Source organism: Nicotiana sylvestris, chromosome 10, assembly GCF_000393655.2.
Source record: "Nicotiana sylvestris chromosome 10, ASM39365v2, whole genome shotgun sequence".
Lineage (NCBI taxonomy): Eukaryota > Viridiplantae > Streptophyta > Magnoliopsida > Solanales > Solanaceae > Nicotiana > Nicotiana sylvestris.
The window spans coordinates 166,840,935-166,913,023 of NC_091066.1; the positions used below are offsets into that span (position 1 = coordinate 166,840,935).

Consider the following 72,089-nt stretch of genomic DNA (forward strand, 5'->3'; position numbering starts at 1 on the left):
TATTATGAAATCAAGATAGTTCATCTTGATGATGTTGGTTTATATCCAACCTAGTTTAGCATTGAATACCTCCTATTAATGGCTAAACTATTGCTTATGAGAATAAAGTTTCATGTATTGATTTAATATTTTCTAAATTGCATGCATCAACACTTGTATGAATTGACCAACAATATATGATAAGTCCTCTTCTCACAATTAGTTTACGATCAGAAATTAAATATTTTTACTATCTAATAACTTTTAATGTGCGGTTTATGATTAATTTCTCTACCACAATGCAGAAAGATATATTTCCCAAAGAAGATTAGGGATATATGTTAGTTTTTCTAACATTTGAGGATGGAATAAACAACTGAAAAATATACTACATGAATCGAATTATCATTAGTATGATTCTCACTTAGAAGATAATTGAAGTTAAATGCCAGAAGCATTTGTTGATCCAAAATTAAATATCATGTTTCACCTGCAAATGCTCCTATTAAAATTAAAGTCCGTGAAAGATAAAGTTTTGCACGCATGAAGCGTAATAAACCGATCAGTTCCAAAGGTAACAATCCTTAAAAAATGATAGGAGCAAATGATCAAAATGACCATAATGAGGAGGAAATGAGCTCTAGAAGAGCCCACGATATAACATTTCATAAAACTCCAAAAGAAGTTCAGGTACCTGAAAATAAAAAGTGATGAGATCTCAACAAGATATGTCGCTTAGAAATCGATATAAAATAATTATCGACAATATATGACTTATTTGAAGATGTTATGCAATTTAAATGCATGACATAACTTATATGACTCATTTGATCAAATTTATATGAATATCCCTGAAGGATTTAAAATGGTTGAAGCATATAATGCAAAGTATCGAGAAATGTACTCGATTAAATTACAAAATTCTTTGAACAATTTAAAGCAATCTGAGCGCATGTGGTATAATCGCCTTAGTGAATATTTGCTGAAAAAAGGTTACATAAGTGATGTTATTTGTCCATGTATTTTTATAATGAAAATATCATAAGAATTTGTTATACTTGGTATTTATGTTGATGACATAAATCTTGTTGGAACTCTAGAAGAGATCCAAAAAGTAATTGAATATCTTAAGAAAGAATTTGAGATAAAAGATCTTGGAAAAATAAAACTTTGCCTTGGTCTGCAAATTAAATATTAAGCAAGCGGGTCTTTATTTATTAATCTGCTATCACGACCCAAACCCCGACCCAGTCGTAATGGCGCCTCTCGTGAAGACAAGGCCAACCAACTAACCCAATTCACCTTTTTAAAATAGTTAAACAATATAAAAGCAGTCTAAACATGATTTAATGATAATAAGTAGCGGAAATACAACCCGACACAGCCCAAACCGGGGTGTCACAAGTCACGAGCATCTACTAAGGTCTAAATACAACTGAAGGTATGGAGTTTACAAAAGACATACTAATGAAGTAAAAAGGGAGAAAAGCAGTGCCGTAAATGCCGGCGGCTACATTGCTAAGCTCCAATGACTCTGCCTCCGATCAGCCAAAACCCGCTACTAGGTGTAGAAATACCTGAATCTGCACACAAGGTGCAGGGAGTAAAGTGAGTACTCCAACTCAGTGAGTAATAATCATAACTAAAGTCTGAATGATAAGAAATCACGTAAAGTATATCAAGATGCTGTATAGAAGCAGTTCAAAAATCAATGAGAAAGCAGTGAAAATGTACAAATCTCTTAAAATATCTTAGCTCAGTTTAAATTTCTTTGAAAATGACTTTTTCAACAGTTACGCAAATGAATGCAAAATAGTTAGTGCAGATAAGCACAGAAATCCGCCCTTCGGGCAAAAATACCATAGTTTAACAGGTAAATGACAAGTAAATATGAAAGATAAACACATAAAGGTTCGCCCCTCGGGCACAATGTCAACAACTCCGCCGCTCGGGCAATATCTTAGAACAATACCAGCCCCTCGGGCAATCACATAGAACAATATCAGCCCCCCGGGCTATCACATAGAACAATATCAGCCCCTCGGGTTATATCTCACATCACAATAGGTACCCGCGCTCACTAGGGGTGTATAGACTCCGGGAGGGGCCCCTTACGGCACAAGCGCAATATCAAGCCATCTCGTGGCATCAAATCTAGGCCCTCGACCTCATATCAATCAACAAGCCACCTCGTGGCGTACATATCTCAGGTCTTCGGCCTTATAATCAAATCAGTATCTCACTGCTGCGGCGTGCAGCCCGATCCAAAAGTATTCTCACAATATAGTCCCTCGGCCTTACTCAGTCAAAATCACATAAGCCACTCGGGCAACAGTAAAACATGATGCTCAGCCCAAAATATTATTTGAAATATCATTTCAAGTTTTAAAGCAAAATAAACTTGGCTGAGTTTTGAAAACAGTGAAAAATAACATGACTGAGTTCAAGTATAAAGTCAAAACAGTGAGGAAATAGTAATAAAAATCCCCAAAGGGTTCAAATAGTTGGCACGAAGCCCAAATATAGCAATCAGCCCAAATCATGATGATAGCAAATAAGTTTCAATCAAATACGCGGTAAAATCATCAATCGGGATGGACCAAGTCACAATCCCCAATAGTGCACGACCCCACGCTCGTCATCAAGCGTGTGTCTCACCTCAATATAGCACTACGATGTGCAATCCGGGGTTTCAATCCTCGAAGCATCATTTACAATAATTACTCACCTCGATCCGGTCCAAACTCTAGCCCGCGATGCCTCGCCCACATGAATCGACCTTCGGATGCTCCAAATCTAGCCACAATCAGTTTATAATCATTAAAATATGCTAAGAGAACGAAGCCCAAGCGAAAACAATCAATAAAGGGCACAAATCCCGAAATTACCAAAACCCGACCCCCGGGCCCACGTCTCAGAATTCGATAATTTTTACATCAATAGATTCCTTATAACCCCAAGAATTCATACATATCAAAAACATCAAAATCCATCCACAATTGACCCTTCAAATCCCAAATGTTTGGTCTCCAATTTTTAAGCCCTAGTTCTTCAATTTTCACCCTTAATTTCTATGATTTCTAGCTCTAATCCATGAAATAATAGCATAGAAACAAGTTTTAGGTCCAAATTCCTTACCTCAATGAAGTTCTCTTGAAATCCCTCTCTCAAATCGCCCCCAAAAGCTCCAAAGCTGAGATAAAAATAGTTAAATAGCTCAAAATTAGCGAAGGCCTCAATTTATACTTTCTGCCCAGAACTTTTCGCATCTGCAGCCATTTTACCGCTTCTGCGGTACCGCATATGCGCCCCTTCTTCCACTTCTGCGGAAATCACTTAACTGACCAACAATCGCATCTGCGATCAAATCCCTGCATCTGCGACATCGCAGATGGCGGCCACTCTAACCGCTTCTGCGGTCTCTGCCCAACAGGCTCATTTTCACTTCTGTGACTAATCAACCACACATGCGGCGCCGCACCTGCGATCCCCAATCTACAGGTGCGAAAATACCAGAAGCACAACCATATCCTAATACCTTATTCAAACTTGTTCCAATCATCAAAACACCTCAAACAACATTAGAACACCTAATTTGCATCGGATTTAAGCCTAAGAATTCCAAGAACTTCCAAATGACGCTTTTGATAAAAAAACCCAACCAAACCACGTCTGAATGACCTGAAATTTTTCACACACATCCCAAATGACACAACAGAACTACTGCAACTTCCGGAATTTCATTCCGACCTCTATATCAAAATCTCGCCTACCCACCGAAAAACGCCGAAATCTCAATTTCGCCAATTCAAGCCTAAACCTCCACGGACTTTCAAAATGCATTCTGATCACGCTCTTAAGTCCCAAATCACCTAACGGAGCTAACCAAGTAATAAAAATCCTGATCCGAGATCATATATGAACAAGTGAAATCTTGGTCAACCCTTTCAAATTTTAAGTTTTTAACTGAGAACTGTTCTTTCAAATTCATTCTGATTACCCTGAAAACCAAAACCAACGATTTACATAAGTCATAATACATCACACGGTCTAAGTCACGCCCGAGAACTGGCGAGCATAGATGCAAAAGCTCAAAACGACCGGTCAGGACGTTACATCCTCCCCCCACTTAAACATATGTTCGTCCTCAAACGTGCCCAGAGTTGTTCGAGAAGCCAACCTATCACCGAATGACCTTACCATGCATATACCCGGGGGTGATCATACGTTACCCTATCTCATATAGATCCAATAATACAACTTAACTGAAATTTCACAATTCATCCTAGCCCATTAACCTTGGAACCACATTTTCACTTCTACAATCATCCACAAGATCAAAATCTCACATCAACACTTTGAACAAGCCCGAACTAGCTATAGTAACCTATACCTACAACCTCAGGGGCAATTACATGATATACCACATACCTCAGACACTTGTGGCGATAACTTCTAATTACAATAGTTGCACACAACAATCGAATACCGGTAGAAAACCTCTTATCAACTAAAGTCTCATCCCCACACTTTCATATACTGCCAATGATAAATAAACCACACAGATCAATCATTCATGAAGCCACTTCTCCTTTGGAAAAGACCATAGCAATTTTTTTGAGTCGAGCTCGATATTATCCTCCCAACATGCTGAAATCGAATCCGTCTTATTCATTAATGATCCTAACGATCTCATCTAATCCAACATAATACTCTGGTGACATGACACATCAATACAGGCCTAAGCCACAACTTGCACAATACGCGCACCAATAAGCAACAGTCCGAACATACTCAAAACATGAAAATGACTCAAATGAAAGAGCTATACCTCAAGCTCGCCAGTACCACCACAATACAAGGCTGAGAACCCGTCTCACATCATAGGAACAGAACACACAAATCTAACCAGCAAGGTCACTATGCTCAAAATCGACAACCACGCGCAATTTGATGTCTGGAACCAAAACAAATCATCATACCTACGGTGAAGCCAATAACATACATCACACAGCCGAAAGGACATAACCGATACGCCATTCATCGAGCTACACCCAATTACTCTCCCTGCTCGACTTCCGCTATGAAACTCCGATAGAACCGCACCATAGATGCCTATAACCAACAGATCATAACACCTCGCAACAAAGAAATGCAGCTCATAGATCTCCCCAGCTTACCAATAAGCTCAATAACAATCGAATCAACACATCCCTCAACAATACAACTCGGAGCCAACCAAGCCGACTCCAGTTAGAACACACATCCCCATTTGCCTGCCAACGAACTCCTTATCAAGGAAACCTGAAGCTGCTCCTTCAACTTCTTAACTCTGTCGGTGCCATACGATATGGTGCCCGACATCAAATCAATACCGAAATCGACAACCTTGCCTGGCGACATGCCGGCCACAAGAAACACAACTGAAAAGTCCTTCATCACCGGAATCGAATCAATATGAGGAGCCTCTGCACTGACATCCATCACGAGAGCCCAAATAAGAAAGACAATCCTTCCCAGCCATCTGTTGGGTCTTCGAAATATAAAACCACTCCAATAGGACATAATCCGTCGAACATCGCCACTCAACCCGTGGCATTTCCGGCATAGCCAACAGCGCCGCCTTAGCGCAATAGTCCAGAATAACACAACACGGAGACAACCAGTCTGAACCTAATATCACATCCAAAATCTAACATACCAAGCAACAAAAGATCTTCTCGGGTCTCCAAACCCCGATAGTCACTAAATAGTGCTAATACATGCGACCCACAACCACAACATAGCCTGAACACGAGAACTCCTAGTCTCCAACTCCATATAGCACACGAATCACCACATCTGATCCCAATCATTCCACGAGAGATACTCTAAAATTCTTCTGTACCACCAAGCAAACTCGAATATCAGCAGTCGATCTAACAAGAAAGCGCCGCAATATTACCGAAGTACCATCAACTTCATCACATTGCCTTTTCTGAAATATATACCCTCGTCAAATCACTCCAATTAGCAATACCATTTCCTTAATCATCTGAAGATCATCCCCCTAATCATCTGAAGCTCATTCCTCTAATCATCTGAAACTGCCCGTGCTGCCTAAGAATTTTATGACTTTCCGTTCAGAACTGAACCGTAACCTTCCACACGCAAATATCAATCGTCCACAACATACCGCATATACCATACCACCCGAGGATAACATGAGAACTTCATCTTCTTTCTGAGCCATAAACATCTACGTACTCAACTAGTTAAGAACTTTCCATAAGTCCCATCCAGAAGAAAATCATTATACATCCCATGCTCCTCATGCCCACAGAAAATATACATCTCTAACAGAGGTAGAAACCATCAAGAACTCTCTGAGTTCCCCTTGCACAAATCAAACCTGCCAGGATAGAATCCTTCTAACTCGACCAAGCTATGCAAACCATCAATACCTAAGAGCATTGCCACAAAATACCTGTAGAAAAATCATTACCTAGAACACACCGAAGGAACTAATCATATCCTTACCATACCGATCCGACCTACTACCAAGCTATCCCATCTATCTGAGTCCTACTGATTTATCTTCAACTTAGTATTCCCTCTTGCTATAGCACCACAACTCCTCAACCCAGACTTACCACGTGAGACCCAAGCATAAAATCACACTGTCTAAGGCTCATAAGCCGCTGAATACTCTCTTAAATATTTCCAAAAGCACCACATTCAAAATACTTTACTCTGAAGAACTTCCTGCGAATCTAAATCTGTTACCTTTACCTTCATGATACTGATACTTAGAATCCCATAATTAATATAGAAAACACCACAAGTCTTGACATCTTCCAATGAAAACTCAATCTCTAACCACATATACAACCTTAAAATACCCCATTGTTACATGTAAATTCCTGAACACATTAGAACTATTCCCACGAGTTATTCACTCTACTCAAACTGCAATTAGCCTGATCAAACGAACCGAATAACCCGTGCCTTGTTGGCACTTTGACACTACAGAATGTGACATCATTCCATTACAACCAAGCAACTTCCTTCTCTGTGCACCGGGCATCCTTTACCAACAACGACTCAAGACATGCCGAGATTCTCACACAACTATGAAGTATACTATAACCTTTGTTAAAAAATTTCCTTTACTAAGCCATCCTCGATCTCAATCTCCATAGGCCATAACTGATTCACCTGAATGCCTCAAAATGGAACCGACATAGCACATAACCGTGCAGTCAACTAATCAATAGCAAACTCCCTCACTTGGCTCGAAGCCATAGATCAACACACACTCAATAACTCATAACGCATATACTCTATTGATGCCATAATACATAGTGAGATTAAGCTCAAATCCTTTGTAAGCTTGTGAAAACACAAATCATCTAGTACTTTAAATCTTCTGCAAATCTTGCATTCACTCTCGCGACAGCTAAGCCCACTCTTTTAAGCGACCCAAAATTCAATTTTCCACACTTATATTTCACTTGTACATAAGATCTTCTAACAGACACATAAGGATCACACAACCTCAGCCCACCTGCTTTGCCTTCAATTAACATTTCTGTATACCTTCCACCGTTACAGACATTACGCAGTCACTTAGTCTTCCTAAGTTTGAACTCATACCACAACATGAAATTTAGTTCACTCACAACTGGGAAACATGAAAAGATTCTTCACATGCCCATAATTCACATGCCCATAACTCGGGGCTATACCTCGAATCAAGATGGAATCCAATCACCTAATAGTTCTTGTATCCTCCAGCAGACCCTTCTCGTCACTTCCAATTCGTACGGTTACATCTCGCAGTCATAACATACTTATCACGGAGCGATCCAACCATCACTTCTACTAATAGGGGCACTATCGAATATATAAGTTCAAAAACATGTGCCCACACAATCAGCACCTCAATGCTCAAACTATAGGCAAAAATCCGGCCTCAAGTCCTCCAAACTGGCCCAACATCAACTCACAGAGATCACATATCGTCCCTCGATCAGGGAATCACCAGCCATCAATGCACATATGATACTGAACACTCATTCACGCATACGAACACGTGGAAGGAATTCAAAGAGTTACATTTCAAGCTGAATAAAGGACGCACGATAAATTCAAGAATGTGAACTTTTCCTAAAGGTTCTGCAGCCTCTCGAGGATAAATACAGACGTCTCTATACCGATCCGCGAGACTCTACTAAACCTACTCATGACTCGTGAGACCTATGTAACCTAGGCTCTGATAACAACTTGTCACGACCCAAACCCTAACCCGGTCATGATGGCGCCTCTCGTGAAGACAAGGCCAACCAACTAACCCAATTCGCCTTTTTAAAACAGTTAAACAATATAAAAGCAGTATAAACATGATTTAATGATAATAAGTAGTGGAAATATAACCCGACACAGCCCAAACTGGGGTGTCACAAGTAACGAGCATCTACTAAAGTATAAATACAACTGAAGGTCTGGAGTGTACAAAACACAGACTAATGAAGTAAAAAGGGAGAAAAACAGTAACGTGAACGTCGGCGGCTACATTGCTAAGCTCCGATGACTCTGCCTCCGATCAGCCAAAACCCGCTACCGGGTGTAGAAATACCTGAATCTGCACATAAAGTGCAGGGAGTAAAGTGAGTACTCCAACTTAGTGAATAATAATCATAACTAAAGTCTGAATGATAAGAAATCACGTAAAGCATATCAAGATGCTGTATAAAAGCAGTTCAAAAACCAATGAGAAATCAGTGAAGATGACAAATCTCTTAAAATATCTTAGCTCAGTTTAAACTTCTTTGAAAATGACTTTTTCAATAGTTATGCAAATGAATGCAAAACAGTTAGTGCAGATAAGCATAGAAATCCACCCCTCGGGCACAAATACCATAGTTTAACAGGTAAATAACAAGTAAATATGAAAGATAAACACATGAAAGTTCGCCCCTCGGGCACAATGTCAACAACTCCGCCCCTCAGACAATATCTCAGAACAATACCAGCCCCTCGGGCAATCACGTAGAATGGTACCAGCCCCTCGGGCAATCACGTAGAACGGTACCAGCCCCTCGGGCAATCACATAGAACAATACTAGCCCCTCGGCTATCACATAGAACAATATCAGCCCCTCGGGATATATCTCATATCACAATAGGTACACGCGCTCACTGGGGGTATACAGACTTCGAAAGGGGCCCCTTACAACCCAACCGCAATATCAAGTCATCTCGTGGCATCAAATCTAGGCCCTCGGCCTCATATCAATCAACAAGCCACCTCGTGACGTACATATCTCAGGCCCTCGGCCTTATAATCAAATCAGTATCTCACTGCTGCGGCATACAGCCCGATCCAAAATTATTCTTACAATATAGGCCCTCGGCCTTACTTAGTCAAAATCACATAAGCCACTCGGGCAACAGTAAAATATGATGCTAAGCCCAAAATATTGTTTGAAATATCATTTCAAGTGTTAAAGCAAAATAAACTTGGCTGAGTTTTGAAAACAGTGGAAAATAACATGATTGAGTTCAAGTATAAAGTCAGAACAGTAAGGAAATAGTAATAAAAATCTCCGAAGGGTTCAAATATTTGGCACAAAGCCCAAATATGGCAATCAACCCAAATCATGATGATAGCAAATAAGTTTTAGTCAAATACGCGGTAAAATCATCAATCGAGATAGACCAAGTCACAATCCCCAATAGTGTACGACCCCACGCTCATCAACAAGCGGGTGTCTCACCTCAATATAGCACTACGATGTGCAATCCAGGGTTTCAAACCCTCAGAGCATCATTTACAATCATTACTCACCTCGATCCGGTCCAAACTCTAGCCCGTGATGCCTCGCCCGCATGAATCGACCTCTGGATGCTCCAAACTAGCCACAATCAGTTCATAATTATTAAAATATGCAAAGGGAATGAAGCCCAAGCGAAAACAATCAATAAAGGGCATAAATCCCGAAATTATCAAAACCCGACCCCCGGGCCCACGTCTCGGAATTCAATAATTTTTACATCAATAGATTCCTTATCTATCCACGAGTTCATACGTATCAAAAACATCAAAATCCATCCACAATTGACCCTTCATATCCCAAATGTTTGGTCTCCAATTTTTAAGCCCTAGTTCTTCAATTTTCACCCTTAATTTCCATGATTTCTAGCTCTAATCCATGAAATAATAGCGTAGGAACAAGTTTTAGGTCCAAATTCTTTACCTAAATGAAGTTCCCTTGAAATCCCTCTCTCAAATCACCCCCAAAAGCTCCAAAGCCGAGATAAAAATGGTGAAATAGCTCAAAATTCGCGAAGGCCTCAATCTATACTTTCTGTCCAGAACTTTTTGCATCTGCAACCATTTTACCGCTTCTGCGGTACCGTATATGCGACCCTTCTTCTACTTCTGCAGAAATCACTTAACTGACCAACAATCGCATCTGCGATCAAATCCCCGAATCTGCAACATTGCAGATGCGGCCACTCTAACCGCTTCTGCGATCTCTGCCCAACAGGCTCATTTTCGCTTCTGCAACTAATCAACCGCACATGCGGCGCCGCACCTGCGTCCCCAATATGCAGGTGCGAAAATACCAGAAGTAGCAAATTCAACAGCTGCAACAAAGATCCAACTTCTCCGTTAACTATTCGAAATCACCCCGAGGTCCTCGGGACCTCAACCAAAAGCACAACCATATCCTAATACCTTATTCAAACTTGTTTCAATCATCAAAACACCTCAAACAACATTAGAACACCAAATTTGCATCGGATTCAAGCCTAAGAATTCCAAGAACTTCCAAATTACGCTTTTGATAAAAAAAAACCAACCAAATCACGTCCGAATGATCCAAAATTTTGCGCACACATCCCAAATTAGACAACGGAACTACTGCAACTTCCGGAATTTCATTCCTACTTCTATATCAAAATCTCGCCTACCCATCGGAAAACGCCGAAATCTCAATTTCACCAATTCAAGCCTAAACCTTCCACGGACTTCCAAAATTCATTCCGATCACGCTTCTAAGTCCAAAATCACCTAACGGAGCTAACTAAATCATAAAAATCTTGATCTGAGATCATATAAGAACAAGTCAAATCTTGGTCAACCCTTTCAAATTTTAAGTTTTTAACTGAGAACTGTTTTTCCAAATTCATTCTGATTACCCTGAAAACCAAAATCAACGATTTACATAAGTCATAATACATCACACGGTCTAAGTCACGCCCGAGAACTGGCGAGCAAAGATGCAAAAGCTCAAAACGACTGGTTGGGTCGTTACATCTGCCTATACAGAAAGGGTCTTAAAACACTTTTACATGGACAAAGCGCACCCATTAAGTACACCAATAGTTGTTCGATCACTTGAAGTGAATAAGGATCCGTTCCGACTTCCAGAACAAGATGAGGAACCCCTTGGTCCTGAAATATCTTATCTTAGTACAATTGATGCACTTATATATCTTACTAATTGTGATGGCCCAAAATGCTATCTTTAAATTTAATAATCATTTATATGTTTTAAGACCTTGTAGAGAACTATTTTTTATTCCTCGACTTGCATGCGCAGTCCATATAATTTTCTGAAAAGTTTTTATGTGAAACTGTTAGTATTTTGATAGTTTCATTAGGTCAGTATCGTGATTTGGGACTTGGGCGTAAGCCCGAAATCGAATTCGGAGATCCCTAGCTCAAGTTATAGCTATCTAACGAAAACTAGAAATCTAAAGGCTAAAGGTCTCCAAAGTTTGACCATGGATTTGATTTTATTGATATCGGACTCGAATTGAGATTCAGAAAATTGGAATAGTTCCGTTATGTCATATATGACTTGTGTGCCAAATTTGAAGTCATTCCTGATTCATTTGATATGTTTCGGTAAGAGTTTTATAAATTGAAAAGTTTGAAACTTATAAGTCTGAATCGAGGCGCGGATAGTAATATTGATGTTATCTGACGTGATTTGAAACCCTGAGTAAGTCCGTAATATATTACGGGACTTGTTGGTATATTATGCTCGGGTAAGTTTCAGGGTGAGTTTTGAGCGAGTTCGGGCTTCGACACTCTGATGTTGTTCTGGAACGTTAGAAGTGCAGACCGCACATTTTCGAGTGTTGAGGCAGAATTTTGAGTGCTGCAGAAGATGAAATAGTGCTGCATCAGACGAAAAATGTGCGGACTACATAGGAAAAGTGTGGATCGCACAATTTCGTCTGCGGCCTCACTTCAAAATATTTCGCAGATGCGATTATTCGACTTCGGAAGCTTATATCTTTTGATATACAAGGAATTTCGAGATGATTCAAAAACGAAGGTTGTAATCCTTTGAATCTAGTTTCCAGAAAAGTATAGAAATAATCATTTGAACATTTGTAGAGAAAGTTATGTCCAAAATACTAAATCCTAGCAGTGCAGTCACCAAAAGGTACGGATCGCACAATTTTTGTGCGACCGCACTTGGAATTGTGCGGACCACACATTGAGAGGTTAGAATGTGTACTATAAATCCGAGATTTCGGGTATTATTTTATTTTTTGGACTTTGGGAGCTCGGTTTGAGACGATTTTTTGTTGTTTTTCAAGAAATTCATCGAGGTAAGTGATTCTAACTCAAATTTGGTTAATATACATAACTATATCGTAGTTTTCATCATTCAATTAGTATTTTGAGATGGAATTTAGGGAAAATTGTAAAAACTTCATAAACTATAATTTTAGGATTCGAAAGGCAATCCGATGTCGGAATTCGATAATTTTGTATGGTTGAACTCGTATCGAAACGGGTGTTCAGATTTCGCAATTTTTCATCGGGTTCTGAAAAGTGGCCCCACGTTGACTTTTCCAAAAATGACTTAAATTAAGTGTCTTTCGAATTATGAATAATTTCTAACGCTCCAATTAACACTACAAGAAAAACGACCTTTAAGGAAAGGAAATATGATCCCTAAAGATCCAAATCTGGTCCTAATAAACCAATTGCGACGGGAAAAAACTGGTCGCAACCCGTCGTAATAGCTTCCGCCGCTAAAGGTCAATAACGACTGGTTCGAAAATCTTTGTTTTTAGAGACGGATAAAAAATCTAGTCGTTAAATGCTTTTAGAGACTACATATCTCGTCCCGATAGACAATTAATATATTATTAAAATTATATATTTTCCCGTCGTAAAACAGTTTTAGCGACCACCTTTATCCTCCCTATTAGACGATAAATATATTATGAAAAATATATATTTTCCGAACGTTAACAATTTTAGCGACCAAGCTTTAACCGGTCATAACTCATCTTTTTGAGACGAGCAGCACTGGTCCCTATTAAAAATAATTGTAGTAACTTTAACGACCGTATTTCTAATCTCTGTATTATTAACCACAAGTAGTCCTAAAACTCGATGTCACAAAAAGTTATTTTATCAATTAATATCAAATTGCTATTGAAAAATCTAGATATAAAAAGGTAATAAGGTTATTAATTACAATGTTAAACATCCCATAATGTTAGTTTCAATATTTGCTCAACGCCTTAACAAAAAAACTTAGCTAGTATTCCGAGCTAGACTATGATATCAAATTTTACATAACATTCTTAGCAAAATAATAATGAGCTTGTGTATCTTCCAAACTTGCATCTTACTTGTAGCTTCAATCTTCAAAACCTGCAAGTACAAAATTTTGAAAAGACGATAAATAACTATTGGTAAAACAATATATATAAATTTACATATGTGTATCTTAGAATATATGTGTATTTTACGATGTATACTAGAAACACAAGCTCTGGGAGTAAATTTATACTAGTTAGGAACTAAGAGAGTCGAACTCCATTCACATAAATCAAGTGGTAACAGGTTGACCAATTAAATCTAAGAACAAATACGAATATAACGATAAAGATCAGAACATTTCACAGACAATAATAAACAAGAATCAAGGTACAAATACCAACATATGCTTAGCTGAACACCAGAAACAAGCTTATAGCTTGAAAATATAGTCTATAGAAAGGTAAGAGCTCAGATTTGGGGTAAGGTTGTGTACATATCACCCTCCCTAGACCCCACATGTGGAAAATTACTGGGTTGTTGTTGTTGTTGTTGTATTGGCGCTATAAAGATTCGAGTAAAGCTTGAAGAAAATATGGAATGCAAACCCCATGTGCATTTGGTGGTTCATATGGAAAGACAGGAGTTTCTTTTCTTTGGAAGATGTACTAACTCCATGCTGAAGATCAAGAGTAAATGTATTCTCTTGTTGTAGTTTTGGTGTAGAAAGGAATATGTAGGAGGCTAAAACAATACTAATTGATTTTAGAGGTTCTTTCCACCGCAAAAAAAGTATACTTTTGCTTTTTGGATATACAAAATACAACATCTTAGTGTTGGTGTCAATAAAAGTGCTTTTTTACTGTTCGAGAAAAAAAAGTTCTAGGCTTTACTTCAAATGGCACATTAATCAAAATATTGGTTGAGTTAATGCATCACAAGAACTAATATGCAAGGAACAAAAATGACAATGTTGGGACCCTGCAATAACTTAATGTAAAGAGTTAAAGAAAAACAGAAATGTGTTGCAGCTTATACTGCAATTAAAATTTGGATGAAGTTTCAAGTATTATGTAGAAAAACAAGTAACATTGGATGAATAAGAGATATAATAACATATGAATACTTTAAGAATTCATGAGCCTTTCCATGACAAACTTAAGAACTTTAGGAGCATCAATAGTTACTTCCACTTTGTCTGAGTGTTTGCCAGACTATTCACTTGCTTCAGCAAACCTTGTAAACCCAATAGCAGATGTAGTGTGACGACCCAAAGGGGTCATCACCGTAGTTCTTCCTTGTTCCACATTTCTGAGGCCTTGAAAACCTCGTTTTTAGTTATCTCGATTTGCGCGCGCAGTTCGGGCGCGTAGCCGGAAAGTTTTTATGTTAGAAAATGTGAATTTTGTGAAAAATTTGATGAATTTTGATATTAATATGCATAATATTGACTTCGGTCAATATTTTGGGTAAACGGACCAAACCTGTGATTCGACGGTCCCGGAGGGTCCGTATAAAAATATGGGACTTGGGCGTATGCCCAGAAGTAAATTCCGAGGTCCCAAGCCCAAGAAATGAATTTTTGTGTGAAATTATTTACTGAAATTAATTAAGGAAAATGAAGAAGAAAATTGATCAGAAAAACTGTGGTATCGGGCTCGTATTTTGGTTCCGATGCCCGGTACGAGTCTTAAATATGTTTTAAGCACTATCTGTAAAGTTTGGCTAAAAACGGACGTCATATGACGTGTTTCAGACTTAAAATGGGGAATTTGAGTTTTATGAAAGTTGAAAGAAAATCATGTGTGTTGAGGTTTGATTCTATGTATATGATGTTATTTTGGCGATTTGATCGCACAAATGAGACCGTAAGATGTTTTTAAGATCATATGTATGTTTAGTTTGGAGCCCCGATGGCTCGGGTGAGTTTTAAGTGGGCCCGGGAGGTCTTAGACTTAAAAAAATGCAGGTTCAGGTGTTACAGGCCCAGTGCGGCCGCGGCCGTTTTCGCGCGGTCCGCGCTGGCAGCCACGCGTCCGCGGTGCTTTTCTGTGCGATCCGCGTAGTGGGGGTTCATAGGGTCGGTAACCAGGCCGACCAGCGCGGCCGCGCACCAAATCAGTGCGGTTCGCGCTGGGTAGGTTCAGAGAGCCCACTTCTTCCCTCCCTCGGCGCGACCGAGGTACATTTTCGCGCGGTCCGCGCTGGCAGTCACGCGGTCCGCGCTAGCAGTCACGCGGCCGCGGTGCATTTCTGCGCGGTCCGCGCCAGCTCCCAGCAAAAATATATATATTCAGGATTTTCAGTCATTTTTCCTCTTTTCAAAAAGCCAAAACCTAAGAGGCGATTTTTCAAACAATTTTTCTTCTCCAAAACGATTGGTAAGTGATTTCTAACTTAATTTCTTTATTCCTTGACATCTTTTAACATGATTTCAAATTCAAATCAAAGATTTTTATGGGGGAAATTGGGTGTTTTGGGTAGAACCTAGGTTTTCTACAAATTGAGAAGTTGGACCTCAATTTGAGGTCCGATTTCAAAACAAATCATATATTTGGATTCGTGGGAGAATGGGTAACCGGATTTTGGTCCGAACCTCGAGTTTCGACCACGTGGGTCCGGGGGTGTTTTTGACCATTTAGGGAAAAACCTTGTAAAATTTATTTTCATGCATGGGGAGTGATTCATTTAGTAATTATTAATGTGATTAAGTAACTTATGACTAGATTCGAGCGGATTGGTGGTGGAATCAAGAGGTAAAGCTATACTAGAAGCGTGAGTTGAGTTTGGAGCATTCGAGGTAAGTGTTTGTTTCTAACTTTGGCTTGAGGGAATAGGATTAGGATGTTATTTGCTACTTGCTAATGTGGAGTACGGTGTATAGGCATGGTGACAGTTATCTATGCACCGGAGTCTAGCATGACCGTGAGTCTTAATTGCTTTTAATTTGAATAACGTGACACAATCTCCTTGGTTATTTGATGAATTTCATATAATGTGAACGGTTGAGGTAAAATTGTGATTGGTGTACTTTTGGAGCATTAGCTCGAACATGAATGTGTTAGTTGAGGAAGAAGGGATTTAAAAAAAAGAGAATGTGTTGTGATTACTCCCTTGCCGGGATTTGTAGACCGATATGTATACTCTCCCTTGTCGGGATATTTTGGGTTGTTAGTTGTACCCTTGTCGGGTTAGAGTGACATGTTGTTGATTTCCCCTAATGGGACTCTCCTTACAAAATCAGATGTTTCGAATGATATTATGGGATCGTGTGGCACGCCGTCCACCTATATATGATATTATGGGATCGTGTGGCACGCCGTCCACTTATATATGATATTATGGGATCGTGTGGCACGCCGTCCACTTATATATGATATTATGGGATCGTGTGGCACGCCGTCCACTTTTATATGATATTATGGGATCGTGTGGAACGCCGTCCACTTATATATGATATTATGGGATCGTGTGGCACGCCATCCACCTATATTTGATATTATGGGGTCGTGTGGTACGCCGTCCACTTATATATGATATTATGGGATAGTGTGGCACGCCGTCCACTTTTATATGATATTATGGGATCGTGTGGCACGCCGCCCACGTATGATTTTACGAAATGGGAATGAGTGGTACGCCTACCACGTGGTAAAAGAAAATTGGGATCGTGTGGCACGCCGTCCACTTATATATGATATTATGGGATCGTGTGGCATGCCGTCTTCTGTTTATTTCCGATATTTCATTTTTATCTGTTACTCCCCGATAGCATGTCCCCTCCTAGCTTTACTTTGTATTATCTTGTTATTGTTTTCTTGCACTTGTATATATATCTGTACAGGTTAATTGTGGTAGGTCCTGTCTAGCCTCGTCACTACTTTGCCGGGGTTAGGCCAGGCACTTACCAGCACATGGGGTCGGTTGTGTTGATGCTACACTCTGTGCATTTTTGTGCACAGATTAAGGAGCAGCTTACGGGCCACAACAATAGGACTTCTATGAGCTATCTTCAGTCTAGGGACTCTCGAGGTAGCCTAGCTGTCGTTCGCAGGTCGAAGTCCCTTTCCATGTTTTTCGTTTGTTCATCTTGTATCAGGCAAACATGATGTATTTCCTTTTAGACATTGTTTGTAGTATTCTGTAGTAGTCCGTGAGCTAGTGACACCAGACCTTGGGTAGTGATGTGTATTAACTCCCGCACTTTTGGTTTTCAGTTGCTTTAGATTTAAAGTCTTCCACTTAAATTTTTGTCTCGTTTATTATATTGTTTGAAAGAAAGCAGGAAAGGTGTTTTAAATATTTGGCTTGCCTAGCTCCGATAGTAGGCGCCATCACGACACCCGATGGTGGGAAATCCGGGTCGTGACAAGTTGGTATCAGAGCACTAGGTTACTTAGGTCTCACAACCCACGGACATCTCGGTAGAGTCTGAGGGATCGGTACAGAGACGTCTATATTTATCCTGCAGAGGCTACTGAGTTAGGAAAACTTCACCTTGTTCATTCTTGTCGTGCGATTATGTTTCTCAAGTACTGATTGTCTTTTCACTCTGTTCTTTCACAGATGGCGAGGTCACGTGCTTCCTCTTCTACCGTGCAGCAGCCCGAGCCCCTAGCAGCAGCTCCTATCAGGGGTAGGGGGCGAGGCCGAGGCCGTGCTAGAGGCCGAGGCCGTGGCAAAGCTCAGCCCCGAGCGGCAGTCCCAGAGGTGGAACCTCATGTTGACTACAACGAAGGGGTTCTAGCTCCAGCAGCTCCTGTGGGCCCAACTTAGGTCCCAGAGGGTTTCATAGCCACTCCAGTGCTTCAGGACGCTTTGGTCCGACTGGTAGGCTTTATGGAGGGCATTTCTAGAGCGGGTTTGCTTCCTGTAGCTCCAGCCACATCTCAGGCTGGGGGATGAGTTCAGACTCCCGATACTCGTACTCCAGAGCCGGTAGCTCCTCAGGCTCAGGTTCCAGCAGTTCATCCAGCCGTGGCAATTCAGCCAGCTGTGGCAGCCCAGCCAGGTATTGCGGCTCAGTCCAGCGATGGTGCGGCTATGTCCGCGGATGCTTTGTGGAGGCTTGATCGTTTCACCAAGCTCTTCACAACCACATATAATGGCACCCCCTAAGAGGATGCTCAGGATTTCATATTCAGCTGTCATGAGGTTCTACGGACTATGGGCATTGTAGAGACCAATGGGGTCGACTTTGCCACTTTTCGCCTGGCAGGATCCGCCAAGACTTGGTGGAGGGATTTCTGCTTAGCCAGGCCAGCAGGGTCGCCATCATTGACCTGGGATCAGTTTTTAGAGTTATTTCTAGGGAAGTTTCTTCCAGTTACTCAGCGAGATGCTCTTCGCAGGCAGTTTGAGCATCTCCAGCAGGGTCCTATGACGGTCATCCAGTATGAGACCCGATTTATTGATCTTGCTCGTCATGCCATTGTGATACTCCCCACCGATAGAGAGAGAGGGTGTGGAGGTTTATTGATGGGTTGGCCCAGCCGATCCGTGTTCAGATGGCAATGAGTGCTGGTAGTGAGATTTCATTTCAAGAGGCGGCAGATGGTACCCGCCGGATAGAGATGGCACTTGCTCAGGGAGGTGTTCATGGGTCTGATAAGAGGCCCCGTCATTCTGGTAGATTCAGTGGTACCTCGTCTGGAGGTAGGGATTCTTATGGTAGAGGCCATCCTTCGAGGCCCTTTCAGTCAGCTCTCTCCAGGCTTCTCAGGGTACACCAGGTGGTCGTGGTTCTCAGCCGCAGTATTCTAACCAGCATCTCTTCAGTTCACCATCAGCACCTATCAGTGCACCACCACTTCGTTATTCTCAGCAGCCGAGGGCTTGTTATACTTGCGGGATGTGAGTCACATTGCCAGATATTGCCCTCGAGCTTCCAGCAGCTCGCAGCAGCAGGGTCCTCGCCCGATAATCCAGGCACCAGTTGCCCCACAGCCTGCCCAGCCAGCTAGAGGCGGGGATAGAGGACATAGAGGTGGAGGTAGAGGTCTTAGAGGTGGAGCTCAGACCGCTAGAGGCAGGGGTCAGCCAGCAACAGATCGTCCCAGGGATATGATTCAGAAAGGTGGGGACCAGCCCCGATGTTATGCCTTGCTAGCTAGGCCAGAGGCCGAGTCATCAGATGTTGTGATTAAAGGTACTATTCTGGTCTGTGATAGGGATGCTTCTGTGCTATTTGATCCCGGATCTACGTATTCATATGTGTCATCCTATTTTGCACCCTATTTGGTTATGCTTAGTGAGGCCTTAAGTATTCCTGTATATGTGTCTACGCTAGTGGGGGATTCTATAGTGGTAGACCGGGTTCATCGTTCATGTGTTGTGGTATTCAGGGGTCTTGAGACCCGTGTTGACTTGTTGCTCTTGGATATGGTGGATTTCGACGTCATATTAAGGATGGATTGGTTGTCCCCGTATCATGCGATCTTGGATTGTCATACCAAGACCTTGACCTTAGCCTTACCGGATTTTCCCCGTTTAGAATGGAGAGGGACTCATGGTCATTATTCTCGCAGCGTTATTTCTTATGTGAAGGCTCGACGCATGGTCGAGAAGGGGTGTCTAGCTTATCTGGCTTATGTTCGCGACTCCAGTGCTGAGGTCCCGTATATTGATTCTGTTCCTATTGTTCGGGAGTTTCCCGAGGTCTTCCCTTCAGACCTGCCGGGCATGCCGCCCGACAGGGATATTGATTTTTGTATTGATCTGGCTCCGGGAACTCAGCCCATTTCCATTCTGCCGTATCGTATGGCGCCACCAGAATTGAAAGAGTTAAAGGGTCAGCTTCAGGATTTGCTTGAGAAGGGTTTCATTAGACCCAGTGTTTCTCCTTGGGGCGCACCAGTGCTATTTGTGAAGAAAAAGGATGGTTCGATGAGGATGTGCATTGATTACCGGCAATTGAACAAGGTGACGATTAAGAACAAGTACCCACTGCCGAGGATCGACGATTTATTTGACCAGCTTCAGGGTGCGAGGGTGTTTTCAAAGATAGATTTGAGGTCTGGCTACCACCAGCTGAGGATTAGGGCATCTAATGTCCCTAAGACAGCATTTCGCACTCGATATGGGCACTATGAGTTTTTGGTCATGTCATTTGGATTGACTAATGCCCCAGTAGAATTCATGGAGTTGATGAACTGAGTGTTCAGACCTTATTTGGACTTGTTCGTGATAGTCTTCATTGACGATATTCTTATATACTCCCGCAGTTAGGAGGAGCATGAGCAGCACCTTAGAGCGGTTCTTCAGACCCTGAAGGATAGTCAGTTGTATGCTAAGTTCTCGAAGTGCGAGTTTTGGTTGAGTTCGGTCGCATTCCTGGGTCATGTCGTATCAGTAGCAGGTATTCAGGTATACCCGAAGAAGATAGAGGCAGTCAAGAACTGGCCTCGACCAGCTTCAGCTACAGAGATTCGGAGTTTCCTGGGGTTAGCAGGTTACTACTGTCGGTTCGTGGAGGGGTTTTCATCCATTGCAGCCCCTATGACCATATTGACCCAGAAAGGTGCCCAGTTCAGATGGTCAGACGAGTGTGAGGCAAGCTTTCAGAGGCTCAAGGCAGCTCTGACCACGGCACCGGTGTTGGTTTTGCCCACAGGTTCAGGGCCCTATACAGTCTATTGTGATGCATCTCGTATTAGACTTGGTGCAGTGTTGATGCAGGATGGCAAGGTAATTGCCTATGCCTCGAGGCAGTTGAAGGTTCATGAGAAGAACTATCCAGTGCATGATTTGGAGTTGGCAGCCATTGTTCACGCATTGAATATTTGGAGGCACTATCTGTATGGTGTGGCATATGAGGTGTTCACGGATCATAAGAGTTTTCAGTATTTGTTCAAGCAAAAGGAGTTGAATTTGAGGCAGAGGAGGTGGTTGGAATTGTTGAAAGATTATGACATCACTATCTTATATCACCTAGGAAAAACTAATGTGGTGGCCGATGCCTTGAGTAGGAAGTCAGCCAATATGGGCTGTCTGGCTTATATTCCGGTTGGTGAGAGACCGCTTGCTTTGGACGTTCAGGCTTTGGCCAATCAGTTTGTGGTTGGATATTTCTGAGCCTAGTCGAGTATTAGCTTGCACGGTCGCTCGTTCTTCGTTATTGGAGCGTATCCGTGATCGGCAATTCGATAATCCCCATTTGTGTGTCTTGAGAGACACGGTGCAGCGTGGAGGTGCCAAGAAAGTAACCTTAGATGATGACGGCGTATTGAGATTACAGGGGCGAGTTTGTGTGCACAATGTTGATGGGATTCGAGAGTTGATCTTAGCGGAGGCCTACAGTTCTCGGTATTCTATTCACCCAGGTGCCGCAAAGATGTATCAGGATCTGAGGCATCACTATTGGTGGCGTAAGATGAAGAAAGACATTGTTGCGCATGTGACTCGGTGTTTGAATTGTCAGCAGGTTAAGTACGAGCATCAAAGACCTGGTGGTCTATTTCAGAGGATTGCACTTTCCGAGTGGAAGTGGGAGAGGATTACAATGGATTTCGTTACTGGACTTCCGATGACTCGAAAGAAGTTTGATGTAGTTTAGGTCATTATTGATAGACTGACCAAGTCAGCGCATTTTGTTCCTGTTGCAGCCACCTATTCGTCCGAAAGGTTAGCCGAGATTTATATCAGGAAGATTGTTCGCCTTCATGGGGTGCCGCTATCTATCATCTCGGATCGGGGTATGTAGTTCACCTCACATTTCTGGAGAGCGGTTCAGCGAGAGTTGGGCACCCAAGTTGAGTTAAGTACAACATTTTATCCCCAGACGGACGGTCAGTCCGAGAGGACTATTCAGATTCTTGAAGATATGCTCTGAGCCTGTGTTATTGATTTTGGAGGCTCGTGGGACCAGTTTTTGCCTTTAGCAGAGTTCGCCTACAACAACAGCTACCAGTCCAGCATCTAGATGGCTCCGTATGAGGCGTTGTCTGGTAGGCGATGTCAGTCTCCAGTTGGATGGTTTGAGCAGGGAGAGGCTCGATTATTGGGTACTGATTTGGTTCAGGAGGCCTTGGACAAGGTCAGGATTATTCAGGATAGACTTCGTACAACTCAGTCCAGACAAAAGAGTTATGCAGACCGAAAGGTCAGAGATGTTGCTTTCATGGTTGGGGAGCGGGTATTGCTCTGTGTATCGCCTATGAAGGGCGTGATGAGATTTAGGAAGAAGGGCAAGCTCAGCCCTAGGTTCATCGGTCCATTTGAGATTCTTGATCATGTGGGAGAGGTGGCTTATAGACTTGCCTTGCCACCTAGCTTGTCAGCTGTGCATCCCGTGTTTCATGTATCTATGCTCCAGAAGTATCGCGGAGATCCACCGCACGTGTTAGATTTCAGCACTGTCCAATTGGACAATGATCTGTCATATGAGGAGGAGCCGGTGGCTATTCTAGACTGGTAGGTTCGACAGTTGAGGTCGAAGAGTTTTTCTTCGGTGCGTGTTCAGTGGAGAGGTCAGCCTCCTGAGGCATCGACCTGGGAGTCCGAGTCCGATATGCGGGGCCGTTATCCTCATTTATTTCCCGACATAGGTACTTCTTTCTTTTGTCCGTTCGAGGATGAACGGTTGTTTTAGAGGTGGAGAATGTGACGACCCAAAGGGGTCATCACCGTAGTTCTTCCTTGTTCCGCGCTTCCGAGGCCTTGAAAACCTCGCTTTTAGTTGCCTCGATTTGCATGCGCAGTTCGGGCGCGTAGCCGAAAAGTTTTTATGTTAGAAAATGTGAATTTTGTGAAAAATTTGATGAATTTTGATATTAATATGCATAAAATTGACTTCGGTCAACATTTTGGGTAAACGGACCAGACCTGTGATTCGACGGTCCCGGAGGGTCCGTAGAAAAATATGGGACTTGGGCGTGTGCCCGGAAGTAAATTCCGAGGTCCCAAGCCCGAGAAATGAATTTTTGTGTGAAATTGTTTTCTGAAATTAATTAAGGAAAATGAAGAAGAAAATTGATCAGAAAAACTATGGTATCTGGCTCGTATTTTGGTTCCGACGCCCGGTACGAGTCTTAAATATGTTTTAAGCACTATCTGTAAAGTTTGGCTAAAAATGGACGTCATATGACGTGTTTCGGATTTAAAATGGGGAATTTGAGTTTTATGAAAGTTGAAAGAAAATCATGTGTGTTGAGGTTTGATTCTATGTATATGATGTTATTTTGGCGATTTGATCGTACAAATGAGACCGTAAGATGTTTTTAAGATCATATGTATGTTTGGTTTGGAGCCCCGAGGGCTCAGGTGAGTTTTGAGTGGGGCCCGGGAGGTCTTAGACTTAAAAAAATGCAGGTTAAGGTGTTGCAGGCCCAGCGCGGCCGCGACCGTTTTCGCGCGGTCTGCGCTGGCAGCCACGTGGTCGCGGTGCTTTTCTGTGCGATCCGCGTGGTGGGGGTTCAGAGGGTCGGTAGCCAGGTCGACCAGCGCGGACGCACACCAAATCAGTGCAGTCCGCACTGGGTGGGTTCAGAGAGCCCACTTCTTCCCTCCCTCGGCGTGGCCGCGGTACATTTCCGCGCAGTTCGCGCTGGCAGTCACGCGGCCGCGGTGCATTTCTATGCGGTCCGCGCCAGCCCCCAGCAAAAATATATATATTCAGGATTTTCAGTCATTTTTCCACTTTTCAAAAACCCAAAACCTAAGAAGCGATTTTCCAAATAATTTTTCTTCTCCAAAACGATTGGTAAGTGATTTCTAACTTTATTTCTTTATTTCTTGACATCTTTTAACATGATTTCAAATTCAAATCAAAGATTTTCATGGGGGAAATTGGGTGTTTTGGGTAGAACCTAGGTTTTCTACAAATTGAGAAGTTGGACCTCAATTTGAGGTCCGATTTCAAAACAAATCATATATTTGGATTCGTGGGAGAATGGGTAACCGGGTTTTGGTCCAAACCTCGAGATTCGACCACGTGGGTCTAGGGGTGTTTTTGACCATTTTGGGAAAAACCTTGTAAAATTTATTTTCATGCATGGGGAGTGATTCATTTAGTAATTATTAATGTGATTAAGTAACTTATGACTAGATTCGAGCGGATTGGTGGTGGAATCAAGAGGTAAAGCTATACTAGAAGCGTGAGTTGAGTTTGGAGCATTCGAGGTAAGTGTTTGTTCTAACTTTGGCTTGAGGGAATAGGATTAGGATGTTATTTGCTACTTGCTAATGTGGAGTACGGTGTATAGGCATGGTGACGGTTATCTATGCACCGGAGTCTAGCATGACCGTGAGTCATAATTGCTTTTAATTTGAATAACGTGACACAATCTCCTTGGTTATTTGATGAGTTTCATATAATGTGAACGGTTGAGGTAAAATTGTGATTGGTGTACTTTTGGAGCGTTAGCTCGAACATGAATGTGTTAGTTGAGGAAGAAGGGATTTAAAAAGAGAATGTGTTGTGATTACTCCCTTGCCGGGATGTGTAGACCGATATGTATACTCTCCCTTGTCGGGATATTTTGGACTGTTAGTTGTACCCTTGCCGGGTTAGAGTGACATGTTGTTGATTTCCCCTAATGGGACTCTCCTTACAAAATCAGATGTTTCGAATGATATTATGGGATCGTGTGGCACACCGTCCACCTATATATGATATTATGGGATCGTGTGGCACGTCGTCCACCTATATATGATATTATGGGATCGTGTGGCACGCCGTCCACTTTTATATGATATTATGGGATCGTGTGGCACGCCGTCCACTTCCACTTATATATGATATTATGGGATCGTGTGGCACGCTGTCCACTTATATATGATATTATGGGATCGTGTGGCACGCCGTCCACCTATATATGATATTATGGGGCCGTGTGGCATGCCGTCCACTTACATATGATATTATGGGATCGTGTGGCACACCGTCCACTTTTATATGATATTATGGGATCGTGTGGCACGCCGCCACGTATGATTTTACGAAATGGGAACGAGTGGTACGCCTACCACGTGGTAAAAGAAAATTGGGATTGTGTGGCACGCCGTCCACTTATATATGATATTATGGGATCGTGTGGCATGCCGTCCACTATATATATATACATATATATCATGGGAACCGGAGTTTCTTCTGTTTATTTCCAATATTTCATTTTTATCTGTTACTCCCCGATAGCATGTCCCCTCCTAGCTTTACTTTGTATTATCTTGTTATTGTTTTCTTGCACTTGTATATATATCTGTACAGGTTAATTGTGGTAGGTCCTGTCTAGCCTCGTCACTACTTCGCCGGGGTTAGGCCAAGCACTTACCAGCACATGGGGTCGGTTGTGTTGATGCTACACTCTGTGCATTTTTGTGCACAGATCAGGGAGCAGCTTACGGGCCACAACAGTAGGACTTCAAGGAGCTATCTTCAGTCCAGGGACTCTCGAGGTAGCCTAGCTGGCATTCGCAGGTCGAAGTCCCTTTCCATATTTTTCATTTGTTCATCTTGTATCAGGCAAAGATGTATTTCCTTTCAGACATTGTTTGTAGTATTCTGTAGTAGTCCGTGAGCTAGTGACACCGGACATTGGGTAGTGATGTGTATTAACTCCCGCACTTTTGGTTTTCAGTTGCTTTAGATTTAAAGTCTTCCGCTTAAATTTTTGTCTCGTTTATCATATTGGTTGAAAGAAAGCAGGAAAGGTGTTTTAAATATTTGGCTTGCCTAGCTCCGATAGTAGGCGCCATCACGACACCCGATGGTGGGAAATCCGGGTCGTGACATGTAGTAAGTAAAGGATGAGATAAAATTCTTTACCTAACCAAGGCCTTTGAGCCTTTTCAAAATTCGAAAATGAGCAAACCTTTTGATTATCTAAGAAGAAGCACCGATAATAGCTAAACTCCAAAATACACTCCAAAAAGGAGAAGAAGAAATTTTCAAGTACTTAGAAAGGTTAAATCAAATGTAACAGGAAGTAGTAAAAGAATAAAAGGTATTTAATACATCAATAGACACTATTGAACATCTTTTGTTCATCAAAGTCCTTATTTTGTTGAGTCCAGGATAGCAAGATATGGAACTTGACCTCTCACATGTTAAACAGTTAAAGAGTGAGAGTTCTTCTTATTTAACGGTATCAGTAAAAAGGCAAGAATACAATCAGAGAACCTTTCCACACAAAATGTAGGAGACAGGAAACCCATCACTGTTTATTTTCTAGGATCCAGGTGTAGATAAAATTATTTGGTCACGGGAGAATATTGAACAATTTTAGCTAAGATCAGCTTACAACTCACTTGTATCAGCACAAAAATTTGGAAACCTCTCTGGCCTCGGCCATGGAAAGAATCTCAAAAACTTGTGATACATATAAAGTTGCATGCTTCAGCTGCCTAGGTTAAAGAAAAGCAGTACTGACAAAGAACATTTTAAAGAGGACAGAATGGCAAATATGCAGTAGCAGTTTCATGTGTGAAAGAACAGTTAGACTCACACATATAATTTACTGATATAACTAAATACCTGTAACAAATATAACTAATCATCTAAATTAGCAATTTGACATCTATGACAACATAGCCACATTTCACTATAATATACTTTCCATTATCATCACACTCACGCAATTACACAAATAGAAAACTATTAGAAACCCAAAAGAACCACTATATTAAGAATCAGACACAGAATGCAAAAATATTGAACATGTTCTAATAAGAAAAATACACTCTATGAATAAAAAGTTTGCAATAACACCTAACTACACCTATATTCTTCCTCGCAACAATGCATATAACACCATTATATGTGTGACTCAAAATGCACAGGTGTATTCTTAACTACATTTGTTACCTCAATAGCTGCCCGCATATGATTCAACTTTTCTTGCTTAATATCATTCCACGATGATACTCCCAAAGGACACATATTGCAGTCATGAACTATTCTGCCCAAGTGTCTCGAAAACAATTTGCTCTTTATTCCAACCGTTCGATTGTTGTAAAAGGTTACTTTCAGCTTTTGTCCGACTTCAAGTGATGCAACTTCTTTGCACTTGTTCCTACGTCGAACTCCTTTTACCTTTGCAGGATTAGATGAACCTATAATTGTATAATTTGGTAAAAAGTATAGCAACAAAATTTAGTTCAACAAATTAATAACACATGGATACAAAATTCCATACTTGTTTCAACTGTTTGGAAGTGTTGCATAGGAAATAAACTTTTAATTGGCATATTCTCTTTTTCAACCAAAGATCTAAGTCCTTGTCTACGTTCTTGTCCCTTTCTCTGAACTATTGCTCATGCTTCGGAAAAGACAAAATATGAAGACTCTGACATCAAATTGAAGGAACTCGATCCAAAATACCACTTCTCTTGCCAATTCACAGCTGATTTGATTGCAATGGATTCAACAAATTTCATTATCACAAACACATATCAAGCAAAAGCTAGAAGGTAAGAATTGGAACTACGACAGTGGAGAGCTAATAATTAGGCACTCATATATATTTCAGCATCGCTCTTCCACTACCATGGAATACACACCATTACTCAGTAAATATATTTGCTCAAAAGTTTGCAAATTTATGAATCTCATTCTTGAATACTTCAACATATGCAGCAAAGATAGACAATTATTGATATACAGTTGTTCCCTTTTTTGAGAACTATCCACAAATACAAATAACATCATTGAACATATCAGCTTCCAAACAGAACTTAACGTTAAACTTTTAGCTAACTAAGATGAGGAAGTAAAATTTACAAGCAGCTGGTGAACTTTTAGCCATTCAAGAAATAATTAGCTTTTTCAAAAAATACGCTACAAATATGAATTAACTAATTCGCCAGACACATAATTCTTAAGAGACACAATACACGACATACATGAATAAACTTTAGAGAAATAAAATTATCAAATAAGGAATCCCAACCTAATAATTTTTCCATTGATTAATTGACCTACACATGTATATTGCATCTTTTGTCATCTACCTAGCTTCTTCGGCGATTAGGATATCGAGTAGGTGGAATTCGAGAGGATATTCAATGTCATATTATCAATATTTCCACGGAAGCTTTCTTAGGCCCAGTTGCTAAAACGGTATTCTTGTTTGACAATGCCAATTTTTTGTTCGATTTAATTCTCTGTAGGTGCTAATGTAATCCATGCTATAATTCGCATATAGGTGAAGCTAAGTCAAATTCAAAAGTTTCCTACACGGCAAGATTCTTATTTGTGATCATGTCTAAGTTTGTCCCAACAGCTGATGGGGGTGAATAAACCTGATAGTTTCAGTATTTTGTTATTTATCAAGGAGAAGAAAAACTCAGAATGAAATTATGAAAAAGAGCAACTCAGAAAAGAGGTATACCTGAGATTCGCAAACGAGCGAGGTTGAAAACTAGGGTAGACCTGCGATTCGCAAATCAACAAATTTGTAACCTTTGCTTTGAGAAAATACAAATTTTGAGAGATGGATAGAGGGAGGTAGAGAGGCGTGCGTTATTGTGGAGACTAGGGCAAATCGATGAGTTGTGTTTTGGAAAAACAGAGTCTCTTTAGTTTTTTAATTTTTTAATTTTAGTATATTAGTTTTGGCATCTATTTTTTAGAAAATAAATTTTTTTAACATTTCAATATTATATTTGGCGCCATTCTCTCCCGCTCATGGCCCTCAATTAGAATTTGGGATCAGTTACTAATTTTTTTAGAGACCGGATTTAGTAGCTTCGCAATAAAATACAGAATTAAGGACCACAATATAATTTCGTCCCAATACATATACTTTTAGAGACGGGATTATTAACTCGTCCCTAATTGTTGGTCGCAGATAAGCCTTTTTCTTGTAGTGTAAATTGTTGGTCAATAATTTGATTGGTTTGGAGACAAATTCAAAAGGAAAAGCTGTGATCGAGTAATCACTTGAAATTGTGAAACAAGGTAAGTGTCGTGTTTAACTTTGACTTGAGGGAATAGAATCCTTGAATTATTTGTTATGTGAATTCAATGTGTATAACATATCGGCAAGGTGACGAGTGCCTATACGTCATCAAATTAATTGTTTGTATAATTTTTCTAAAAATCATAAATTGGTTTAAATCATGAATTAATTTTTATATTAAATATCTCTTTCATATTCCTTGCTCAATATTATGCCTTGAATCCATGCTTGATTGCTACATGCTTAATTGATTTATGTGACTTAATTGTTATTTGACATTTAGCATATCAAATATTAAATTACATATTTTCTTCCTAAATTTATAATTAATTGCTACTTGTCATTACTTGTTTTCTAAATAAATTATAATTATTGTATGCTTATTTTTCATATAATTCCATATTAATTGTTGCATTTATTGGAGTAATTTCATTTGGAAAAATTGTTAAATTATATTGTTTGGGGAACGGTTTGCACGCCACAATAGAATTGAAAATGAGTATATTGGAGGAGCGAATTGCACGCTGCAGTAGAATTGATTGAAATGAAAATATTGGAGAAGCGGATTGTACGCCGCAACAGAATTGATTGAAAAGATTATGCCGGAGGATCGGGTTGGACGCCACAACGGAATCAAATGAAAATGGATATATTGGAGGATCGGGTTGCACGCCGCAATGGAATTGAATATGAACATATTGTTTGGGGAGCGGGTTGCATGCCGCAACGGAAATTTTTCGAAGTAATAATTGCTTATGACTGCCGAGTTGGCTTCGATTGTTGATATGAGTTAACTATTTTATTTCTATTCCTGTCTTTCTATTATTATTATTATTAATGTAAGTGACCCGCCTTAGCCTCGTTACTACTTATCGAGGTTAGGCTCGATACTTACCAATACATGGGGTCGATTGTAATGATACTACACACTGCACTTTATTGTGCAGATACCGAAGTTGATCCTAGAGATGCATAATAGACTTGCTCGGATTCAGCTATTCAGAGGAGACTTGAGGTTTAGCTGCATGACATTCGCAGTTCTAAAGTTCCCTTCCATTTTATCATAGTTGTGTATTTCTTTCAGCCAGCTTTATTTTTATTCAGACCTTTATTTGTATTATTCTAGTAGTTCGTGCACTTGTGACACCAGTTCTGGGATGGTATTTAGACATCACTATTATTAAGGATTAATTGCTTTATTTCATAATTTACTTCCGCATTTGTTTCCAAGTTATTAATTAAATTAAAATTGTTAAAGATGGCTAATATTATTCTAACATTGGCTTGCCTAGCAAATGAAATGTTAGGCGCCATCACGGTCCCGAAGGTGGGAATTTTGGTTCGTGACACTAATGCTACATGACCTGATATAACATTTTCTCTTAATTTACTGGCAAAATAAAGCTCTTCCTCCTACACGGAGACATTGGACCGAGATTAAACATATATTGCGATATTTTAAGTGAGGATCATAAAAGGAGATAGAACGAAACATATTTCACCAAAGTTTATTCTTCATACAGGATCTTCAGAAAAATGGTGACATTGATGTGCAACAAGTCCGTTCAAGTAAAAATCAGGCAGATTGTTCAGCAAGTCTTTGCCAACTGCAACCTTCGAGAAGATGATATACAAGATTGGAATGCAGAAACTTAGGTATTTGAAATAACGTCTTTATCGGGGGGAGTAAAGTATGCATTGTATCCTTTTACCCTTGCTCAATTTTTTTCACTAGGTTTTCCTGGTAAGTTTTTGAATGAGGCAGCTTGCAATGTATGTTATTAGTGAACTCTTTTTCCTTGACTAGGATTTTTTTCCACGGAATTTTTCCTAGTAAAGTTTTAATGATGCACTTAATAATGAACATCCAAGGGGGAGTGTTATGAAAATATTATTATGGATGTTCATTTATTACTCCGATGTAGATAATCTTCCTAAAGAAGATCATCCATTTAATACTCCATTGAAATTTATCTCCAAGCAGCTGATGCAGGTAGGTTGCAAGCAACTCAATGAAATGACTTGCAACTACTTCTTATTAAACAGACAGGTTGCGAGCAGCTCATGCAGACATCTTACAAGCAGCTCAAGAAAAGCCTCGCAGTTGCTTCCTTTCTTCTATAAATAGAGCAGATTTCAATTCATGATAAACATCAGTTTGAAATTGAATAATATATTAGTTTCTCTCTAAACTTGTCTTTACTTTACAATTTTTATTTTATAACAACTTAACATTATATTGGCATATTAGATTACATTTTAATTTATTCTAAATTGATTGTGCACTCATTCAAGCAATTTAAACTAATGCCAAGGCATCACCAACTTCTGAATAATTAGCATCTACATGACCAACATCTGCATCTCCAACCTCTGCTTCACCTTCAACCTCTGCATCTCCAACCTCTGATGCACCTCCAACCTCTGCACCAACTATGGTGCCTGCACCTCGAAAGCCAGCCCACCAAAGTGTGAACTTACCCAACTATTCTTGGGTGTCACTGAAAAGAGAAGGCAGTAATCTCATTGCTCCAAACAAGATGTTAAGTTTATTGACCCAATAAGACCAACCAAAAGCAACATCAAGTTGGGATTTGGGATCAACATTTGCAATTATAAAAAATGGGTCTTATCTTGCCAATGAATTCAACAGCTTTGTCGATAACACCGGATAAGCCATCCACGACTTCCGCTAAAGTAGTACCCTCATCATTAGTAGGCTGTTGCTGCAAACTTTACAGAGATTGTCTAAGCGATTGATTCTCCTAAAACAATGCTTCTTTCTCCCTAAAAATGAAAAAAACGTAAAACTCAAATATGCATAGTCAATTATTTTCAAATTTGAACTCAGATTTAGCAACTCTTATTAAATGTTTCTACTCCGATTTCTGAATTTTTATTTTTAGACTTCAATTAGCACAAGTATATTGTTAATATAAGGTGAAACAACATCGGAAAACACGATAAAAAGTTGCCAAAGTATATTGCGAATTTTGAACTACGATGTTTCTACCCCGCTAAATTTTTATTTTTATGCGTCAATTAACACAAGTATTTTGTTAATTAAGGTGAAACAAAATCGTAAAACACTATAAAAAGTTGCTAAAGTCTAATGCCTCAAGAGATTGGTATAAATTCTCCACAGCCACCTATTGGATTCACATACACTATTGGTGCCTCCACTAAACGGTTCTCCATCCACCTTTCGTGGTCAGCTTCGGGAATAGAAAGGAGAACAAATTGAAGATGGTCAATGTTGTTGTAGTAGCTGCTACGCAAAAGTTGGATGAATTTCACTAGGGTAGTCGGGTCAATTAGTTTCCCCAGCAAGAGAAGTCCAGTTGAATAGGAAATGGATGCCAGTACATTTCGTGTAAAAGTGGAGCAAAAAGTACAACCTACCATGCTTTGTACGCGCCAATTCGAAGGAGATGAGAATATTTGAATCTGAAAGAAACAATTTAAAATTTCGTGTTATATTTATAGTGAACGGGATAAGTTCGAACGTGAGACAAATTGGACGACGCAAATTATCACAACTTAGTTTTTAAAACTCATATTTCAAAACTCAGTTTTCAAGACCATGTCATTCTACCTGACATTACGAATTGCATAAACTAAAAATGAAAGTGCATGATAGCTTAATACTTTTGTGTATTTGGTAACTTTAGGTTACTATTAAGGAAGCTTAATCAAATGGGATTTTTACATATCTATACCATATATCAAACCTTATTACCCTCAATGTTTAAGGTTTGTATTTATTACATTTAAGCATACCAAATTACCATTTCTATACCATAATTCAAATTAAGGGTATAATTATTCCTTCATTTATTTTAGGCGTGATTTTAGGACTGTATTTTCACGTTATTTGGTTTACCCGCTTCTCTCTCCTCCCACCCCCCACACCCCCTACGATTTACCTTCCTTCAGTTCCCCACCCCCACGATTTACCTTCAGTTTTTCCTCCATTCTCGTACAATCTCTTCTCACCCACAATTACCATCACTTTCTTCTCCACTTAATTACCTTCAGTTGATAGTATCCCCCACGATTTGAATTCACTTCCATCTTTGTCTTCAACTCCTAAATCATGAAAAAAACCAACACTCCCCCAAAAAAATCATCAAAAGCTATATTAGCTGATATTCCAACCTTTGATTTGGGTGTTTTAACTCCAAAATCACCACCAAAAAACCCACAATCGACGCATGCAAGTGAACAAACTACTGGTATTTCATCTCCTAGACAAATTCGTGCGGAAATGAGAAGCAAGCATTTGCACGATGTTGATGTTGGTGGAGTTGATAAACTAGTCGAGAATCAACTGAAACGCAAGGGGAAAGAGTTGAGTGTAGATGACGATTTTGTAGATGATTCTCTCATAGTTCAATCTGCAAAAAAACACAAGGTCTCTCCTTCTTCATCAAAACCAAAGAAGAAGAAACCCTAAAAAAAAGTACCAAAATTGGTTAAGGAAAAAATTTCAATAAAGGTAAACACTATTTATGTTTCCTCACTGTTTTGTAGTTAGATTTTGGTTGTAAAAATCTGTTGTTCAAGTGTTAATTTAGTGTTCAAGTGTGTTTTGGCCAAATGTGGCATTGTCCTAATTTTGTAGATTATTTTTCGCAATTTTGTAGGTTTAATGGAACTGTGATTATTAGACAGTGTATAACTGTAGTTAGTTTGTAGTTGATTTGTAGTCTGATCGTTAAATTGTAGAGATGGTATTTTTCATTGCAACCTGTATTGCTGCTACATTTAACTTCATTCTAAATACAATTAATCTACATTTTGTGAGTTACTTGAAGTAACTGTTACATTCTGTAGATAATGTTTACACGTGCATTGTTCTTCTTTGATTGTTCAAGTGTATTTTGGTAAAATGTGGTGTTGTCCTAATTTTGTAGATTCTTTGTCTCAATTTTGTAGTTTAATTGGAACTGTGACTCTTAGACAGTGTATTAATGTAGTTAGTTTGTAGTTGATATGTAGTCTGATGGTTAAATTATAGATATGATATTTTTTATTGTAGCCTGTATAGCTCATATATTTAACTTCATTCTAACTACAGTTAATCTACATTTATGTGAGATACTTGAAGTAACTGTTTTGTAGATTCTTTGTCTCAATTTTGTAGTTTAATTGGAACTGTGACTCTTAGACAGTGTATAAATGTAGTTAGTTTGTAGTTGATGTGTAGTCTGATGGTTAAATTGTAGATATGTTATTTTTTATTGTAGCCTGTATAGCTCATATATTTAACTTCATTCTAACTACAGTTAATCTACATTTATGTGAGATACTTGAAGTAACTGTTACATCCTGTAGATAATGTTTACACGTGCATTGTTCTTCTGTTATTGTTTTGTAGTTATAGGTGTGGGTAGGCTATTCTTCTTCTAGTTATATTTTGTATTTGTCATGTAGTTATATGTAGATTACTGCTTCCTTTTTATGCAAACTACTAATGTTCATTAATTTTATATTTTCTACAGAATGGACCTTACTTTGCACAACAAAATGTTGATTATGGTGTGCTTAGATTCCACAGTTTGTGTGATCCTAGCATACCTAGCCAGATACAAGCTTTACTCTCTCCGAATGCTTTAAGGGTTTTCAGAAAAACTTGTTTTGGTTACTTATTAGGTCTCCCCACAATCTGTATGCAAAACCAATCACTTCATCTTCTGATGAAGTATGAATTGACAAAGTCTACTGACTCATATTTTTCAGTACTATTTAAGGGTGAAAAATTGAATTTTTCCTTGAGAGAATTTGGGTTGATAACTGGTCTTAATTGTGTGAATAAGTTTTCAGACTATGGTTACACTTCCACCTATGTTAGCCCTTTAATGAATACATATTTTCCGAACAAAGAAAGGGTTGAGAAATGGCATTTGAAAAATGTAGTGACTAATAAAGCATGGGCAAACGATGTGGATGCGGTGAAGTTGTGCATTCTTTATATGTTGGAATTTTTTGTTTGTCCTTCTGATAAAGACCATGTGACTTTCATAGACAAGTTTATGTTCTTTCTAATAGAGTCTGGTAATTTTGAGTCATACCCATGGGGTATCAAATCCTTCAAGCAGGTTATTGAATCTGTCTGACATCGTCTTAATCCCCATGTACATTCTTATCTGATACGGGGATGCTCATTAGCCTTGCAAGTGTGGCTATATGAGTGTTGCTCGTCCGTCAGCACCGAGCTTGCTACGAGATGTTCTGAATCTATACCTCGCATTTTAAGATGGTCAGCTACAAAGGGGCAGATTTGGTTAACTGCAATTGAAGAGAAGATGATCAAGCCTGAGTGGATCAAGGTATTTTTTTCCACTTTTGTATGATGCTACAATTACATTCATAATAACTACATTGAATCTACATTTTTTTTGTCACTTGAATTAACTGTTATTTTCATCATTCAGTTCACAAACATGATTGAATCTGGAGAAGAGCTTGGAGTGCTTAATCTGCCAGACAAGATTCAATATGAAGATGAACATGGTGCTCAACCATCACATGTTCCAACTGCTGCTTCTCCATCATTTGAACCCAAATATACAGATTGTCAAGAGGACATTGAATCTGTCAGTAGCAAGCTCATGAAGTTGGAAAAGGGGATTGTGCAGGTATTATGAATAACTACAATATATTGACATAATTTGCTACATTTTGACTTCATTACATAACAATTATAGTATGTTATACATTGTAGTTAATTTGTGGTATAAATCTATAACAATTATAGTTTGTTGAATTGTAGTGTAACTGTAGCAGTTAGAATAAGATTACCAACTAATTATATATTTAATTTTTAGGTTGATGTAAAGTTAGATGCCTATAGGAAGGATGTTTTTGAGGAACTCTCAAGCCTTCGAGAGTTCATAGATCAATCTTTGAAGGGTGTTATGAATGTGATAAACAAGAGGTTTGATTTGGACGAGTCAAAGGTAAGAATTTACATATAATTTTGTACTAAGACTAATTAAGACATATGAATAAAGTAGTCTCAAATATTCCCCAAAATTGTAGTTTGCTGGTAGTTCAACAAAAAATAATTACCAACATCAAGGAGAGAACAACCAGCAATTCCAGTTCAATGCTGGTGATCAACTGCATGGAAGCACAAGCAATACAGGTATCTACAAAATTCCTACATACATATCTACAAATTTCAAGACAGCATTATTTAATTATACTAATCATTTTTTTACTATGTGTTGCAGCTACAATTTCTCCAGAACATTTTCAACCACATGTTGACTTATATCCTGACTTCCAAGAAGCAGCTGAGGCATATAAAGCAGGTACAGAACCATTCCTTCATTACAATAAGGTTTTTATGCAAAATTTTAATAATTTACACCTTAACTACATATTCCTACATATATCTACAATTCTCATTCCCAATTATTCATTCAAGCTGATGTTTCAGCAGAACATCTACAAGGAAATATTGAGGAAGAACCAGTAATTGATGAAGTGGCTGAGGCACAACAAGCAGGTAATATATTCTCTATATTCTCTATAACTCCATAATATTGTTCATATCTACATAGATCTACACTTATCTACAGAAGGTGAAGTTCCACAGTCGCCAATTCACGGTGTGACTGTGACTGAAGTTGTTCCTGAAGGCATTGATAAAAAAGTTGTTCCTGAAGGCATTGAAAACAAAGGTTTGACATTGGATGACTTTGAGCTGCCAGAAAACTTATCACAGTTGGTCATGTATGGCGAGCCCATACGAGATGAATCAACCCCTGTTCATCCCGGTAGAACCAGGCAACCGGGAAAACATGCACGATCACCTTTCACATCTTTGTATAGTTCTGGAGGCAGCACATCTGTTGGACCTAAATTTTTTTACCTCAAGCACCCCTTCACAAGTGTCATAGGTGAAAATGTAGATCCTGAATTGACAGAAAGGTTCACCAACTGGTTATACATTCGTAGTGATAAAGTATCTAGGAGGTATGAATGCTTCATTTTACACTGTCTGTTCACCATTTTTATACTTTAAAATTGTAATTCATTTTGTAAATTTTTTGTATTTGATCATCTTTTTTTTGTTATTACAGGAGGAAATATTACTTTTCCAAGAAGGATAACCAAATCAAGCCTTGGTTGGATTTTGGTTGTGAAAAGATTGATAAGAAGGACTGGTTTTATGACCTTGCTCACCCCGGACAAGTCATCAATAACACAGTAAGTATAAAGAACATAATCATTCACAATATCTGTTTTGTCTTCAGCTGTGTAGTGTAATTGTAGTTTATTTTTCAGCTATGATGTGTAATTGTAGTAATATTGTAGACAACATATATATGTTACTATATTTATGTCTCAGCTGTGAAATTTTGCTTTTTATGGACCTTATGTATCATATGTGATGATGATTGTATGTACAAACTGGAATTTTGGTACTTTTGACTGACTTGGAATCTCTGTGTACCACAACTGTAGTTACCTTGTAGTAATATTGTAGAGCTTGTGATTGTGCCTATTAATATTAACTGTAGGTTGAACTTGCTGATTATTGGGACCTTAAGTTAGGTGGTATGTTTCATTTGTTCCTCTGTATAGTGAATAAATGTAGACAGTGCATAAATATAGTTAATGTGTAGTTGTTTTGTAGTCTGATGGGTCAATTGTACATATAGTACTTGTTCACTATGGTTCATACAAACTACAATTAAATTACATTTTGTGAGGTACTTGGACTAACTGTTATATTTCTGTAGTTATAGTGTAGCTAATTTGCAGCAATCTGTTAGAGTTTTTAATAAATTCAAATTGTAGTTAATCTGTAGCTGTCTTGTAGACAAGTGTGGTTACACCGTACCTTATTGTATATGTTTATTCTATTTTGGCAGCACATTGATGTTATTATGTATTATCTGCGAAAAAGAGGCAAATATGGCCCCAACAATAATACTAGGTTCACAACCACGGATTGCTTGTTCAAGACAAAGATTGAAAGAATCTATGACAAGTTCATAAGTTCTCCACCGGAACAAAGGTATTCGGTTGTTAAACCCGAGGATGATGTTGGAGAATATATTCTTGGGTACAGAATTCTTGCTAATGTTGCCTGGGATCTTGTTGACTATGTGCTCATACCTGTGAACCTTGTAGAGAACTTCCATTGGTTGTTGCTAGTTTTTGACATAAAGGACAGACAACTTTATGTTTATGATTCCATGGTGAGAGCAAACCGTCATAAAACAGTTGAGACATTGGTTGACAAGTTTTCAATCATTATCCCTCTGTATTTGTCATGCACTGGTTTCTATGGTAAACGTAAAGACATTAACTTCAAGAGCACAAAGGCATACATCGAAAAACCAGTTACGGACCCTCTCGACATACAATGGATGGTTGCTGAGATTCCACAACAAAAAGGAAGGCTCAGTGTAAAAAAATAATCTCCCTTTCTATATGTTTAATTTTTTTATTTTAATCATTTGTTATATAATGAAAAATTCTCATCTTATGCAGCGATTGTGGTGTATTTGTGGCTGCATTTGCGGAGTATGTTAGCCTTGGAGATTTGGCAATCCCAAAGGAAGATCTTTCTGATATTGACCAACACCGTAGACGCTATGGAGCTCTACTGTGGGACTATGCAACAAAGAAGCAAGAAGATGGGTCAATCAGTGAGAGTGAGGTTACTGGCAGGCTAGCAAGGAGGAAGGGTGCTCCGGCAAAAAACGAGAGGACTAGAGTGCAACGAAAGAAGAAATAGACTATTGTGTTCCTAGTTTGGTCTGTGAAATTTGGTAGTTGAATTGGAAAACAATGTAGGAAATATGTCGTTTTGGTTTTCTACAACACTTTTTGTTGATTACATTATACTCGAGTACTCTGATTACATTTTTACAGCAACAGCTTTGTCTTACAATTTGACTTTAATCTTCAAGTTATTTTTATAAATACCTTCAAGTGCCAAGTAATATCTGTATATAACTGTCATTTGTTACACAACAGAAAAGATAAAATAAATACAGGAATCATATAAATAATTTAGCCATCTTTTATCAACAAGGTTTATCAAAAAAATTCAATTTATCTACATTTAAACTACGTCAAACTACATTTTAACTACAACTCCTCTACATATGAATAACAGGACTACAGTTCTAACACAGTTAAACTACATATTCACTACAATCTGGATACAATTTACGTTGAATGCATTCTTTATTAATATCAGTTTTTTTGTATACAGTAAATATTAAAGTTTAACTATTTTATAAAAAAAGACAACTTTAGATGCTTGACAGAATACATAAAAACATAAATAGTGCAGATACACAAATTGATGTTTATACTTCTTATTCATCTTCAAAAACTTAAACAATTACACAAGAAAATCCGATAATTTGAGCTCACTAACATTTATTTTGAATAACTATTCTAACTACATGATATTCATTTCTTTTTCGGCGCATTCTTGCAAGTTCTTTTGTTATGCCCTTCACCTCCACAATTGCCACATGACACCTTGTATTTCTTTGACTTTATTTCATCAAATGTTTTATATCTTTCCTTGTGAGGTCTCCCTGGCTGCCTTTTATCTCCCGCCGGTGGCTTTACTACCTCATCCAAAATATGTTGTGGCACATCCCATTTGCCTTCATCAGGAAGAGGATTTACTGGCATTTCATAGGTAAGCAGAAGGCTCTTCCTTGTGTAATACGGAGAGCAATAGTTTTCGTATGTTTCATTCCTATGCCTTAATGCTGCCAAAGCATGCGCACATGGAAGTTCATCAAGTTGGAATTGTCCACAGCTACATTTCTTGTTTTCTAGACACACAATGTACCGCTTCACACCATCTAACACAGTATGTATATGATCTGTTGAAGCCCTCACCTACAATTGAAGACCAAACAGAAATAATAATACATCAATCATTAAAATGGATTATCAACAATTTACCTACAAATCAGCAACAAATATATTACAGCTCATCTACAAACTATTATTACCGACAATTTGACTACAGTTTAACTACAATCTGGAAAAACTGCAGCTAGTACTTTTTTGATTCTACTGCACCAAAAAAAAATATCTTACCCTTAGTTTCTGAGATAATGTACTGTTGTCTTCCAATTCTTTGTTGTATTTGTGACCAAGGTATGTGAAAGTACCCTTTGCCTTCGATAACTTTTCTTTTGTCCAACGTTCAAGAAGAGTCCTCATATACTCAAATAGATCAAATATTGGAAGCTCTCTTGCATCTTTTGTTACAGCATTCAACGACTCGGCAATGTTTGACGTCATAGTAAAAGTTCTATTCACCGTTGCATGTACTCTTGACCATCTATGATAGCCAATATCATATAGGTAAGACTTTACACGCAGGTCTACCTCTTCAATCTTCAACATCCTTTCATTAAATTCATCCATAGTGTATGACCGTGCTGTAGCAAAGTACAATTCATGTAATTGTAGATGTCCCTTCTTGAATTTTGACCTTATATTTGTCCATATATGCCACATGCAAGAGTAGTGTGCCAATCCCGGATAGACAACTGATGTTGCCTTCAGTATACTCTCATGCCTATCTGAAACAACACACATTGAAGGTCTTTCACCATATGCCTCCTTGAATTGCTCAAAGAACCACTTCCAAGACGCGTCGTTTTCAGAATCAACCACAGCATATGCCAAGGGAAAAATAGTACCTACATTTTTAAGACATAAAATATGATTAAATAACAACTACAATATATATTGAGAAATATAGACATGTTAACTACATTCTTTTATATAACTACAAAATAACTACAACATAACTACAATTTAACTGCATTTTAAAGACTGTCTACAAAATAAGTACAAAATTATTCCATTATTTACCTGTTGCATCCATGGTGCTTGCTGTCAGCATAATCCCCCTGTAGGCTGACTTTAAGAATGTCCCATCAACCACTACTACCGGCCTACAATGTTGCCAACCATTTATTGATGTACAAAGAGCAACAAATGCGTATAAGAAGCAATCATCTGCTGCCTTCTTCAATTTAACAACAAAACAAGGATAATTCTTCTCAAGAATATAAAAATATTTGGGTAATTTGTTGTAGGAGTCACACGGATTCCCTCTCAAAAACTGTAAAGCTTTTTCCTTTGCTCTCCATGCTTGCATGTAGCTTAGGTTCAGTCCATGTTCGGATAACATGTCAGTTTGTATGTCCTTTGGTGTGTAAACAGTCTTAGGATCACAATACTTTGGAACGACCATGCTACCAAGTACTGATGCAGTACGTTTGCGCTGTATGAATGTTTCGTCCATTAGGCAGCATGTGTGTTGACGGCTGAAACTTCTTATCTTGAACATTGCCGAATCATTAATTGACGTTGCCTTGAAATGCCATTTACAGCTTTCAGCAACACATATAAGCCAGTAGCTACAAAAGAAATACAATATTTACACAAATTTATTGAAAAACTACAATTAACTACAAACTGACTACAATTTAACTACAATTTATAAAACCCACCTATCTTCAATCATACACTGATTTTGCTGATATATTATCCACAAATAACTACATACCTTCTATGACTAGATCTTTTTACTCTGAACTGGAACTTGTGCATCACTGAATAATTCTTCATTGCAGCAGCTACTGTTTGCTTGTCCTGATAAACTTGTCCTTCTTCAATATATGTTTGCGTAGATTCAGTTATTATTTCACTTTGATATTCCTCTATAGCTGGTGAGGATGGAAATTCAAGTAAGTTTAGGGATCCAGACGAACCTGCAAACAATAAATTCATAAATGTAGTTTCTATGTAGATAATTTTGAAAGCAACATTGCTTTATCCTTTTCAGTACTATGTGAGCTTTGTAGTTTAATTGTAGGTAATTGTAGTAATATTGTAGATAACATAGTAACACCATAACTCTCTGCAATGTCGAATCAAACATACCTGCACTGGTGCTTTCATTGTTGATTGCCAATTCCATATTGAAATCTCTTACGCTTATACATAAAGGATACGAACCTAAGTTTTTATTCTCCTTTTTGGTTTCCATGTAAGCACGAACCCCCATATCATTCCTAATCTCCATTGGAGGACAATTCTCGTTCACAATGTATTTGATTTCTATAATTTTATCCGATGTATCAATCGATAATTGTTCTGCAATTGTAGAACTGAGAATTCCGTAGTTTGCATTATCATCTACCACAATGGCATCAACTTCAAAATCTCTAAATCTGCCATAGTTATCCCAATTACCATTCGATTTCAGCATTATTGGGATTTTTGACATGATTTCGTATAGTTGATAGGAAAAAAGACGAAGAACATATATAGTTTCTACAATTTGAGTACTGATATCGACGAAGAGCAATTTTGTACAATTTGAGACGAAGAACGGATATAGTCTCTCTTCAGTAATTGTACAATTTGATTGCGTTTTTTGTTGTAGCTGATATCAACAGAGATCTCTTTATGTTGAGGAAGGAGAGAATTACGCAACTGGTGCCTTCATCAGGAAGAGAGATCTCCTTCAGTTTCAAAATTCGAATAAAATCCTTGACAGAATCACATCAGATTTGGTGCCTTCATTTTAGGGCTTTTTTAATGGCAAAATCTACCTATTTTTGGATTGGTATATAATTTGTAGTAAAAGTGTGGACTACATGGGTAAATAACAAATTATGAACATTTTTGGTAATAAGATTTGATATATGGTATAGATAGGTAAAAATCCCTAATCAAATTAGTAGTCTAAAGTTAAATTTTAATAAGAAGCCTTATATTTTTTAAATAAAAGTAATTTTTCGTACTTTTTTATTTATAATATATTCTCACAAGACATAAAGATTTAACTTCACCTAACCTAATGAGATGTTAGCCATTTGCTTGTCATAAATTACTTTGGATTTTATTGTAAAATAATTTATTTACTAATATGAAGATCTAAATAATTTAACTCAAAGTTCTAAAATATTTTTACTATTAAAAAGTAGGCAATCCTTTTTTTTCTTCTAAAAGTTTAATATTTTTTTCTACAAACTTCAACATTATTTAAGCAAAAACTAATCAAAAATTTTAATTTTGAAAATCATCGGACCTCAAAATTTTGGAGGCCTTGAGACAAGGTTTCACTAGTTTCTCCTTGAATTTCCCTGAGTACTAAACACAAAGCCAAAACGCCAAGAAAGAAGACAAGAGAAAAATAAGAAGAAGCTAAAACAAGAATACATTTTGCCATACCAGCTAGAGAATATTTCAATTATTAAAAGAATTGCCTTATTTCTTGGATACAATTTCTAATGCATCTTAGAGGATTGTAAATGAAAGAGGTGTATGGCCCAACCGAATCGTCAAATGATAAAAATGTTTTGTTAATTAAATGTTAAAATATTGACTCATAAAGATTAGAAGACCCTGTCACACCTCCTTTTTTTCCTACACCCTCGGGAGAGTATAAATAAAAGGAAGTTTTTTCAATTAAAGGACAATCGAAACGGAATTTATTGTTAAAAGATTCAGAGTCGCCACTTGGGAGATTTATGGTGTCTCAAGTCACCAGTTAAATCACGAATCGAGGAAAAGCTTGACTCTGTTTAACAGTCTGCGAAACAGAAATTAGAGTAAGGAATTCTGTTAACCCGGGAGAAGGTGTTAGGCATTCCTGAGTTCCGTGGTTCTAGCACGGTCGCTCAACTGTTATATTTAGCTAAATTATCTAATTTTAAACAATTATGAACCTATGTGCAAATTTTAACCTTAAAACCGCCTTTATTTATTTAAAGAATTAATTCAAGGTCATTTAAAACATATCGCAAGCCACACCACCTGAAATGCACCCGTGGTTCACGACACGCTCTATTTAACCTTATTGAAAATTAGAACCGGGTCACATGAAATGCACCCCCGGATTTTAACATGCTTATTCCATTATTATTATCCAAAATTATGGCAGGGCCACATGAAATGCACACCCGAGCCCATTTAATCTAATTGACATAGTTCAACAATCCAGTTTCTATACTGTGACAAAATCATGTTCAGCTATAACCAATTCAAGTAAACACGAGCAGATAACCGAGCGAGCAAATTCAAAACCATAGAGATCAATTACAGAATCAACGGGATCATGTCATTAAACAAATATTAATACCAAACTTGCATAAAACGAATAGAGGGTGAAAGAGGTGAACCTCAATATAGCCGGTTCATTATTTCGAACTCAAAAATGAGACGAGCTGTAGATGGGACTCAAATTAGCACCAGAAACTCGGGCTCGAACGCCTCAATAAATCTCACCCCAGTCAAGCTCAAATCCAATTCTAGCACCTATCTCTTTCCCTCGCTCACTGCTGGCACACTCTTTAACAAGCTTTACAAATGGTTTTGCATTGTCAAGCAATTTACAGCAGTGTTCTTTACAGGAATTTCATCGAACAACACGACGGCTCTAGGTAAACAATGTGACTTGGCACGCAAATCAACCGAAATAGAGAACACATACACGCTTAAAACAAACCAGAATATCCATGCACAAGGGCGTGAATTACCTTCGAATTTGTAAGAACATGTTGCCCGTTTACAAAGAAACTCAGGCCTATAAAGCTAAACACGGACAGACCTGGCCAGGAACCTCAACGAAATAAACTCGACTCTTCGGCCTCGACAGGAACTCAAACAGATGGAAGCTCGGACAGCATATCAACGAACAACTCGACGGATCGGACACGGCGACCTGAACAGATTCAACTCGACTTTGAACTAACGAGAAACTCGACTCGATTAATACACTTTAGCTATTTCAGATGATGTTTGGAGGTGAGAAGTTGAGCAAAAGAGCTGGATTTTTGAGCTCTTATCGAAGCTTTTGACCAGTTTTCATGGCCTCTCAGAGATCGTCGTTGCTAAGCCACCGCCGACAACCAGATCCAACGAGCGAAGAAGTGTTTTGACATCAGCAATGATTCATTCATTGGGTTTCTAGGGTTTTCTCGTGTCTAAATCGTGATGAAGATGAAGCTGGGGGGTTGGTCCGGCGTGCATGGGTCGTGTATGGCTGCTGCTGCGTACCGGCGAGTTTCAGAGAAGGATTAGTAAGGGTCGCTTATGGCTGCCTCCTTGTTCATGGCTGCTCAAGGAGATTAAAACGGAGGGGGGTGGGGGGTCGTGAAGAAGACGACACAAGGGGGGGGTGCGAGTTTTGTTTTATTTTTTCCAGCCTCCTTCTTCGTTACTCATGCGCAGCTTTTGCTGCTTTCTTCGTTTCCAGCCTTGTCCACCCTTTTCCTTCTCTTTTCAGCGTCCGTCATGCTTCAGTGTTTGGATTTTTGTTCCGGTTGCTTTTTCTGAAGAGGATGATGGCTTGTGGAGGAGGGGTCGTTGGAGAAGATGGAGTCTATGGGGTGGGGGGTCATTTCTGCGCAGCTTTCTTATGTATTGTTTTGTCCGTTCCCCCTTTTTCATTTTTTGCTTTTCTTTTATTTATATAGTCTAGGTTTTTGGTAGGTTTTAGGTTAAGGGGTAGGGGCCTAAGAATTATGGGCTTGGCAATTGTGGGCTAAGTCCAAAATTAGGCCTAAAGATGGGTTGCTCGAGCCCAAGCTCTATTCTTCCGTTGCGAACGAGATTAAAAATACGGGCCCATTTGTTAATTATTCCTATTATTCAAATAATTATTAAAATAAAACTAACCATTAAAATAAATCTATTTTTGGTATTTTCAAATATCATATTAAAATAAAAATACGATACTATTTTTGTGTATTTGTTTAGATTAAAAATGACTACAAAACATTAATGAACCTATTTTTTGTAATTTTTGTTTTCTTGTACTAAAATAAAGTAAAAGAGTCAAAATTACTTAAAATATCTATATTATGCCTAAATTAAATATTTTACGCTAATATATAAAAAATCTCGGGGAGGGTCAAAAATCACATGACTACAGCTGCCCCTCTTTGACTGGAAACGTGCAGAGTTTTCAGACAAAGACTGACTAGACAGGTTTTTGACCTGACCCTTATTTGAGGAGACTAAAACTGAGAGAGAGGGGAATGTGTCTGAGCCCTGGTATCTGGGCTGTCTACATATCCTTAGCTATAAAGGAATCAGGCCACGTGTAGTTCAGAGATGAGTGAGGTGATGGAGTATACCGAGGTGGAGAGCCGGTCGAGGTGCCGTTCCGTCGAGGTTCCGGTCCGCAGTCCTGCTATTACATCAAAATCAAAACATGAAAAAGACTAGCTAAGCCTATCAACTACGAGTTACAAGATTCCTATATATAAGTCTTCTGAAGCTTGATCTTGAGTCTTGAATGGTTCTTCATGCAGACTTTAGATTTGAACCTTGGCGCTTGCCAGTTGCAGGAACTAGCTCGTTCTTCTTCAGATTTTCGGACCAAGACCGGACATGTAGTGCTTGTGATTTGCACCATGTCTTAAGCAGTTCACATCTTTCATCAACTTCTGCATTTGGATTCACTTCTTGCCTTTACCTCTTTTTCTTTATTGCGACTAACTTCTGTTGATAACTTCGGACTGTTGACTCGCATTCTTGCCGCGATATTCTTTGGTTGTTGACTTGAATTGCAATCTGAGATGCTTTTCCTTTTCTTCAGGTGGACGCCTGACTGTTGAACTCGAACCGTCTTCTCTTGTTACTTGACACTATTTTCCCTTGCACCTTGAACCATTTTCCCCTGAAACTTGAACTGTCTTCCTTCGAAACTGCTTTCCCTTAAAACTCGAGTTGTCTTCCTTCGACACTGCTTTCCTTAGAAACTTGAGTTGTTTCCCCTTGTTCTCCAGGTGGGCGCTTGATTACAACAAAATAGACAAAACAAAGAAATTTTCTGCCCCAGTTTGCATTAGGAAGATTTGTGGGTTGTTAGCAAAATTGTAAACCACTTGTACTATTGATGCAGTGATGAAATTAAACTAAAGAATAGACCAGAAAAACTATAAACTAAGCTTGACTAAAGTAAAAACTGACCCTATTCTCCAGGCGGGGATCCCTGACTGCTGACGTGAAATGTATTCCCTGCTCTTCAAGCGGGCTCCTGACTGCTGCATTTGAAAGTATTCCCTGCTCTCTAGGCGGGCTCCTGACTTCTGACTTGAAATGTATTCCCTGCTCTCCAGGCGGGCTCCTGACTTCAAAAATAGATAAAACAAAGAATTTGAAAGCTAAAACTTAAATTGTACTCCCTTGTTCTCCAGGCGGGCTCCTGACTGCTGCGCTTGAAAGTATTCCCTGCTCTCCAGGCGGGCTCCTGACTTCAAATAGACAAAACAAAGAATTTGAAAGCTAAAACTTAAATTGTACTCCCTTGTTCTCCAGGCGGGCTCCTGACTGCTGCGCTTGAAAGTATTCCCTGCTCTCCAGGCGGGCTCCTGACTTCAACTTTGAAATGTATTCCCTGCTCTCCAGGCGGGCTCCTGACTTCATAATAGATAAAACAAAGAGTTTGAAAGCTAAAACTTAAATTGTACTCCCTTGTTCTCTAGATGGGCTCCTGACTACTGCGCTTGAAAGTGTTCTCCTTGTTCTCCAAGCGGGTACCTGATTTCAACAAAATAGACAATAATAAAGAAAATTTTTCTGCCCCAGTTTGGTAACTGGGCACATATGTGAGTGTTAAACTGAATCTTATTACCAAATATTACTAAGAATTTGAAAGCTAGGTCTTATTATGCAGGGGGTCCTGACAACTCTTAACTAAACGACAATTTTAAATCTAAGTTATATCTTCTACAGGTGTGACTTCTGCAAAATTTTGCTATCTAAGAGAGACTTTAAACTACTCCCCATTATCCAGGAGGGTCCTAAAAATCAAAGGTCAAATTTTATCTTAAGGGTGACAACTTTCATGTCTGAATTATACTACCCTACAGCAGAGTTTACGCTAAATGTTGTTATCTAATCGAAATCTTAAAGCTAAGTCCCATTATTCAGGAGGGTCCTGGAAACTCCTAATTGAATCCTATCTCGGACATGCAAACTTCTAAGCTAACTTATATTCTTTTGGGATGCATTTATGCTAGATTATGCTATTTTTGAACTTTAAACTAGGTCCCATTTTTCAGGAGGGTCCTGAAAATCAAGAATCAAACCTGTTTGGTGACTGCCTTTCTCCACGGAGGGTTTCTCCGAAACAACCGAAATTTTCTGCCCCTGTTTGAAATCAAAGAAAAATCTTGTCAGTTTAAAAATGTGGTGGTTGGTTTGTGGCCTTGACTTTGAGGGCGATTGCTCCTTCACTTCCCTTGATAACTGATTTCCACTCGAGGACCTTGCTTGTTTATTGATTAACCACTTTCTCTATCACCCTTATCACGGAAAATACTTCTGATCCATTCCAACCCAATACCCTTCATCTATTGCATTGTGCTCTTGCATTGACATGTACTAAACCTTTGTGTTTCTCATGAATCTCAAAGCACGACAATTGTCACCCACTCAGTACATATATTGTTCTTTCTTGCTTAAACCACTAGCCTTGGCCTTAAGGTCTATTGCTCCTTCACTTGCCATGATAACTTTGATTTCTGCTTGGAAGACCTTGCTTGTCACTGGTTAACCACTTTCTTTGTCAATCTTATCACAGAAAATACCTTTGACTCGTTCACCCTACACCCTCCATCTGTTGCACTATTCACGAATTGAAATATACTAAATCATTGTTTTCTCATGGACCCCAAAGCATGTTGATTTCTACCAACTCAGTGCGCTTGTTGCTCTTTCCTAACTTATTCCACTTTGATGTGCTAGCCAGATCCCGTTTTGTGCAATTGGAAAGCTGGTGGCAAATTTTGAAGTCATTTCTCACTTATTTTGACCGAACAGACTCAGGAAGAGGAAGTAAACAAAACAAAAGGAACAGAGTAAAGGACAAAGGAAAGAGATGATTCCTAACAAGAAAACTACAAAGTAGAAACCTATCAGATGTGGGTACCAACTCTAATGACCATGACATGCACCCGTAGCCTATTCTGTTGAGCAAGTCTGATTCAACTCATGTTATACCTCTAAACCGTGAAACTGGGCTTCAATGCTCCAATCATCCTATCTGATTTACAATCCTTATTCGACTTGTAGTGCCCGAAGGGTTTTCACCATCAAGCCTCTCTCATTTTGTTCTTTCTCTCAATTTACCGTCGCCTTACGGTGCCCGCGAGGGTTTTCACCAATAAAACTCTCTCATTTTTGGATTTCTCTCATTTTCATTATTTTTTCTACTTGGACCAGAGCGTTGCCCCTGACATGAATTACCTCTCCTTGCTTGACTTGGCATCTCTCGAAGACTGATCAGAAGGTCTTTTTTTGAACCGTAACGTGGGATTTTAGATATGGTTAAAAAGAAAGGATATCAAAGGCTCAAAACAATTCACATGGGTTCAAAATTACAAACTTTCGGAATCAGATTTCTTACAACAACCACAACTTCTGCCCCAGTTTCTTGCTTGGGACTTTTGGATTTTTATTTTGATGAGACTGAATCGTGAGGCTGCCTACGTATCCTTAAAAGGAATCAGGTCGAACGTAGTTCATGACATAGAAATTACTTTGTTGTTGTGATTTTCTCTTTTCTCTTTCTTTTCTTTCTCTTTTTTGCTTTCTTTTCTCATTTTTGTTGTTTTTTTTTCTTCGCTTTTTTCCTTTTCATTCTTTTCTTTCTCTTCTCTTTTTCTTCTCTCCCTTTTCGTTCTTTTCTTTTCTCCTTTTCCTTTACTTATCTTTCACGCTTGTGTTTCTAATCTTTGTTACTGATTCCGAAAGAGGAGTATGAAAGAAAATAAACAAGGCTCAAAGGGGTAACAAAGGATAAGGTGTTTAGATATGAGAACAAAATGCCTTCGTCATTCCAATCTTCAAAACATGCCAAGTACAAATAACACAATAAAACAAACCAAGAAAAACATTCGTAACACCTTTTGATTGTGCCAGACTTGATGACCATATCCACACATTCGCCTTCTACATCTGTTACATACAAAGGGCAATTGGACCTTACTCTCACTCTCACTACCACGAACGGCCCCCTACAAATTTAGGGAAAACTTGCCGTTATCTTCACCGATGCAACATGATGCATTTCAATAATGTATTTTTATGTTCTATCTGCGCCAGTTTCACGCAATTAGGGCTTGACGTGATCTCAAAATGCCTTCACTTATTTCCCTCAAATGTCCCTACATTTTCAACATTGTTTCGTTGCTTCGTGACTAAACAAACTTTTAAAACCAGACTGAGAATTACGCGTGCGTGTCATGTCACTAGAGTTAACAGGAAAAGAACTATGAAAATAAAAGAGAACTAAATGAAGATGACTAGAAACTACAGAAAACAGAAAATTGCATTAGACATATGGTGAAAGGGTTTGGACAACAAAACAGACAAACTAAGCTGGGGTTACAAACCTAGAAAACACTAAGTGAGATAATACGACTAAAGTAACTAGGCAAAATAAAAGATAGAAGGATTTGAGTCACAAGACGATGTCCGGATTACAACCCTACAATAACCCGGACAACAGAAATGACAACAAACTAAACCACCAAAAGCTCCTCTCCGACTGACCAAGAACTGGAGCGTCTTTCCAATTACCAAGAATGATATCTTAGCCACTGAATTTTGCATCAGCAATACTAGGACCTCCACAAGTTTTCATCACATTATTCTTAACAAATTATTTTTGGGTTCCTTTTACCGGTTCGTTCTTAAGATCAACCCCTGATAGAGCTGAAAGCTTAGTAGCAAGTGGACCTCCAAGGGTCCCAGAAGAATTATCACATTCCTTTTCAGAATAAACAATACCCACCATATGCGTCTCATTATGCATAAGCGATGGACTTTGGCTAGTGTTTGCTGCATCTGGATTTTGTACGACAATGTCGCCTACATCAATAAGCTTCTAAATTGCTTTCTTCAGATTCCAACACTTCTCTATGTCATGCCCCAGGGCATTTGAGCAATATGCGCACCTTTGAGAAAAATCAAACTTCTTTGACAGAGGGTTTGACATTTTTATATGAATCGGCTTCAACATGTCCAATTTCTTCAACTTTTGGAACAAACTGGGATATGATTCTCCAATAGTGGTGAAAGCCTTTTCTTTTTTCAGCAACCTCTCATTCTTAAATGCTTGATTGGGCCGAAAACCTGATCCAGGGGGTTTTTAGCAGGCTCGTGGGGGCGGGTAAGACATTTGGGGAAGTGGTGTGGGCCATCGCGAGCCTTGTGAGTGTGGATCATATGGTGGTGCATTGTGGACAAGGTACTGGGAAAGTGATGTACGACTTTGGGAGTTCTGTAGGGAGAAGTAGCATTGGGGAGGATTACAAGTATATCTAGGAGGTCGACATTGAGGCTGAAAGTGTTTAGCAAGAACGACCGCTGGACACTGTCGTCGGCAGGGCTCACCAATATCATTTCTATCAATGGGAGGACTATCCCGAGCAATTTGTTCGTTCCATCTGAGCCAAAAATCCCTAAAACTTTTCTTGGGTTTCTTTTCCATTTGAGATAGGGAGGAGCGGTCTGGGACAACACCTGATCTGTATTGAAAGTATCGAACAAAATCTTGAGCCATGTCACCCAATGTAGGCCACTTACCAACATCTTGACGATTATGCCATTCCAAAGCTGCCCCTGTCAGGCTTTCACTGAAGTATGCCATCAACAAATCATCTTTCTCACCAACACTTCTCATTTCACTGCAATAATGCCTCAAATGGGCTACCAGATCTCTACACCCATCATACAAGTTAAATCTTGGCACTTTGAATCCCGCGGATAGACGAACGTCAGGGGACACAGATAGTTCTTTGTAAGCCATGCTATCCTGGTCTCCCATTCCTTGCTTATTTTTTAAGGACTGTTCTGTGCCTTTCGGCCTCCTAGGTATCCCATCTCGCCCTTTTCTTCCTGTGAACTTTTCATTTTCAACATGAGGCCCATTCCGCGGACCCGGCTTGTATGAGTTGGAAACCTTGTGGGCAACCTCTGAGGGGTAATATTGGGTATCGTGAGCTTTGAGTAGGTGTTCATTGTTGGGGATGGTGGATAAGACAGGAGGGCAATTTTTGGGAAAGGTAATTGGAAGATGAGTGATTGAGCTACTAGGGTGGTTGGGAAAGCCATGATAAGCAGGTGGATATGGAGAGTATGGGGGATCATCTGGCACTGTGACCGATATTTGGGTAAGAGTAGTATTTAAGAAGCTAGGTGGTGGCGGGGGTGGTGTCTTCCCAGTCATCCAAGCCTGATATATGTCTGCCATATGTTGTCTTAACATCCTCACCTCTTCAAACAACCCATTGTCCTGTTCAACCAACTACTTTCGGGCGCCAGTATCAACCGACTCAGTTCCGTTATTTTTTACCATTGCCTTTTGACTTTATATTGCAGAGAAGAGTTACCACTTCGAGAACCACAAACCAACCACCTTTTTTTATGAAGATATCAAAAGAACCAAAATGGGGTCATCCCGTTAGCGTTAGGGCATTTAACACCAGAAATATCACATTGCGTGCAATGCACCTAGCAATAATTAGTGGTTCTAGAATGACTTCGAGGGTCATAAGTTCACTTGGCATCATCCCAATATGTCCATTTGAGTCTTCTCTTTTCTTTTCTTTCCTCGCACTTCTTAGCTCACTCATTTTCTTTCATTTCTCTTTTTTTTTTTTATCACCACTCTTTTCTTTCTCTCATATCTCACATCCCACAATTTCACCTCTTTTTTTTGTTTCCTTCTTTTTTTCCTTTTTCCTTTTCTTTTCTTTTAACAGTAAAAAAAATGATTCGATCGAACCTTATTTAGGTTGCCTACGTATCATGACGCCGCATGAATCAGATCTTTGCGTAGTTCTGGAAGATCAGGAATAAACGAAACAAACTGACGTTCTTTGTTTCTACCTTAATGACTGTGACGAGAAAAGAGAAATAAAAGAAACAAATCTCTTTTTTTGATTTTAAATTTTCTAGACATAATGTTCTATAACCTATTGCAAACCCAAGCTTAACGAGCATATATTTTGCTTTTTTTTTCTTTTCTTTGAAACAAACACTCCATGGGAAATTAAGAAAAACCCTAGAAGAGAAAACAAAAATATTTTTGATTCCTTTTTTTTAGGAAAAAGATCAAAAGAATAAACCACGGAAAAATATTTTAAATTTTCATTTGATATCCTAACGCAAGATTTCGAAGCAAGCAATGAAAAAAGATAAAACAGAATGTTTTTAGATTTCAATTTTGATTGCCTAAAGGAAAAATTCTAATGATAAACAAAAGATAAAGTATGTTTTTTTTTCTATGTACAATATCCTAAAGTTCTAATGAAGGTAAAAATAATTTTTTCTTCATCTTTCATTAATTTCCCAAAGAAACACCTCAAAAGAAAATCTTTTTGGATTTTGGAATTAACACCTTAAAGAAAGTTTTTAAAGAAGTACTAAAATAAAATTCTCTCTTTTTTTGTTTTGAATTTTGGTCCTAATATACTAAAGGAAACATAAAAATAATTCATTTTAAGTCCTAGATATTAATTGCCTAAAGGAGAAACAACCTCAGATTTTTCATTTCTAGAATTAGTATTCAAAAGAAAACTTATAACGAAAATATAAAAATGCAACATCTCCTTTTCTGGATTTTTCAGTTACAACACATTTTTTCAAATATAAAACAGAAAATAACAATAACAAAAAGACTTGACATTACTGTAAAAGAGTAGAAAGTAAAAGACGACATAATATGAGGAACAGACTCAAAACATAAAAATAAAACAAATCTCCTTAAGCAACTCCTGAATGCGGTGGTCCTGGGGCATCTGTCATGCACAAACTCCGGTAAATGGATCCACGCCTGTATGAGAAAACTTAAACCAACACTATGTGAGACAATAACATTCCCTACTAGACGCATGCAAGACATGATTGAGGCTATTTTTGCAAAATCACTTATTTGGCCAAAAGGTAGCTAGAAGTGCAAAATTTGGCTATGACCCCGCAAAGCCAAGAACCTAAGATTTACTAGGAAGACCGGACCCTATGTGGGTCGCCTCCATATCACGTCCCGAAAGACGAGAATCAGGTATGCGTAGTTCGGGCAGATTGGATACGGGCGAGAATAATTAAAAAACCATTATTTTATAGAAATCACATTTTTTCTTGCTTTTTCTTGAAAAATGGCGAAACATGCAAAATCTTTTTGGATTTTCTTTTTTCTTTCGATTTTTGAAAAATGATAAAGAGTGCAAAATCTTTTTGAAGTTTCCATGCTCTTTTTCTTAATAAAATGGAACAAAAATATAATTGGGCCCTACTCGTTTCATCCTCACACTTCAACCTCTCTCTTTGTCTTTTTTTCTTCTTTCTATTTTTCATTGTTTTTGTTTTTTTTTTCATTTCTTCATTTACCCTCAGGTATCATTGGTCTGCCAAATGACCCTTTTACCCTTGAATAAATGCAACATGTAGCCCATAAGATGCATCAGGATGGTCTTTTATTTTTTGGGGTATACCTGCCCTATACGGACCCAACCCCTGTGTTGAGTCCCCAAAGTCAAATGCACATGATGCAAACAAACGTTCCTACTAGGGATCCGGCATGAGGCTGTGTTATTCTAAGTTTAAAAACCTAGGTTTATTTGTTCTAGACTTGGTTTACCCGAGTAGGCAGCTCGAGCCGAGGGGGGGCAGCGTACCGGGAATACAGAAGCTTTACCGGCTTTGCAACTTGTCCGAACCTCGTTCTAAATTTGGGAAATGACTCTAACAGAAAAGAAGTCACATGAAGTGCACACTTCTTCATTATTTAGAAGACTCAGAGAGAAGAGGGATTTCACAATAATTTATATACAGTTCACGGAATATCAAAGCGGTAAAAACAATTAATTAGCACATTAGGCCCAAATCATGTGACAAAATCAGATAATGAATAAAGCCAACTATAACAATTATTCTAAGCTCGAATTCTTGAACCCTGAACTAGAGATTCTGGGTTCTGTCCCCAGCAGAGTCGCCAGAGCTATCATACCTCCTTTTTTACCTACACCCTCGGGAGAGTATAAATAAAAGGGAGTTTTTCCAATTAAAGGACAATCGAAATGAGATTTATTGTTAAAAGATTCAGAGTCGCCACTTGGGAGATTTATGATGTCCCAAGTCACCGGTTGAATCCCGAATCGAGGAAAATTTTGACTCTATTTAACAGTCTGCAAACCAGAAATCCAAGTAACGAATTATGTTAACCTAGGAGAAGGTGTTAGGCATTCCCAAGTTCATTGGTTCTAGCACGGTCGCTCAACTGTTATATTTAGCTAAATTATCTGATTTTAAACAATTATGAACCTATGTGCAAATTTTAACCTTAAAACCGCCTTTATTTATTTAAAGAATTAATTCAAGGTCATTTAAAACATATCGCAAGCCACACCACATGAAATGCACCCGTGGTTCACGACACGCTCTATTTAACCTTATTGGAAATTAGAACCGGGTCACATGAAATGCACCCCCAAATTTTAACATGCTTATTCCATTATTATTATCCAAAATTATGGCAGGGCCATATGAAATGAACACCCGAGCCCATTTAATCTAATTGACATAGTTCAGCAATCCAGTTTCTATACTGTGACAAAATCATGTTCAGCTATAACCAATTCAAGTAAACACGAGCAGATAACCGAGCGAGCAAATTCAAAACCACGGAGATCAATTACAAAATCAACGGGATCATGTCATTAAACAAATAATTAATACCAAACTTTCATAAAACGAATAGAGGGTGAAAGAGGTGAACCTCAATATAGCCGGTTCATTATTTCGAACTCATAAATGTGACGAGCCGTGGACGGGACTCAAATTAGCACCAGAAACTCGGGCTCGAACGCCTCAATAAATCTCACCCCAGTCGAGCTCGAATCCAATTTTAGCACTATCTCTTTCCCTCGCTCACTGCTGGCACACTCTTTAACAAGCTTTACAAATGGTTTTGCATTGTCAAACAATTCACAGCAGTGTTCTTTACAGGAATTTCATCGAACAACACGGCGGCTCTAGGTAAACAATGTGACTTGGCACGCAAATCAACCGAAATAGAGAACACATACACGCTTAAAACAAACCAGAATATCCATGCACAAGGGCGTGAATTACCTTCGAATTTGTAAGAACATGTTGCCCGTTTACAAAGAAACTCAGGCCTATGAAGCTAAACACGGACAGACCTGGCCGGGAACCTCAACGAAATAAACTCGACTCTTCGGCCTCGATAGGAACTCAAACAGATGGAAGCTCGGACAGCATATCAACGAACAACTCGACGGATCGGACACGACGACCGTAACAGTTTCAACTCGACTTTGAACCAACGAGAAACTCGACTCGATTAAGACACTTTAGCTATTTCAGATGATGTTTGAAGGTGAGGAGTTGGGCAAAAGAGCTGGATTTTTGAGCTCTTATTGAAGCTTTTGACCAGTTTTCATGGCCTCTCGGAGATCGTCGTTGCTAAGCCACCGCCGGCAACCAGATCCAGCGAGTGAAGAAGTATTTTGACTTCAGCAATGTTTCATTCGTTGGGTTTCTGGGATTTTCTCGTGTCTAAATCGTGAAGAAGATGAAGCTGGGGGGGTAGGTCCGGCGTGCATGGGTCGTGTATGGCTGCTGCTGTGTACCGGCGAGTTTCAGAGAAGGTTCAGTGGGGGTCGCTTATGGCTGCCTCTTTGTTCATGGCTACTCAAAGAGATTAAAATGAAGGGGGGTGGGGGGTCGTGAAGAAGATGACACAAGGGGGGGGGGTGCGAGTTTTGTTTTGTTTTTTCCAGCCTCCTTCTTCGTTACTCATGCGCAGCTTTTGCTGCTTTCTTCATTTCCAGCCTTGTCCGCCCTTTTCCTTCTCTTTTCAGCGTCTGTCATGCTTCAACGTTTGGATTTTTGTTCCGGTTACTTTTTCTGAAGAGGATGATGGCTTGTGGAGGAGGGGGTCATTGGAGAAGATGGAGTCTAGGGGGTGGGGGATCATTTCTGCGCAGCTTTCTTGTGTATTATTTTGTCCATTCCCCCTTTTTCGTTTTTCGCTTTTCTTTTATTTATATAGTCTAGGTTTTTGGTAGGGTTTTAGGTTAAGGGGTAGGGGCCTAAGAATTATGGGTTTGGCAATTGTGGGTTAGGTCCAAAATTAGGCCTAAAGATGGGTTGCTTGAGTCCAAGCTCTATTCTTTCGCTGCGAACAAGATTAAAAATACGGGCCCATTTGTTAAATATTCCTACTATTCTAATAATTATTAAAATAAAACTAACCATTAAAACAAATCTATTTTTGGTATTTTCAAATATCATATTAAAATAAAAATATGATTCTATTTTTGTGTATTTGTTTAGATTAAAAATGACTACAAAACATTAATGAACCTATTTTTTGTAATTTTTGTTTTCTTGTAATAAAATAAAGTAAAAGAGTCAAAATTACTTAAAATATCTATATTATGCCTAAATTAAATATTTTACGCTAATATATAAAAAATCTCGGGGAGGGTCAAAAATCACATGTCTACAGCTGCCCCCTTTCACTAGAAACATACAGAGTTTTCAGACAAAGACTGACTAGACAGGTTTTTGACCTGACCCTTATTTGAGGAGACTAAAACTGAGAGAGAGGGGAATGTGTTCGAGCCCTGGTATCTGGGCTGCCTATATATCCTTGACTATAAAGGAATCAGGTCACGTGTAGTTCAGAGATGAGTGAGGTGATGGAGTATACCGAGGTGGAGAGCCGGTCGAGGTGCCGTTCCGTCGAGGTTCCGGTCCGCAGCCCTGCTATTACATCAAAATCAAAACATGAAAAAGACTAGCTAAGCCTATCAACTACGAGTTACAAGATTCCTATCTATAAGTCTTCTGAAGCTTGATCTTGAGTCTTGAATGGTTCTTCATGCAGACTTTAGATTTGAACCTTGGCGCTTCCCAATTGCAGGTGCTAGCTTGTTCTTCTTCAGATTTTCGGACCAAGACTGGACATGTAGTGCTTGTGATTTCCACCATGTCTTAAGCAGTTCACATCTTTCATCAACTTCTGCATTTGGATTCACTTCTTGCCTTTCCCTCTTTTTCTTTATTGTGACTAACTTCTGTTGATAACCTCGGACTGTTGACTCGCATTCTTGCCGCAATATTCTTTGGTTGCTGACTTGAATTACAATCTGAGATGCTTTTCCTTTTCTTCAGGTGGATGCCTAACTGTTGAACTCGAACCGTCTTCTCTTGTTACTTGAAACTATTTTCCTTTGCACCTTGAACCATTTTCCCCTGAAACTTGAACTGTCTTCCTTCGAAACTGTTTTCCCTTGAAACTCGAGTTGTCTTCCTTCGACACTGTTTTCCCTAGAAACTTGAGCTATTTCCCCTTGTTCTCCAGGTGGGCGCCTGATTACAACAAAATAGACAAAGCAAAGAAATTTTCTACCCCAGTTTTCACTAGGAAGATTTGTGGGATGTTAGCAAAATTGTAAACCACTTGTACTATTGATGCAGAGATGAAATTAAACTAAAGAATAGACTAGAAAAACTATAAACTAAGCTTTACTAAAGAAAAAACTGAACCTATTCTCCAGGCGGGGCTCCCTGACTGCTGACGTGAAATGTATTCCCTGCTCTTCAGGCGGGCTTCTGACTGTTGACGTGAAATGTATTCCCTCCTCTCCAGGCGGGCTCCTGACTGCTGATTTGAACTGTATTCCCTGCTCTCCGGGCGGGATCCTGACTTTAACATAGACAAAACAAAGAATTTGAAAGCTAAAATTTAAATTGTACTCCCTTGTTCTCCAGGCGGGCTCCTGACTGCTGCATCTGAAAGTATTCCCTGCTCTCCAAGCGGGCTCCTGTCTTCAAAAATAGATAAAACAAAGAATTTGAAAGCTAAAACTCAAATTGTACTCCCTTGTTCTCCAGGCGGGCTCCTGACTGCTGCGCTTGAAAGTATTCCCTACTCTCCAGGTGGGCTCCTGACTTCAACTTTGAAATGTATTCCCTGCTCTCCAGGCAGCCTCCTGACTTCAAATAGACAAAACAAAGAATTTGAAAGCTAAAACTTAAATTGTACTCCCTTGTTCTCCAGGCGGGCTCCTGACTGTTGCGCTTGAAAGTATTCCCTACTCTCCAGGCGGGCTCCTGACTTCAACTTTGAAATGTATTCCCTACTCTCCAGGCGGGCTCCTAACTTCATAATAGATAAAACAAAGAGTTTGAAAGCTAAAACTTAAATTGTACTCCCTTGTTCTCCAGACGGGCTCCTGACTGTTGCGCTTGAAAGTGTTCTCCCTGTTCTCCAAGTGGGTACCTGATTTCAACAAAATAGACAAAAACAAAGAATATTGTTTTGCCTCAGTTTGGTAACTGGGCACATATGTGAGTGTTAAACTGAATCTTATTACCAAATATTACTAAGAATTTGAAAGCTAGGTCCCATTATGCAGGGGGGTCCTGACAGCTCTTAACTAAACGACAATTTTAAATCTAAGTTATATCTTCTACAGGTGTGACTTCTGCTAAATCTTGCTATCTAAGAGAATCTTTAAACTACTCCCCATTATCCAGGAGGGTCCTAAAAATCAAAGGTCAAATTTTATCTTAAGGGTGACAACTTTCATGTCTGAATTATACTACCCTACAACAGAGTTTACGCTAAATGTTGTTATCTAATAGAAATCTTAAAGCTAAGTCTCATTATTCAGGAGGGTCCTGAAAACTCCTAATTGAATCCTATCTCGGACATGCAAACTTCTAAGCTAACTTATATTCTTTTGGGATGCATTTATGCTAGATTATGTTATTTCTGAACTTTAAACTAGGTCCCATTTTTCAGGAGGGTCCTAAAAATCAAGAATCAAACCTGTTTGGTGACTGCCTTTCTCCACGGAGGGTTTCTCCGAAACAACCGAAATTTCCTGCCCCTGTTTCAAATCAAAGAAAAATTTTGTCAGTTTAAAAATGTGGTGGTTGGTTTGTGGCCTTGACTTTGAGGGCGATTGCTCCTTCACTTCCCTTGATTATTGATTTCCACTCGAGGAACTTGCTTGTTTATTGATTAACCACTTTCTTTGTCACCCTTATCACGGAAAATACTTCTGATCCATTCCAACCCAATACCCTTCATCTATTGCAGTGTGCTCTTTCATTGACATGTACTAAACCTTTGTGTTTCACATGAATCTCAAAGCACGACAATTGCCACCCACTCAGTACGTATGTTATTCTTTATTGCTTAAACCACTAGCCTTGGCCTTGAGGTCTATTGCTCCTTCACTTGCCATGATAACTTTGATTTCTGCTTGGAAGACCTTGCTTGTCACTGGTTAACCACTTTCTTTGTCAATCTTATCACAAAAAATACCTTTGACCCGTTCACCCTACACCCTCTATCTGTTGCACTGTTCACGAATTGAAATATACCAAACCTTTGTATTTCTCATGGACCCCAATACATGTTGATTGCTACCAACTCAGTACGCTTGTTGTTCTTTCCTAACTTATGCCACTTTGATGTGCTGGCCAGATCCCGTTCTGTGTAATTGGAAAGCTGGTGGCAAATTTTGAAGTCATTTCTCACTTATTTTGACCGAACAGACTCAGGAAGAGGAAGTAAACAAAACAAAAGGAACAAAGTAAAGGACAAAGGAAAGAGATGATTCCTAACAAGAAAACTACAAAGTAGAAACCTATCAGATGTGGGTACCAACTCTAATGACCATGACATGCACCCGTAGCCTATTCTATTGAGCAAGTCTGATTCAACTCCTGTTATACCTCTAAACCGTAAAACTGGGTTTCAATGCTCCAACTATCCAATCTGATTCACAATCCTTATTCGACTTGTAGTGCCCGAAGGGTTTTCACCATCAAGCCTCTCTCATTTTGTTCTTTCTCTCAATTTACCGTCGCTTTACGGTGCCCGCGAGGGTTTTCACCAATAAGACTCTCTCATTTTTGGATTTCTCTCATTTTCATTATTTTTTCTGCTTGGACCAGAGCGTTGCCCCTGACATGAATTACCTCTCCTTGCTTGACTTGGCATCTCTCGAAGACTGATCGGAAGGTCTTTCTTTGGACCGTAACGTGGGATTTTGGATATGGTTAAAAAAAAAGGATATCAAAGGCTCAAAACAATTCATATGGGTTCAAAATTACAAACTTTCGGAATCAGATTTCTTACAACAACCACAATTTCTGCCCCAGTTCCTTGCTTGGGACTTTTGGATTTTTATTTTGATGAGACCGAACCGTGAGGCTGCGTACGTATCCTTAAAAGGAATCAGGTCGAACGTAGTTCATGACATTGGAATTACTTTGTTGTTGTGATTTTCTCTTTTCTCTTTTTTGCTTTCTTTTCTCTTTTTTGTTGTTTTTTTCTTCGCTTTTTTCCTTTTCATTCTTTTCTTTCTATTCTCTTTTTTCCCCTTTTTTCTCTATTTTTTCAATTTTCATTTTTCTTCTCTCCCTTTTCGTTCTTTTCTTTTCTCCTTTTCCTTTACTTATCTTTCACGCTTGTGTTTCTGATCTTTGCTACTGATTCCGAAAGAGGGGTATGAAAGAAAATAAACAAGGCTCAAAGGAGTAATGAAGGATAAGGTGTTTAGATAGCAGAACAAAATGCCTTCGTCATTCCAATCTTCAAAACATGCCAAGTACAAATAACACAATTAAACAAACCAAGAAAAACATTCGTAACATCTTTTGATTACGCCAGACTTGATGACCATATCCACACATTCTCCTTCTACATCTGTTACATACAAAGCGCAATTGGACAACACTTTCACTCTCACTACCACGAACGGCCCCCTACAAATTTGGGGAAAACTTGCCGTTATCTTCACCCGATGCAGCATGATGCATTTCAATAATGTATTTTTATGTTCTATCTGCCCCAGTTTAACACAATTCGGGCTTGAAGTGATCTCAAAATGCCTTCACTTATTTCCCTCAAATGTCCCTACATTTTCAACATTGTTTCGTTGCTTTGTGACTAAACAGGATTTTAAGACCAGGATGAGAATTACGCGTCAGTGTCATGTCACTAGAGTTAATAGGAAAAGAACTATGAAAAGAAAAGAGAACTAAACGAAAATGAGTAGAAACTACAGAAAACAGAAAATTGCATTATACAGATGGTGAAAGGGTTTGGACAACAAAACAGACAAACTAAGTTGGGGTTACAAACCTAGAACAAACCTAGAAAACATTAAGTGAGATAATACGACTAAAGTAACTAGACAAAATAAAGGATAGAAGGATTTGAGTCACAAGACGATGTTCGGATTACAACCCTGCAATAACCCGGACAACAGAAATGACAACAAACTAAACCACCAAAAACTCCTCTCCAGCTGACCAAGAACTGGAGCGTCTTTCCAATTACCAAGCATGATATCTTAGCCACTGAATTCTGCATCAGCAATACTAGGACCTCTACAAGTTTTCATTACATTATTCTTAACAAATTGCTTTTGGGTTCCTTTTGCCTGTTCGTTTTTAAGATCAACCCATGATAGCGCTGAAAGCTTAGTAGCACGTGGACCTCCAAGGCTCCCAGAAGAATTATCACATTCCTTTTCAGAATAAACCATACCCACCATATGCGTCTCATTATGCATAGGCGATGGACTTTGGCTAGTGTTTGCTGCATCTGGATTTTGTACGACAATGTCGCCTACATCAATAAGCTTCTGAATTGCTTTCTTCAGATTCCAACACTTCTCTATGTCATGCCCCGAGGCATTTGAGCAATATGCGCACCTTTGAGAAAAATCAAACTTCTTTGACAAAGGGTTTGGCATATTTATATGAATCGGCTTCAACATGTCCAATTGCTTCAACTTTTGGAACAAACTGGGATATGATTCTCCAATAGGGGTGAAAGCCTTTTCTTTTTTCAGCAACCTCTCATTCTTAAATGCTTGATTGGGCCAGAAACCTAATCCAGGGGGTTTTTGGCAGGCTCATGGGGGCGGGTAAGACATTTGGGGAAGTGGTGGTGCATCGCGAGCCTTGTGGGTGTGGGAAACCTACTCTCACTGAAGTATGCCATCAACAAATCATATTTCTCGCCAACACTTCTCATTTTACTACAATAATCCCTCAAGTGGGCTACCGGATCTCTACACCCATCATACAAGTTAAATCGTGGCACTTTGAATCCCGCGGGCAGACAAACGTCAGTGGACACAAACAGTTCATTAGAAGCCATGTTGTCCTGGTCTCCCATTCCTTGCTTGTTCTTTAAGGACTTTTCTGTGCCTTTAGGCCTCCTAGGTATCCCATCTCGCCCTTTTCTTCCTGTGAACTTTTCATTTTCAACATGAGGCCCATTCCGCGGACCCGGCTTGTATGAGTTGGGAACCTTGTGAGCAACCTCTGAGGGGTAATATTGGGCATTGTGAGCTTTGAGTGGGTGTTCATTGTTGGGGATGGTGGATAAGACAGGAGGGAAATTTTTGGGAAAGGTAATTGGAAGATGAGTGATAGAGCTACTAGGGTGGTTGGGAAAGCCATGATAAGCGGGTGGATCTGGAGAGTATGGGGGATCATCTGACACTGTGACCGGTGTTTGGATAAGAGTAGTATTTAGGATCATCTGGCATCTGCCATGTGTTGTCTTAACATCCTCACCTCTTCAACCAACTCATTGTCTTGTTCAACCAACTACTTTCGGGCGTCAGTATCAACCGACTCAGTTCTGTTATTGTCTGCCATTACCTTTTGACTTTATATTGCAGAAAAGAGTTACCACTTCGAGAACCACAAACCAACCACCTTTTTTATGAAAATATCAAAAGAAACAAAATGGGGTCATCCCGTTAGTGTTAGGGCATTTAACACCAGAAATATCACATTGCGTGCAATGCACCTAGCAATAATTAGTGGTTCTAGAATGACTTCGAGGATCATAAGGTCACTTGGCATCATCCCAATCTGTCCATTTGAGTCTTCTCTTTTCTTTTCTTTCCTCGCACTTCTTAGCTCGCTCATTTTCTTTCATTTCTCTTTTTTTTATCACCACTCTTTTCTTTCTCTCATATCTCACATCCCATAATTTCACTTCTGTTTTTTTGTTTCCTTCTTTTTTTCCTTTTTCCTTTTCTTTTCTTTTAACAGTAAAAAAAATGATTCGATCGAACCCTATGTAGGTTGTCTACGTATCATGACGCCGCATGAATCAGATCTTTGTGTAGTTCTGGAAGATTAGGAATAAACGAAACAAACTGACGTTCTCTGTTTCTACCTTAATGACTGTGACGAGAAAAGGGAAATAAAAGAAACAAATCTCTTTTTTTGTTTTTAAATTTTCTAGACTTAATGTTCTATAACCTATTGCAAACTCAAGATTAACGACCATATATTTTGCTTTTTCTTTTCTTTTCTTTTAAACAAACACTCCATGGGAAATTATTATGGAAAACCCCAGAAGAGAAAACAAAAATATTTTTGATTCCTTTTTTTTAGGAAAAAGATCGAAATAATAAACCACGAAAAAATATTTTGAATTTTTATTTGATATCCTAATGCATGATTTTGAAGCAAGCAATGAAAAAAGATGAAACAGAATGTTTTTGGATTTCAATTTTGATTGCTGTGAGCACGTGATTTTTGTTTCGCGCGACAATCGCTCCAAGAGAATTAAAAAAAAAATAACAAATGGTCCTGCTATGCAAATTTGGATTTTACATGGCACTTTGTTAATTATTTTTGATTTTGTGCCCATTTTTTATTAAAACAAAATACAAAATGTATGTTTCGTGCGTAATGTGAACCGTAATCCGATTGTTAAATAGGAGATCACAAAAATACGCATTTCTTTTGTCCTGATTTGTTGCTTTGTTTAAGTTTACCTACTTTTAACATTTTATACGCGTTAAATAAATATGTTAAGTGTTAATTAATGGTGTCTAGTTTTATTTAATTAGGTTGTGTATTTAGGAAATTAGAAATAAAGAAAAAAAGAGGGGAAAATTTGTTTTAAAATGAATTTGGGCCACAAACATTATAAAATCTGAAGCCCAAATGAATGGCCCAATCCACCAGTCCGCACAGCCCACTCCCCAGGCAGCAAAACGACGTAGTTTAACACCAAAACTACGTCGTTTCAATGCCAATCCATCCCAACCATTCAAACCAAGCTGATCCAACGGCCAAGATCTCTCACCCCAAACCCATTAATAGACCCGACCCATCTCACCCGGACCGACCCCAACCCTTTACCCTTGAAACGACGCCGTTCCCTGTTAGTCGAAGGATTCTGGCCCTTCATCACATCTCATCCAACGGCCAGGATCCACTTACCCACTAACTATATAAACTCATAACATTACCCTGCCCCCCTATCCGAACCCCAGCCTTCATCGTCTTCATAAGAACTCCAAAAACCCTAGCCGCCCCTGTATCCTTCACCATGAAAACCGGCGGCACGGACGCCGGTGACCTCACCCTTAACACCATAGAACCCCCGTGCCATCCGGAACACGGATCTGTTAACCACGTAACTCAAATCCCTTCCCACCTTCTCGAATCTTCGTTTGAAGATTCGAGTCAGAACTTGACTCAAACCGTTTAACCCCAGTTTCACACCAGACACTCCCCAGACCCCCTCGTGACCAAACCATGCTTGGTTTGGTCCGAATCTGATCAGGGAAGCATGAATCCCAGATCTGATTTTTGGAACCTTAAGGTTCCTCGTCACTGGTCCATATCCGTTCAAGCCGAAGAGATTAAGGTCTAATGGACCTTAATCGAAGTGTTTCTCAAAGGTCTGTTCGAATCCAAGTAAGATTTTTGATTTTTCGGGGTTTAAGGTAAGTTTTGCTTTCTTTTCTTTATTTGTTTTGGTTCATCTGATTGTTTTAAAGGTCTGTTCATGTTTTGTTTGTGTCCCTGAATTCTATCAACTGTGCCCTGTCCACTTTGCCTGAACCTCTGTTGTTTGATTGAGTCTTTCTATTTGTTCTGATAATGTGTATGTAAGTGTTGTGCAATTAGCTGATTTTCAAATTTGAACTGACTGATTGATTCCTCGAATACCACTTTGTTTAGTCAGTATAATTCAAATCATGTGTCGATACTGTTAAATGTATGATTTTTGGCTACGATTGTGCATGTTATGATTAATATAGTCGAGTCGACATGTGTCGTCAATTAGTTTCAGCTGCCTGAACAATAACAAATCGATTTACTTTTGATAAGCATGGCTTGAATCACTTAGGAACTGAGTTTAGTGCTTTTAATTAGTAATTTGAATCAGAAATGTAAAAATTAATGTTCTGTTTAGTCACAGTTCTGAAATTGGAGGGCATGTGCACTTATGCACAACATGTACATTTTGTGCACAGCCTGTGCCCTGCCTAAGTGTTTTTGAATTAAATAGTTTGACAGCATGTGCTGTCAGACTACATCCTGCTGCCCATATTCTGCTTTAAGTTTCAGAAATAATAAACATTACTAAAAAGTTAAGTCTGCCAAGGGAATGTCATGGGGTTAATACTTAAATAGCTGAGTGGAAACTGAAAAGAAGATGGCACATTGGAGGGGTGTTCTTTTGGTCTAACAGGCTGTTAAACGGCTGAGGTTAGGGCCTATAAGAGGAGAAGACATCTGATATTAAAGACAGACATAAGAGGGAGAGGAGAGAGCTGAAATACATACATATAGAACATATAGGAGACAGAGATAGGGGAGGAATACATCTGATATTAAGGAACACACATAGGGAACTCAGACTGGACTGGGGTTGGGATTTTCAGAACAGATAGAGAGAGGTTAAGAGATAGAAAGCATACAGTCAACAATCAGAAACCTTTTTTTATATTGTTGTTTGGGTTTCATTTGTTCATTCTGTTCAATCAATTCTGATTCTTTGAAGTTCCAATTGAGTCTACTAGTCGAGTGTTTTCATTGGTTTACTACTGGTTTTGGGTCTGCCTGGAGTTCTGATTCTACTCCACTGTGTGTTGCTGTCATTTGGCTACTCTTTCTATCGGCTATAGTTGCATTCTTGCACTCGAGCCTGTTCTGCTGTGTTGCTTTGTTTGCTGCTGTTACTTTGTTCCTGCTGCTGCTGATTTTCTCTATCTTCTCCCTCTTCTTCTGTTGTATTCAACATCCAGGTACACATTTCATACTGATGTAACTATGAAAGGCATGAATTGAAAGATCTGAAGAATGTTTAATCATCTGTTGCCTTACTTACGGCTTTTTGCGAATATTGTTAAAGTTGTATAAATTCCTTTATTTGTAGCCCAATAGAAAACACATTAGTAAGTCTGTACTTAATTGAAAATATTCTGGCCTAAAAATGCGATATGGTTTGTTGGCAGTACACGTGATGTAGTCATATGATTTATGGAATGTGCTATCATGTAGAATTGTTAATTCAAACTCTTCTTCCAGTTATGTTTTGCGTATGTAGGGTGAATGGTTGTTTTGAAAAAAATTTCCGAGTACAACGCAGTCTTAAGTTTAGGAGCTTCAGTTTCGGTAGGCAGTTTTAGGTTAAATTCTGAATGTTATTAGTAGTTACCATCTAATGAGTAACCTTTTTTTATTAATCTTGTTAAAATAAATTCAAAGTTTAACTCGAGGAGTATTTGGGGCTAAGTGTAGTGTTTCATCAATCTCGTGTATAATTCTCCTAGTCAATTGAAAGCACGTTCCATGAGGTATAACGCTTCTTCACTTCGTAAATGATTAAGCAGGTAATTAGTAAGAATCCGGATTTGGCCAAAGCACATAATTGAATTAGCACATATCTTTTTTCTTTTATTTTTAGAGACAAACATATTAGAAATGTAGTCGTTTTAGGATATCCTTTCTAAAATAGAGACGAGCCTCGCCAAATAAAAAATGCAAAATTGCGGGGCCCTCAATAAATAACCATAATAATTATTTAGAATTCAGGATGGGCCGTTTAGTGAATTTCATGGCCTTCTACAAAAATAATAACGCGCTAGACTCTTTAGGCACGACTTAATTAAATTACATTCTTAAACTCGGGTGCACATTGATGTGACCCGAATCCAAATCTCAACGGAGTCGAAATGGTCAACAACTACGGGCGCATTGATTGCGAAGTGGTTCGAGATACATTTTCGCGACGTTGCAAATTCTATAAAAATAAATGATAATAATAAAAGCGGTTTTAAATTTAATAAAAGCACATAAGTCATAACATGTATTTAAATCAGATATTTAGCCATTATAACAATTTAAGCGACCGTGCTAGAACCACGGGATTCGACGGTGCCTAACACCTTCCCTCGGGTCAACAGAATTCCTTACTTAGAATTTCTGGTTCGCAGACTTCATTTGGAAAAGTCGAATATTTTCCTCGATTTGGGATTCAAGATAAACCGGTGACTTGGGACACCAAAAGCCAAACCTTTCCCAAGTGGCGACTCTGAATTAAATAAATAATCCCATTTCGAATATTGTCACTTAAATTGGAAAAACTCCCTCGCGCATTTAACCCTTCGGGGCGGGCGCGCAAAAAGGAGGTGTGACAGCTCTGGCGACTCTGCTGGGGAATATTAACCCAGAACCACTGGTTCAGGGTTCAAGAATTCGAGCTTAGAATAATTGTTATATTTGGCTTTATTATCTGATCTTTATTACATGTTTTTGCATAACGTGCTAAATGTTGTCTTTTACCGCTTTGATATTATCTGAACTGTATATAAACTGTGCCGAAACCCTTCTCTTCTTACCTCCGGGGAGAAGCTCGCTGGTCGAGACTCCCTATTCTGTTAGTGTCAATACCTGAAATAAGAAAGAGGTCGGACAAGTTACAAAGCCGGACGATCTCGCGGGTCCCCGGTACGTAGCCCCCTCCTCGACTCGAGTTGTCCGCTCGGGTACACAGTCCAGAACAAATACCCAGGTTACGAACCTAGAATAACTTGACTTCATGCCGGATCCCTAGTAGGAACGCTTATCTGCATCATGTCGCATTTGACTTAGGGGACTCAACACAGGGGTTGGGTCCGTCTAGGATAGGCAATCTGAAAATGAAAAGACCACCCTGCTGCATCCTATTTGTTTTGCGCATTTATTTGCCTCGGTTCCGCATGCTGACCGGTTTTGAAAAAAAAAAGAAGAAAAATAGCGGCATAGGGAAATAATTACTTATTTTGGAAAAATAGAACCAATGTCCGAGTAGTGTCGAAACCTCGCCGGAATTTCTTCTAAAATATGTATATAAAAAAAAGATTGTCTTCTAGTTCGATTTAAAAAAAATATATAAAAATTTTCTTTTTATCATTTTCAAAATCAAAAAAAAATAAGAAGGTATTTATTTAAAAAGTAAAAAAAAAACGGAAAATTTATAATTCAAAAAAAAATGTTGTTTCTTTTGTAGTACCCCTTTTATAAATTCAGACTAATAGTCCAAATATTTCCTAAAAAAAAATAATAATAAATATTTTCTTTAGTCTTTATCTCTTTTCAAAAATAATAAAAATACGTATTCTTGATTTCTAGGTTTATTTGATTTTCTCTATTCATGATATGCCCGAACTACGCCGGTTTGATTCTCACCGGATGTGAGATACGTAGGCAACCCTCGTCGGGTTCAACCCCATTTTGCTAAAATAGCCAAAATCAATAAATAAATAAATAAAAAAAAATGTGTTTCAAACTTTAAAAAGAGTCGTAAATAAATCAGGTGACGCTGTTTTGTCATAAATAGCCGAATGATTCCGAAAAGGGACGCCGGAAGGCTGACTTTGCATAAACAGCCACCTTTGGGTCTTGTTTAGCATTTTTGCCCAGTTGACCCACACAGCCTTAAAATCTTCGTCTCCGAAGTGTTTAAAGGCCGTGTTCAAAACTTGATCCCCTCTGTAAAATATTTTGAGTCAAGTCATTTTTTGTTAAAATCACCTTAATAAATGTGCAGGATGAGCACGATGCAAAATGAACATTTTTCAATAATGACCAAAATCCCTGTCAAGTTACGGCTATGGTGGAATGATCTAGGTGTTGAAGGACAAAATGAGGTTAAGAAATATCTGAAAGGTCTTGTGGGTTTGTTGGAAATCCAGCCTCGGGGAGATATCATAAGAGCTTTGGTTACCTATTGGGACCCGACGCACAATGTTTTCCATTTCTCTGATTTTGAACTCACCCCGACTTTGGAAGAAATGGCCGGATACATCGGGAATACTGAACTTCCCTTGAGGGAAAAATACTTGGTCGCCCCAAGAGTCGTCACGGTACATAGGTTCCTAGATTCATTGAAGATACCTAGAACAGTCCACAACCCGGATCTGGCAGCCGGATTTTGTACTCCATGCTTCATATATGATAGGTACGGTCATGAGGGGGGATTCAATAATCCAATCAACAAACTGTGCAGCAAAGGAGTTCGTCAGAAGTGGGACAAGCACAGACGGGTAGCGTTCATGATGATGTTCCTGGGCCTTCTGGTATTTCCAAGGAAAGACGGAAACATTGATTTGAAGATATCCGGGGTCGTCAGCACTTTACTCACGCAAAGTGACAGTACTCTCGCGCCTATGGTGGTATCTGACATCTTTCGAGCTCTTACAGCTTGTAAAGCTGGGGGAAATTTCTTCGAAGGTTGTAACTTGCTCCTACAGATATGGATGACCGAGCACCTCTGCCATCATTCCGAGATTTTGAGCCATGGTTCCCCGGAAAAGACCTGCATAGAAGAATCTTACACGAGAACCAAAGAGATCAGTTTGCCCAAAGGAGTCCTGGCATGGACCTCGTTCTTTCAAGCTCTTACTGCCAGCCAAATACAATGGACGTTGGGATGGTTGCCTGTTGATGAGATCCTATATATGTCTGCAGCTAAAACTCATTTCTTACTAATGGGGCTTAAGAGCATTCAACCTTACGCACCCTGCCGAGTTTTGAGACAGTTCGGAAGATGCCAAACAGTACCTCATGAGGAAGATCTTAGCACTCAAGCAATTGAGATAAGTCCTAACGGACAATTCCCAGAAGCAAAGATTCGCCAAATCTGGAGTGAGTGTCAATATTTGAAATCAGATACTTGCGTGCGGGATCGAGCCAAAGGAGAGACGGCGCCAGGTTACCTTGCATGGTATAGAAGGGAACTTGAGCATGAAAGGCCAGCTAAGAGACCCCACATCCGGAATTTCACCGAATCATCGCAAAGGCAGTGGGATTGGTTAGCAAAGGAAAGAGGCTATTGCGCCGAAATCAGCAGGTTAAAGCAACAAGTGGGAAGCTTGAAATATGAGCACAACATGCAAGTTGCTACCAATCTGGGAGAGCGGAACAGGTTAATTCAGGAAAACGAAATGCTCAGAGCCCAGATCAAACAGATAAGGGTGGATGCGGATAAACAGCCAAGGCGTCGATCAGACGAGCAGCTGATAAAAAGGCTAAAAAGCGAAATCAGGGAATGGCAAGATGGTTTGGAGAAATCTGAAAACGTCATAGCAGAGCTCAGGGCACAGTGGGATACAAGAGCAGATGAGCATCGCCGATACCGGAATCAATTGGAAGGCGACCACGAGAAGACTATTGCTAAAATGAAGAGAGAGATGGCTACACTTGAGATCAAAGCAGCTAATCAGGCCAAGGATTTCCAAATTGAGAGC

General features: G+C 39.1%; 3 protein-coding genes across 4 annotated transcripts; 1 reads left to right on the forward strand and 2 right to left on the reverse strand.

Moving 5' to 3' along the window:
• Positions 1-13,523: 13,523 nt before the first annotated feature.
• LOC104233093 (uncharacterized) lies at positions 13,524-28,961 on the reverse strand. 2 transcript variants are annotated; one of them, XR_011402801.1, is made up of 3 exons: positions 28,867-28,961; positions 27,342-27,589; positions 13,524-13,654 (listed from the first exon to the last, which is right to left on the reverse strand). XR_011402801.1 is itself a non-coding variant. In XM_070159982.1 (3 exons), the coding sequence occupies exons 1-3, from the start codon at positions 27,722-27,724 to the stop codon at positions 13,565-13,567; spliced, it is 390 nt and encodes a 129-aa protein (XP_070016083.1). In that variant the 5' UTR covers positions 27,725-27,733; the 3' UTR covers positions 13,524-13,564. The 2 variants fall into 2 exon arrangements, 1 of the variants encoding a protein (XP_070016083.1); XM_070159982.1 differs by lacking the exon at positions 28,867-28,961 and adding an exon at positions 27,673-27,733.
• A 4,571-nt stretch (positions 28,962-33,532) lies between these two features.
• Positions 33,533-39,196, forward strand: LOC138880229 (uncharacterized). The gene is made up of 12 exons (XM_070159907.1): positions 33,533-33,850; positions 34,941-35,493; positions 35,608-35,768; positions 35,874-36,077; positions 36,267-36,398; positions 36,481-36,586; positions 36,675-36,755; positions 36,884-36,952; positions 37,026-37,422; positions 37,530-37,656; positions 38,325-38,857; positions 38,950-39,196. The coding sequence occupies exons 1-12, from the start codon at positions 33,533-33,535 to the stop codon at positions 39,194-39,196; spliced, it is 2,928 nt and encodes a 975-aa protein (XP_070016008.1).
• A 686-nt stretch (positions 39,197-39,882) lies between these two features.
• On the reverse strand, positions 39,883-42,739 carry LOC138880230 (uncharacterized). The gene is made up of 5 exons (XM_070159908.1): positions 42,394-42,739; positions 42,017-42,221; positions 41,317-41,867; positions 40,531-41,141; positions 39,883-40,326 (listed from the first exon to the last, which is right to left on the reverse strand). The coding sequence occupies exons 1-5, from the start codon at positions 42,737-42,739 to the stop codon at positions 39,883-39,885; spliced, it is 2,157 nt and encodes a 718-aa protein (XP_070016009.1).
• Between the last annotated feature and the right edge of the window lie 29,350 nt (positions 42,740-72,089).

What these genes read in the sequence shown, in the direction of transcription:
- LOC104233093 (XM_070159982.1), bottom strand. Translation starts at nt 27,724, where the DNA reads ATGCCAATTAAAAGTTTATTTCCTATGCAACACTTCCAAACAGTTGAA. An exon ending in CTTCCAAACAGTTGAAACAA is followed by an intron (nt 27,590 to 27,672) that starts GTATGGAATTTT and finishes ATACAATTATAG; the next exon opens with GTTCATCTAATCCTGCAAAG. An exon ending in ATATGCGGGCAGCTATTGAG is followed by an intron (nt 13,655 to 27,341) that starts GTAACAAATGTA and finishes TTGTACTTGCAG; the next exon opens with GTTTTGAAGATTGAAGCTAC.
- LOC138880229 (XM_070159907.1), top strand. Translation starts at nt 33,533, where the DNA reads ATGAAAAAAACCAACACTCCCCCAAAAAAATCATCAAAAGCTATATTA. An exon ending in AATCTGCAAAAAAACACAAG is followed by an intron (nt 33,851 to 34,940) that starts GTCTCTCCTTCT and finishes TATTTTCTACAG; the next exon opens with AATGGACCTTACTTTGCACA. An exon ending in GTTCTTTCTAATAGAGTCTG is followed by an intron (nt 35,494 to 35,607) that starts GTAATTTTGAGT and finishes GATGCTCATTAG; the next exon opens with CCTTGCAAGTGTGGCTATAT.
- LOC138880230 (XM_070159908.1), bottom strand. Translation starts at nt 42,739, where the DNA reads ATGTCAAAAATCCCAATAATGCTGAAATCGAATGGTAATTGGGATAAC. An exon ending in AAAAGATCTAGTCATAGAAG is followed by an intron (nt 41,868 to 42,016) that starts GTATGTAGTTAT and finishes TTTCTTTTGTAG; the next exon opens with CTACTGGCTTATATGTGTTG. An exon ending in AAGCACCATGGATGCAACAG is followed by an intron (nt 41,142 to 41,316) that starts GTAAATAATGGA and finishes TTAAAAATGTAG; the next exon opens with GTACTATTTTTCCCTTGGCA.